Source organism: Haemaphysalis longicornis, unplaced genomic scaffold (genome assembly GCF_048455015.1).
Source record: "Haemaphysalis longicornis isolate Haplotype H1 unplaced genomic scaffold, Haemaphysalis longicornis Haplotype H1 scaffold_13, whole genome shotgun sequence".
Classification (NCBI taxonomy): Eukaryota; Metazoa; Arthropoda; class Arachnida; order Ixodida; family Ixodidae; genus Haemaphysalis; species Haemaphysalis longicornis.
This window is the reverse complement of record NW_027526233.1, coordinates 31,503,732-31,575,820: the sequence shown is the minus strand read 5'-3', so window position 1 is coordinate 31,575,820 and position 72,089 is coordinate 31,503,732. Positions and strand designations below refer to the sequence as shown.

The following is a 72,089-nucleotide window of genomic DNA, read 5'->3' as shown; positions in this document are numbered from 1 at the left end:
GTGCTGCCGCCACGTTACAATATATATATATATATATATATATATATATATATATATATATATATATATATATATATATATATATATATATATATATATATATATATATATATATATATATATATATATATACCTGTATCAAATCTTTCGCACGCGTTCAGACTACTGAGCACAAGGTCGCGGGTTCGATTCCCGGCCGCGGCGGGCGCTTTTCTGATGGAGGCGAAAAGCAAAAACGCCCGTGTGTACGAGATTTCGGCGCACGATAAAGATCCCCATGTGGTCGAACTTAATCCGGAGCCCTCCACTACGGCGCGCCTGATCGCCTGCGTTGCATCGGCGCGTTTAACCCTACAATTAATCAATCAGCGTTCAGACTAAACGACCCAACGTGAAGATAACCCTCGCAACAATGCTTCCCAGGATTGAAAACAATCACCAGCCACACACACCCGAGGTACACGGACTCATAGCTCACTACGAGCGAACAGATAAGCTCAACGACTTCCTCTTTGATCTGGAACCCACCAAAAAAACGTTGATTTATTCTACCACACAGAAATCTATCATCACCCCCAGGGACATCCGGCCAAAGACGGTTTACGCCTTACCTTCCGAGGCGTTTGGATACTGGCCGAAAACATCAAGTACAGGCTGAGCAAGTAATTTGAGGTGGTGCTCTCCACTAGTGGAATTACCGGTCCGTCCGTGGCCAGCACGCAGCAGCAGACCGAACCTCACATTTCAAACAGCAGCGAACTACGCTGTTACCCCAAGAACACCACATGCAAACCGAGCACACGAACGGTAGATGCAGCCATAACACCAGCTGAACAGCTCGTATGAGAACAACATCCCTACTAGCCAATGACACCTCGCTCAATGTTCACACAGACACCTGCACGCACTAAAACGCAAACAAGCACCCAAACAGACATCGACGTGGACATCGCACCTAACACCCCCCCCCCACCCTAAACAACAGACTCCGAACAAAAATTAACCATCCCGTAGGTCCGCTCGAAACAAACGCAAATTACCTACACCGAGTGGACGGACGTCCTTCCCTTCAGATCGCGCGCTTTCCTTAGTGTTCGAAAACTCGTCGGGAAACAAACGAACTACAGATTTCACCTCAACACCTATTCCTCTTGCCTCCAAACTAGGAAAATCCACAAAGACCTCGGCCTTAAACCTATTTGTTCCCTTGGAGTTCTCCCCCCTCAACTAGAAGATAAATGGCAGGACAATTTGAACCGTGCATTGCCCTCCATTCTAGAAATTCTCAGAGAGCACTGTGGCAAACAACTTAGTGTTTTCAATTAGGCAGATTCAAATCATTCAACTTACTGAGCAGAAAAAAATTGATCTTGATGCCTTTAAAAACCGTAAGGAACACGAGTTGTGCAAAAAACAAGGAGTTAAATTTGAACGTGATCAGCTGCTTGTGCCTGACGCATATTGCGCTATTCAACCTCTTGCTCTCACTAAGCCTGAAGACGAGACATTAAATAATCTGACGTCTCCCGCAGACACACCACAACCTGCTACGTCGGAATTCTTCCCTCCCGCTAATAATCAAAATGTACAACCTAGCTCCCACGGTAGTAGTAATGGCAATATGACACCTATTCCCGAACAGAACGTAGTATCCGGCTCCCCCGTCACGTGTAACAGCAACGTTATAGATACTTCCGAAGCGTTATCGACAACCAAAAAAATTATCCCACAGCGAGGCTTTACTTTCTGCCCCACTAACAACCACGTGAATAAATACGAGTTACACAAGGATCTCACCGAATTTTCCCGCAGAATGAGGCTGAACGAATTCTTTTCTGATAAGCGAGACAATAGAGACATCATCGACGACGCAGTCCGTGCACCAAGCACTTGGACGCCAGATGCTGGGGAATCTCCGGAACTGGATTTGTATATAAAATTTGTATCAAAAGAAATTATATAGACAACGAAGAAGTCAAATAAACGCTAAAACGTGACCTACTCAGAAGTCCGCCAGAACGGACATAATCATTATCCTGCAGACAAAGAGAGGAGTATTGTCATTTGACCAACTGAAAAATATACAAATTAGGCCTTCAGGCAGCTCACAAACCTAGCCACTACCAGCCTTTAGATCATGATCCCGGCAACAAATGCAGTCAAACGATCTTTGATCACAGATCTGCAGGCCAGAGAATTAACCACTAAAACAGAACTAAACTTTATGATACCGACGATCAAGCAAGCAGAACGTTTGTACCTCGTCCCCGAAATTCATAAAGTCCCCGCAGAGGCATTGTTTTCAGCTGACGTTCCGGGCAGACCTATAGTTTCTAACACCCCAACGGAAGCATGGTATGTTTTTCTGAATCACCATTTGTCAGTCATTCCGACTTCTCTTTCTTCATTTGTTCAGGAGACCACCCAATTCCTCTGCCTAATAGAAGCAATAAACAATTGTGGGCCAATACCCAATGTCGCCCTTCTGGTCAAGCTCGACATCTCCGCCCTGTATACGAACATTCCGATCCCCGATGGAATTGAAGCTACATCAAAGGCCTTAGCAGAAAAACGCCACCAACATGCGTTGGAAGTCTACGTTACTTTACTATAATTAGTACTAACTGTCAACTATTTCGGGTTCGACTTATCCTACTACTTGGAAGATTTTGGAACCAGCATGAGCGCTCCTTTCGCGCCCACTTACGCCAGCATTTTCGGGGGAAAACTTGAAGCTTCCCTCTCAACGTCTTTCCCCCGAAAACCAAAGGCTTACCGTCGATAGATGACATCTTCATACTTTGGGAGCACGGCCACACAGCCCTAGAAAGTTTTATTTCGCATCTTAATTATTCACACCCGACGATTAAATTCTCTTGCCAGCACTCGGATAAACCAGTGAACTTCCTAGACACCACTGTTGTTCTTGACAACGGTAAACTGAAAACCATGCTTTATAGGAAACCAACGGACAGGTAACAGTCCCTAGACTACACTAGCCATCCCCCGTGACACTGCACACAAAGTATCTTAGTAGGACAGGCTACCAGAATAAGCAGAGTATGCAGTGATAACGGAGACTGTATAAAACACCTTAATGAGCGAAAGCTAACCCTGGGAAGCAGGAATCACCCGATCAGCTCGCTGGATATGGCTTACAAAAGAGCATCCAAGCTAGAAAGGGACGAAGTGCTCAAGCAACAACGTCTAAACGAATGCGCCCGGCCACCAACCTCACTAACCAAATTCTCAAACCTGCTCCCTAACATAAACAGCATCCTGTGGAAATAATTGTCCATTTCAGCCAGTAATGACCGTCTTAACAAACATTACCGGAAGCCCCAAGAGTTACGTACACAAGAAATAAGAATCTAAAATCATTTTAGCGCATGCCAAAGTTGGCGCTTCCAAAGAACCACTCATCAGTGCTTGGCTCCGTCCATGGTGAAAGACCTGCAAACATCTGCAGACGGATTGCATTGTCAATATTACTGCCAGCCAATATGTTCGCAAGATGAATTCAAGCTTCACGTGCAATAATTGTACAATTATGCAAATGGTCGAATGCTCATTGTGTCAAAATCAGTACATTGGAGAAACGAGTCAACCTATGTAGTAACGCCTGCGTAAACATCGGGCAGACACTCATAACAGCGTCGCCATAGCAATTGCGCAGCAGCTCAACCAACCGCACCACGATTTCGATGATCTAAAACTCTATATTCTGGAGTCAAACTTTAAGTCTCCAAGGGACGGGAAGTGGAGAGAGTCGTAAAAATTCATAAATACAATTGCCTTGTGCCGGCTGGAATCAATGCTGCGAAAGGCAGCTTAGGAACCTTACGGTATCTCAATCGAACCGAATAATAATGCTCTTACAAATAGCGAGCATCTCCATTCGTAACCACCGTAACTGCCCTTTCTCAAAGCTGTTACTTGAATAGAATTCCTTTCGTTTTTTTTCTCTTTTCTCCTGTTTTGCTCCTAGCCTATTTCGACATACCACACGCATTCGCCTTCTTCTACCTTCGGCATTTCGTCTTTCTATCTACTTTACACACACACACACACAAACAAAAGAAAAAAGAAAAGTGCTTGAATATACCTCAAAGCTCCACGTGGACCACACTTCCGGATAACCCTTCTATTTTTCTAAGAATGGCTTCCCCACCCGGAAATCTTCGAACTATACGGGCTCTTGTTGTTTACGAGTTTTCTTACACGAAGTTCCGTAACCTTGCAATTGAACCCGCTTGACGCCCCCCTTGGGCCAAAACTTCCCGGAAGCTTCCTTTGACGTCACCCGACACCACCACAGCCCAGGTAAAACCATTCCCCATGTCCCCCCCCCCGGCCACCTTGTAGTCTTCCATCTTTCTCTCTTGCGCGGTCCTGTCGCAATAACCACACCTCCTTTTCTCTCTGCAACTCAATCTCTATCCACAGAACAGTGCGCCAGAGATGAACCTTGATGCCTTGAAAAAGACAAGTCCTCTTGTCGAAACGTTGACAGAAATCCGAGGCCGCTACCTTCTCTAAAGTATTATTCCTATGTGGTTACCATCTTCGAAGCCCCATCTTTCCCTATATATATATATATATATATATATATATATATATATATATATATATATATATAACAAAAATCTTCGAACGCGTTAACGACCTCGTTTGTTGCCAACGTTTCAGCAAGAGGACTTGCCTTCGCAAGAGCCCTGACAAATAGAAGTCCTCCTGCTGAAACTTTGGAAAACAAGCGTAGTCACTTTGTTTGAAGTTTGCATATATATATATATATATATATATATATATATATATATATATATATATATATATATATATATATATGTGTGTGTGTGTGTATGTGGTGCGAACCAGAATGGAAATGAGGGGCTCGTTTGAATAATACAGAAATAAAGATTGGCAGTCAAGATAGCCAAGGAAAGCAGAGGAGAGGATCTTGTAGGTCATTGAAACTGATCAAGAATATTTGGAACAAAGAAGGAAAGGGGTTAAAAATGGGCGCCGGGTGGGCATCCACCCGGCGATCACTTGCATTACATGCTCTGGTAGCAAAGCCTAGCAGAAAACAATGAACGAATGACGTCCCCAGGCCAGTCTGTCAAATGCTGCCACAGTCACAGGGTGGGGGGGGGGGGGGGTTGATCCGAGCGAAGTGCTCACTCTTGTCCGGACGATAGGAGCAGCCAAAACGATAAGATTTCTCGACGGCAGCCGTATACATAGAAAAAAAAACAATCGACGCCAGATGACACACCTTCAACGTCTAAAACGTACTCGTAAAATGTTTAAACGAACGCTCATGAGACGCTAAATTGGTGCGATGTCTGATACTACGCCCACCGTACGCACGTAATCGAAGCCGGTGTGAGGAAAGGACACAAGTTTCTTTTTTTTCCTTGTGTGTTGTATTTTTTGTAATTAATACACTGTGACATGGGCCGTGAGTGAAGTCGAGCTACCAGTGCAAACCGGAAGAGAAGACGACGGGCTGTGGGCAGGTGCACTGCAGCTGGGCAAAAATGAAGAAAAAAGGAGTACGAAGCCGGAAGAGCGACGAGAGAACGTGCGAAGGGTCTCGTGCCACGGAACCACTGGCTGGGCGACGTTCCAGACGAAGTGCTCCTGCCGGCGTTCCTGCTGCGGGTCGTCACCCGGGGTGTGCCTACCTCATCCGGTCCTGGTGGCCTGTCTCAGGACCAAGGGGTGCCCTTTCGAGCGGCTCCTTCCAGGGTGCAGCTAGCGAATGCGGGACTTGGCCGACGCTACCAGGGTGCTCATCTCCGGGGTCATTCGTGGGACGTGGTCCTCACGAGCTGAGCTGGCATCAGACATCGGCGCGCTGTCCCGTGGCAAGCGCCACACAGGGTAGAGCAGCCATGTGCCGGCGACGATCCAGTTGCAGCAATCGTGCCACCTTTGCCCTCGCTCGCTTCTACTGCCACATCAACTGTCGACGACAAATCTGAGAAGGCGTCGGGACCTGTCCGTGAGACGACGCCTTTAATATTTCTGAACCCTCCTCGCAAGGAACGTTGGTGTAGGGCAGAATAGCCAGTAGCGCGAAAACTGCCCAACTGTATTTTGGGGTCACTTGTCATGTGAGACTAACGTGAAATACCGATGTACTGTGCTCCCTCCCGTAACTCAAAACAAGTGGGACAGATAAACGTATTATTTTCTTTTTCGCTGTTCGCAATGTCTCTGTCGCCTCCTTTCTCATCGGACAGCACACGAAAGTGCGACGAACGTCCATTAACCATCACAGCCGGTCAGTCTGACAGTCGGGAGAAGAGTGCGTTCCTTTCGCTACTGTGAACTTTCTCGCTTACTTGTTTGGGCTTGCGCTGAGCTGCACTGGAGCCGCCATCAAACCACGTAGCAAACAGATTTCAGTGGAAGAACAGCACACCTAGAAAAACGGAGCCGCTCCACGCCGCTTTACAGGGCGGATCTTTAAAAGAAGGCTGTGGCCAGGCCGGAGTTTTAAAAGGAATAGCTGCGTTATCTACTTTGCATAACAGAGTACATAACGTAACTCGATTCTAGACGGTGCTGCACGCGGATGTTCGTGCAAGCCGTGCTTTTTCAACGTGAGTGGCCTCAACTGGTCGCGCTGATATTGCGAAGCGTGCTCCACGTGATTGTGCCGGTATCGCTTGAGGTTTATCGGATGCTGTACTATCACTACTTGGTAACTGGAGCAGCTCGAAACTCGGGACCGAGCTATCTCGGGCCTTCTCGAATAGCGCCCCCGACGGTCGCTTGTGCTGCGTTACGCCTGAGAATGTAGCTATTCAACCCTTATAATTCATTGCCATGCGCTGACCCCGTTCACTAAATCCTCAGGCTGCAAGCTTCATTACGCTTACCTAGAAGCCTTCAGGCATGCGACCACTAAAGTGCGACCACCATTACGTATATCGTAAATTTTTTGAACGTTGAGAACTGCACGAAGGGAACTTCACTGAATTCAGTGGTTGGTATCCAGAACCGCGTAAGTGAAGTAAGCATTGCGGCAGAAGTTTCCAGGAAATGACCAATAAGCAAAACGTAGTAACAATTATGAGATGTGTCGACGCTCACGTACTCTATCACTAAGGTGACGCTGATGGACCAGTCGTTTCTCATTCGTTCACTCATCATGGCGTTAATATACTTAATCTTCTGTTCTCTCCTGGGACCAACAGCTACACGTACTTTTTGATAAGAGTGATTTGGCAAGAAGAGCTCCTAATTTAGAAAGTATTTCTGGCAGAGCGAGCCCCTTGAGCGCTGTTGGATGATTCCCTCGATCATACCCGTACTCGAACCAGGGCAACCAGAAGAGCAAACACACTCCTTTAGATATTTTCAATACTTCCATTTCGTGCTCTTTCTCATTGTTGTCTCGACAATCTGCACATTCGACACATACCGCCATAGGCATTCCCGTCGTGTGCACTAAGCTGTCTCCCAATCTGTGCTAACCTCGCCAGTTCATGTTGAAAATATCTGCAATCCTCGTTACTCACCGATGTGCTGTTCTACCAAAAGGTTAGCTTAAACTCGAAGTTCCGAAAACCTGTTCTCGCCCGCCAAAGGATCTTGCAAAAAATCAAAACTTTCCTCCTCCCCCATGCTGGAGTCGCTGTCTGATTTTATATGTTTAACCAGAGCACTCATTCCTCCAAAATTTATTTAGCCGCTTCGGTTGATGGGCTGCAAACACGTCTCTCTCGCCCGAAGCTAAAGTTTGCATAAAAGCTTAGTTAAAGCCATCGCTCTCGGCTGTATGATGCGAATTTCCGAAATTGACATTGACAGGCAGGCGTGTAGGTAAAATGGGCGTGCCGGGTTGTGCGCATGGCCGATCGTGTCTCGCTTTCGTGTCATCATTCAAAGTACGCTGCCGCTGGCAGGTTTCTCACGCGAGCTGAAAGGTTCAGGCAGCTTGTTTAACGACAGCCTTCGCAGCACAAGTGATGGAGGGTTGTGGACTTAACAGATTTGTGGTGTTTCCATTGGTGGGCTGCAGCGTGGTGTAAACGTCTGGAAGCTGTAAAACCATAGGTGACAGCCGGTGTAAAGTCACTTTTTTGCAACACACTAACATCTGAACCCGTTTTCGGAAAGGCTCGATACTGTGGCAGACTGGGCGCGTTACTACATGAGTGAAGAGAAGCTGTGCTTGATTTTTCTGCCACCGGTATCGGAAAAGCACGAAAGTGAAATGTACAGCGAAACCTGCAGCCAAAGGAAGTACAATTTGCGGGATGGCGGCTGCATTGTCGGAGTGCTTAGCGAGGGACATCGTGGTAGCAGGTCGCTTCAAGAAAAGTTCGACCACTTCGGTCCTGCTCCGTGGCATGAACGGCAGATGGTTGCGTTGCAACGAGGTCAGCTTCTGGAAGGCGAGGGGTAGAACTTGTAGCTTGAACGGTGAACGCGCGAACGCGTTCCACCTCCCGGTGGCGTTTCTCTTCTCATAAATTCAGTCGGTTTCGCGCAATTCGCCCGTCGTCGTCGTTACGACACAGCTTACGTCAAATGTCGACCCTGGTTAGCGTCATGATGCACTACTTTGTTTCACCTCTGCTAGACGGCAGCACAATTCTCGGCAATTTATCTTGTTGGCATTTCTCCTGCGGTCGCTGTACCGGCGTCATTTGCGTGACGGATATGACGTAATCAGAATCGTGGTGTATCCGGGAATACAACACTTTCGTTTTAAAAAACCACGAAAACAAGAGAGGCAAGGGTAAAGAGAGGACGATGAGCACTGCGCTAAACTTTCAACTGCTTTTATTGCGAATTATCCACACTATAGTGATAACCGTCATACCGGGGGGCTTGATGGTTATCTGCGGTTGCGCAGAAAATTTCGTTATTTTTGACAAAGCGTGAAAAATACTACGTTTACGCATGCCTGAGAAAGGGTAACACTTTGTTTCAATTCAGTGATTTCACCCGACAGCCATGTTTTTCCCTTCCAAGTGACGCAAGTATTTTGTAAATCCAGAGAACAGTCACTACAAGACAAACAATAGGTTGCCGGTAAGCCTCCTGTATTATTCTCCTCCAGCGAATGATGATGCGCTTTTACTTCGAAAAGCTCATCACGAAGTTAGGCCCCTGTTTTGACTATGTTGTTGCCATCAGTGCCTTGCCTTCTAAAGAGCTGAGACCAAAGGACCATAATAGGCAGCAGAATAAGAATAAATTCCCGCAGTGATTTACATTCCCGTTGTGATGAGGTAGAGGGAAGTGCTGGTGAGTGCGTCGTAGAAGGCGTTGACGACGACTAAGTTCAACCAACTGTTTAACGTGGACAATGACCACGTGGGGATATCTGCCACCTAGGTGTCCCCACCAGGGAACTGGCAGAATAGCCGGTACAAAAAAGTGACGTCGGAGAAGAGGAGAGGAGATCGTGGCGGCGGACGCAGCAGAGTGGGATTCCGAGGAGCGATGATTGGGAGGGCTATCCGCAAGGTGCGGTAGCCATCGTCTGCAGAGGCCGTCCTTAAGGACGTCCGGAGACCGAACCACGCTGCAGTGTCAGCCGTTGCTTGCGTCAGCGACCGAGCATTCAATCACCGGCGTCGGCTGTCCGCTGTGGTGCATTCCGGGACAGATACCAAAGAGGGCGAAAACAAGCACGGGTTTTCAACGTCACCGCATCGAGTGCGCCCTACAATGTGAGAAGTTTTACCCATACAGGGTGTGTATTCAAACAGAACTGGGAACTGTTATCTCTTCTAAGCCTTATAGAGCTTTGTGTCTTCAGGATGAGCTTTAGTGTCGCATTCAGCTTGCAGATGTAACGTCCGTCTTGTTAGTAGTCTCATCCACATAAATGTGCGTCTCCGTCTTATAAGCCTATCTCAACCACCTGTCTCTTTTCTGTGATGTGACTCTCGAAGTCTAGCTATCACGAATAACATCACACCCGTACAAGCAGTTTTGGATAGAAGATATATAAAACGAGGATCCTTGGGATGTGATACCTCCCATAACATATATACTTCTAATTGACGGAGTATGCTTCAATTGTGAGGGCGGCGGCAGGAAGATAGAACTACGAACAACCAGTTCTTGTGTTGACCTCGTTGGTGTTTCCCCGAAGGTGTATACACGTTATTGTATTTCCTCCTTCAAGAGGCACCGACTTTGCATTGCGTGGTAAACCCCGTCTATGATGACTGCGGTGTTCAATTTTATCTTCAGATGTATCATCTTTCTTTCGTAAAATCACGTTAAAGAAACTTGTTTGGCGGCTGAAAAAAAATGTATTCAGAACACTGGATTGACAGCAGTTGGGCGTAAGGGTTAATGAAGAATACCTCAGTAACTTCAGCTTTGCTGATGACTTTGCCTTGCTAACTACCTCGGGGGATGAATTGCAAAGCATGCTTAATCCAATGCACAAGTACACAAGAATCATGGGCCTGAAAATAAATGGGCATATCAATAAAGTACAGCTGAATAGGTTCCGCAGAACTACAGCGGTTTGATATAGGTGGCGAGGCCATGAGAGTGCTAAACGAATGTGTCTACTTAGTCTAAGTAATTACGCCGATGTCAACCATGAGATAGAGATAATTAGAAGGATAAGAACGGAGTGGAGTGCATTGGGCACGCATTCTCAAGTAAAGAACGGCAGCCTATCATTGTCCCACAAGGTGAACGTGTATGATAGCTGCATGTTACCGGCACTTACCTACGGGTCAGCAACTTGGCGGTTAAGTAAAATGGTTCTACTTCAATTGAGTATGACTCAGCGAGCATTGGAAAGGAAGATGATAGGCGTAACATTTCCAGTGTCTAGGGCGTTGTGCTGCTGAGCACGAGGACGCGCGTTCGTCTACCCGCCGCGGCGGCCGCTTTTCTGATGGTGGCGAAATGCAAAACCACCCGTGTGTACGAGATTTCGGAGCACGTTAAAGATCCCCAGGTGGTCAAAATTAATCCGGAGCCTTGTATTACGGCGCGCCTCATCGCCTGTGGTTTTGTCGGCGCGTTAAACCATACAATCAATAAATCACGTGTTACATTTAGGGACAAAAGTAGAGCGGAGTAGGTCAAAGAATAAATGCGTCTAAGGACATAATAATAGAAATTACACAAAGAAATGTTTGTGGGCAGGGCATCCAAAGCGAAGGCAAAATAACCGTTGTTCTTTAAGGGTAAATAAGTGGATCCCGAAGAAGGCAAGCCTATGAGGTGGCAGCACAAAGTTAGATGGGCAGATGAGATCAAGAAGCGTGCGGGGATATATTGGCCGCAGTTGGCTCAGGACCGGGGAGCGGCCTCTTCCCTGCAGTTGACGCAGACAGGCTGATGATGATGATGATGCTCATAATGATGATGATGATTATCATTATGAACTAAATCCGTTTTGATTCAGTGCTCGGTATTGCACTGAACCTGTCATAATATTTCTAACAGATGAAGTTTAAAGGAGTACTGACACGAAAATTTCGTGTTGCGTTTTTTTTTGCTGCAATGGGTGGCTACCACCCCAGTGATCATAGAATGGTACATTAAATGGTCTGCAGCAGCGTAAATAATTAGTTACAGCCTTCTTTATACGTGTCAGTTTCGGTTTCGACTCAAACACCAGCGAAGCGGCCGCCATGACAGGACCTAGTACTTGACGTCACTGTTGTGGTAGCAGGCGCCCAGAGCCCATGACGTATGTACAGAAACTGTGACGTTCGCAGCGCGAGCGGCGCGGCGCGCATTCACCGGCATGTCGTCTTCCGACTCAGACGATTCGTGGTCGTTGGACGACGTTGACATTGTAGGTGTAGGCGCGGCCGAACATTTTAAGTTCGACCCGCTGGCGAGCGAGGAGTCGGACAGCAACGAAGCCGTCCAGCACGACGACCCAGAAGCGTGGCGGCTCGGAAACACTGACTGGTAAGATTACATTACGTTATGCACTGCCAGATACGGAAATGCGAAGCGTTGGTAATTTTTGCAGAAATGTTGTGCTGAACAAAAAAACAAATCTTGCTTGGACCAGACAATTACGTGATGCCGTAGAATAAGCTGTGACGCGGTGTGCAAAGCCTTTGTTTACATGCCTGCCGATCCGCGCCGCAGCGTTATTTGCCACGAAAAGTCAGCTACTCGCGGTTATACGAAACCTGTAGGCTGATTTATTTCACGCAAAATGTACAGCCGGCAATAATAATACTAATAAAAAAAACAGCATAACGCCGCTTTCCTGTAGGTCCTATCTTTTTTATTTGAATTTCAAGTGCATGCTAACTAGTCACTCCGGTGATTTCGCGTTCGGTACCTTTGTGCGTGTTCTTTGAAATGTTTTTTCCTTTTGGTAGCGTCCCACGGCTGTCGATGCGCAGCAACTTCGTACACATTCTTAAAAACGAGGCCTGTTTTTTTTCAAGCAGGTGTGATTTTATGAAATGGGAGCAATACAATGGACGCGTGCGCGCGTGCCGCATGCAAAACGGGTGTGCTTTATTCTTGTTCTTTTCGCTTTTTGCCACGGCGGCCTAGACTTCGTATGGGATGTAAACAAGCAGACGAAAAAGAAAATCGTGCATAAAGATATCGGCGCAGCTGTAGCATGTGTACACCAAATAGTGCGCTCGCGCGCTTGCATTGAACTTGGATAAGGTATACAAATGCAATCTTCGCAGGTGTCAGTGCGGTCTGTGCCGCACAATGTCCAGCTCCTCAGAATCGCGGTGCTGCCGCGAAATCCCGCGCGTGGATGCCCGGGTGCCGGAGGGTGAGAAGTGCATAACTTCCCACCAGACTTTTCGGGACGGCTGCCTCAACATCCACGCGCTGGAAATCGCGTACTATGCGCTCATGGAGAACCGTCCAGCACTCCTGGACGGCATGGACATCCACAGGTAATATGGCTTTTCTGCATTTTTTTTTGCTTTTGCTTTATTTTCGCCTATTCACTTCCATGTAGGCGCAAAGCTCTTTGTGTCCCTTCCTGTGATTTAGACGCCCAATTTATTTGTGCGTGTAACTTTATTCAGGCGGAAGGCTTGTGTCTCACGGCAGTATTAATTTGCAAAGTCATTGGCGTCCACACCTATCGTCTGTCGTTTAAAAAAAATTCATTGGCTTTCCCGGGGAGCACTCGGTTCCCACTGGGAGCGGCGTGCATTGGAAAAAAATAAAGTGTAAAGAAACTTGGCGCATGCAATTGTGTCTTTTTTGGGGGGTATGTGTGCCTCAGAGTTAGGATTACAACGAATAAAAATAAACCAATAAAATAAAATCTAGGAACATGAATGCATGAAAGATAAACCTTTAGGAAGGCCGTGCACTGTGCAGGAAGCTTCGCCAGCTTGTCATCCATGTACAGAGAATTATCCCGGCCAAGCAAAAGTACATTTATACAGAAGCTATAGATCCTGGCCAACTCGCTGACATACCGTCGCCTTAAAGACTGCTTAATTTTCACTAACCTTCGAAAATGAAAACTCGCAATCTTTACGTGGAAATGCCACCCATCAGAAGGATCCATTGAAAAGAGCTTCTCAGGAAGCAAAGAAAATACAACAGATACTTGGTTTGTTGCGAACAAAGCAGTGTGGTTTTCCTGGCCTTGCGGCAACTGCTGCAACGTGTTTTTCATTTCAGCCGCTACAGGTACACCGCGTACCGCCAGTTCGTGCGGTGGATTTGGCACGTCCTGGGTGCGGGCCGCCGGGTCCCTTTGCCCAGCTGTGTGGTAAACAGTGTCAGGGACACCTTCCCATCGGAAGCATACACGGGATTTAAGTACCCCGAGTTTTGAAGAGAAATAAATGAAGTTTATTCAAAGTTCTGGTGTGATCATTCATAACAAAATTGCATATCAGTATCAAGGTGACAATAGGAACCTGATAACCGAAACAGTGATGGCAGCGGTATTATATTTTGGAGCAGGTGCTGGTGGCTTCTTGGGACTCATTGGCCAGTTTATTTCTACTTTTGTAAAAAAAAGGCCCACACCCATCTCTCACTTTGTAACATTGAGTAATAAAAAAACGCAACAGACCCGAAAGCCCCCGCAGTCCTGATCCACTGGTTATTACAGCAAAAGAAAAAGAAAAAACAGGTGAGGTAGAAGTTTGCAATACTCAACAAAATGTGCACACATCGACACACAGGTGTTGATCATAAAGCTGGCTGCAGGAAGTGACAGACAGCTGCAATGGCTTAGAAACATGGCAGGAAGCCTCTCAGAAAGTGGGAGATAAGGTGCAAATGCACAAATACTGCCAACATTGGTGGTACTTTATGCAGGCCAAGTTAACCTCAGAGATGACTCGCGCGTTCCATTCTTTCTTCCAAGTACCCACTTCCCCTTAGCAAGAATAAACTGGGTAACAACACACACTTTAGGAACTCTGTGGCAGGTTTCCAAACAATTGGAAATGCATAAACAAGGATAATAACCCAAACATAGCTCTCACTGAAAAGTCAATTAGTAGAATGCAAAAATAATTATCCACATGTTAATTTTCTTTTGTGCAGTTCATAAAACCCACAAGGTCACTCACATCCCCACGTGAACAAAATTTGCACATGCAGATACCCCATACTGCAATAACATAGAGCATGTCACCAGAACAGACCAATCTTGCCATGCCCACAGGGAAACATGTGAACACCACTTTTGCAACGCAAATGGCACACACACTACTTCACCACACGACAACAGGAGCACAGTAATCAGGAGCGGCACCTGGGAAAAATAGGCGGCGGCTGATGGTGTAGGTGAAGTGGCTGAGGGGAAAGGTTAGCCAGAGGGTACAGCAGTTCTCACAGAACCACTACTTGCTTTATGCAATCCCAAGTATGGAGGGGAGGAAAGGATACCCAAAGCAAAATTCACCAGTGGAACGCATTGGTCCAGGCTTTGAATTGGCAGCTGGGACTGCAAGTGGAATTTGTCCGCACAACCGGAAATAGACGCAGATGAGGAGGGCGGCAGATCCCTAAGCAAATCGGAGGAGACTTTTTAAGCTCTGGAGGGAGAGCACTTGGTTATGCACAGTGGCAGAATCATACTTTTGGGAGCTACCTGGTGAAAACAGAGTTGGTAAGGGTGCAACAGGAGGGCTGGAAATGAGGAGGAAGAGTCGGAGTACTGCTCTGATGGGACCTTTGGTGTTTGAGAGCGCACCTAGAATGCCGTATCGAGGAGGAAGAGTCGGAGTACTGCTCTGATGGGACCTTTGGTGTTTGAGAGCGCACCTAGAATGCCGTATCTTCTGTGGCTGGCAGGTGTCTTGATGGGTCGATGTAGTGCAGACAGGCCGACAGGGAGTAAAATGTGAAGCTGTAGAAGTGCCTAAGAGACAACGTGAAGTGTCTTCAAACTGAACACCAGGTGCTGCTCTTAGGGAATTGCAACAGCCACCCAGTAGACCGTAATGATGCGAGACAGAAATTTCCAGGAGCTGCTGGACACCATAGACACCTGGTCGTCACAAACCTCCAACACAAGTGTGAGAGGTAAGAAACCTGGTCGCCAGGAAAGCAATCATCAGCCATTGAGCTCGCAGTGATGTCACCAGACCTCATGAGAAGCTTACGAGAATGACGATTGACAAAATTGAAACCCGAAGTCCAGGAAGTAACCGGCTGCGGCTTATATTCGGGAGAAGATGTGGAAGGAGGGTCAGTGCTAGTGTTCCGACAAGAGCAGTTGGTGGAACAGATTGCTTAACTGCTTCAAGAAAGTCCTGAGGTGGAGTACTTGAAGTAGGTCAAACAGATGCAGACTTTGAAAAAGACAAAGCAAGGTCAAAACCAACCTACCAAGAATGGTCTGGAGAGCTGGTGGAACACAGATTTCCCATCTGCACTACAGGAGAGGAAGGAAGCACGCCGACAAGATTACATGGCAGTACGGGTTTAACAACCTGAGCCAGTTTGCAAGCAGCCGTGGGACGGCTACAGAGAAAATGGCAGAATCTGACAAGTAAACATGAAGTAAACATGAATTGTTTGAGAACTCGAAAAGAGTAGGCAGGGGGCACTCCATAATTTCTGGCAACATGTACAACGCTTACACAAACATGCCAGGTTTAAGCAGCAATATGGCCACCAAGAGATACAGATCCTTTTGCAGAGGTGGACAGCACATAGCCCATGCTGTGTGGGATTGGAGCTGTGATCAACAAAGAACCTGCTTCAGGCAACATGCAGCATGAATGCACTCTGCAGGACCCATGCAGAGACACGCACGTATGGGAAAGGGCAGGCCAGAACGCATAATACAGAAGATTTCGGGGAGCGCCTTGGGTCGGTAAGTGAAACAATCGAAATGTGTCCTAATCCATATCCAAACTCGCACAGCGACAGGTCTGGGCGGCTTTACAGCAATCCTACTGAAGCGCCTAAGCCCAATGCAGTGCCAGGCATGGAGAGATAGGTTTGACACCATGTTTGAGAAGGGGCAGGCACCTGGAAAAGGAAGCCATAGCCAGACGATGTTCATCCCCAAGGAAGTGGAACATCCCTTCGGTTTGAACGGACTTATATAGGGCAGGGGAGGACGAGCCAACAGCGCCTACCCAGCCTGATGTACGCCGATGATATTGCCCCAACAGACACCTCCTGTTCGCACCTGGAGGTGCGAACGGTGTGTCGGTCTATACCTGGTTGCCAATTTGACAAAGGGACCGGCTACTTGGCTGCACATGAGCAAGGGCTTCGTGGAAAGACTCTGCACAGCCAGAATGTTCTGAGGGCCTCAATCCTCTGGACCTTCAACATGATGGAAATTGTTAGGAGACTTTGAAAGATGGTGCCCGTTCTGATAGAAGACGCTGTCGATTGCCTATGTTGATCCATATCGTGACATGCGGGCTGCTACAAGCGCCTTCTTCAGCTCGGCAGTGGTTGGTACAGCTGGCTGTTCTTTCACAGGTTAACCCAGCAGCGCAGCGGCACTTGAGCTCTCATCAGGTAGCACACAGTTCCCAGCCAACACATCATCAGGTGGTGGAGGTCCAGTGATGAGGATGTCATCCACAGCTTCCCGAAGACGTGCCACATACTCTGCACAGAATGCCAGTAGATGCTTTTGTAACACAGAGACACTAATGCCAACAGCCAATGTCAGTACCCTTCCAAACACCGACTCCAGTGTTACATTACAGCTGAGCTATAGTGCAGCACTCAATGACACCTTTTTAGAGTTTTGTAGATTGATAGACTTGAATGAACCGCTAACCTTCAAACAATGGTTACTGCAAGTGGCCATTCTAACAGCAGATATGCAGGTTCTGAAGGGGTAGTAGCATCAATGTATGACCCCATGCAGAGTGGGAAACGTTATTATAGCCAGGTAGTGGCTGCACTTCACTGCAGTCACCCTCAAAACTTGAATGCCAATATATACGCACTGTAGGTGGGTGGCTTCTTGATTGCAACCACAGTGCAGTCCCCAGTTCCAGCCTTGGGCATGTTCAGCTGCCACCGCGGCTCCCCAGCCTTGGTCACCGCCTGGTCTCTACCCGCATTTTCGTTGTAGTGCAGGGCCGCCAGTGTACACCTGTGGCAAATTGTCATGCAAAACAGCACATTGCATGCCAATTAAGTCTCTGAAATTCTTAGTGAAATGTTCGAATTTAGATTTTCTTTACAATTTCAGAAATTCCGCCACAGATTTCACAAAATGTAGTGTGCAAAAAACCTTGGTACCCAGTAGAATCTCAATTACGGCTGTGGCTGATATGAATTTCGGGGTGATATAAATTCAAGTTTTCTGCCCAAGTGCATTACATACAAACGGCACAATCTGGAATCCTATTGTGTGGCTAACAAGACAAGTTAGAAATCCTTGCATGTAAACTTGGTCACAGGATTTTTATGATTAAAATCCTCAGGTTGGCAAGTATAAACTGTGGCAGCACTAAGGAAAAAAAAAGGCCGATGTATATGCTCGCCAGATATCGGCGTCGACGCGGTGCGAGAAAGCACCGCAAAGCGGGCAGCAGCGTCCGGGTTTCTTGTCCGTCTGGTTTTGGGTCATTCCTTTTAGCAGAAAACAACCAATTTCTTTTTAACATGCGGTAATCGGCTTCCTTGAGACAAATTGCAAGCTATTTCTTTTCTAAAGCGCTCATTCATTCGTGGCTTCTTTGGCTCTCATCGGGGAAATCGGGGATTTGCCATAACCTTTTCCAAGTTAAATAAGGGATTTCTGGCTACATCGCTTGCAGTATTAGCATCAAGGGGCTTGTCTGCAAGAACGGTGCATGACGAGCAAGCGTTATCAGTGCCAGAATTCTAGCCGCGCATTCCATTCCATTCGCGGCTACCGTGGCTAGCGTAGGAGAGCGATAGCTCTTCTTGACCCAAATAAGGGAGCTTTGGTTACATCGCTTGCAGTACTAGCATAATTGGGCCCGCCTCCGAGATCTGTGTATAAGAAGCAAGCGTTATCACTGCCCATATTGCTTACATACGGCCAAAATAAAACACACCTGACAATATTCGATAGCAACCTAGCTTAGTACATCGAATTCTTGACATCCGGCCCGTGTCCTGGCGTGGTTGAGAGGCTGTGAGCTTGGCTTCTGTTTTTAAGGTCCATGGTTCGAATCTTGGCAAGGCCTCGCTGTAATTTTTTTTTTTTTTTTTGCTGTGGGCGTTTTATCAGCCATTTTTTGCAGGGTAAACAAAGGGTGCCAGAGTACCTTGCCTTTTCATCTACAACTGACGTTCGGCTCTAACCTCAGTAGCAAGGCAGCGCTGAAATTTGTTTTTCTTACGCAGTCCGTACATAGCATTATTGATTAATTGATTGTGGGGGTTTAACGCGCCGACGCAACGCAGGCGATGAGGCGCGCCGTAGTGGAGGGCTCCGGATTAATTTTGACCACGTGGGGATCTTTAAAGTGCGCCGAAATCTCGTACACACGGGCGTTTTTGCTTTTCGCCTCCATCAGAAAAGCGGCCGCCGCGGCCAGGAATCGAACCCGCGACCTCGTGCTCAGCAGCGCAACGCCTTAGCCACTGAGCCACCACGGCGGGTACACATAACATCAAGGTAGGGCACCAAGTTGCAAGGAAATAAATGGTCCGAAGTTCGTTTTTGTTTATCCACCACCCTTATTATGTTCAGATTTGACGGTGATAACTTGAAATGCATTTTGCAGGATTTCAAAATTGGCCCGCAAGCATTCGTAGCAATAAATAAAATAAGGCAAGTGTATTTTTTAGGGCAAATCTAGGGTCCTGATTACTGCATTTAAGCAATCCAGAATAACTGCTCATAAACGGTCAAAAATAATTATTAAATGATGACAGAGTTCATACAAATGTGTCCCCCAACACACATTGACGCAGCGGCTGACGTGTGACTTCGTCGGTCTCTTGCAGTTACTCGCCCTCTCCTGCGGGTTGGCGTGGTGCCGCCGAACGATGCCGACACTCACGCGACGCATGATTTCGTGTCCATGGCTTTACTCTGAACCATTGCTTTTTTTTTTCCGTGGTCAGTCAGGTACGACACTACGATGAAAGCTTACATTGCATGCTTGTACATTTACTGTGCCTCCACAGTCCTGCCCACATTAAAGAGCTTAATTTTTTTAACTTTGTTAAGCTGCAGTCAACTTTACCATGTAGGTCTGGCTTTCCCACAACTGACTGCTCAGATATCATAAATGTTATCTGGACGTGCTGGCCAGCTCCACTTTATTACCTATTTACGTGCGTTGCATTTCAGATAACATGATCAGTCTACATTTATTGTACTTACCGTGCCTCCATTCCAGCGCTGGAGAACGACAATGCTTTTGGCGCAAAGCGATTAATAATCGCATGAAACGATTCCACTCCTGAAGTCTGAAAATTCGGCGACACTTGGCGGATGTCGTCGAGGAGTCGCTTTGTGCTGACGATGTAACGCAGCTTGTCATATGCATCTGTTCCTGCAGCAATAAAACCAAATGAAAGATAGTTCCACGTATGTAAAATCAAGTTTCAGAAACAATTTTCGATAACTAGACATTTTCAATAACTAGCCGCAAAGTTGAGCAGACAGCGCGGGTTGCAATGGTATTTGGGACTTATCGCTAGAGTGAACTGCAACACAGAGTAGTTCAAACGCTTACCCCGTTGATACATCAAAAGTGAAGCCAAAAACGGGTAAAATTCGTTAGGGGAACTGCGATCGCAAGACTTCAAAATGTAGCGCAGTGGTAGGATACTCGCTTTTAGCTTACAATGATCAAACGATTCCTCCCACTGGCTTGCAGGCAAAATTGCCTGGAGCAGCACACCACTTCTAATGAACCGAAAATTCCAATTACAGTCAAACGCCGCGATAACAAAATCCCGCGGCACAAAATATTTGCGCATCCCCGGCGAACATCCATAGACGTCCATGTATTTTATATCTCAAGGCAATGAAACAAATTTGGAAACTGATCCCGCGTTAACGAAATTCGGTGCAAGTTAGGTCAGCATTTTACCTACCCATTGGAGGTTAACTGTGTTCAATAAGTGATCAAATGCATTCTTTTTGTACTCAAAGTGCGTAAACTTCTGCCACAGCACCAGGGTTCGTACGAGCTTCAAAAGCAAAAATTCAAGGGTTTTCAAGGACCAGAAAACACGTTTTCAAGGCCGCCGTCTAATGTTTTATCTGCGATTATTTACAACTTTTTCAACACAGTGCGAAATTTCGTTATTGCCCAATACCCAAGCACATTAGTGCACATTTAGATAGGCGCTAACGGGTTCGTGAATGCTCCCCCAGTTTTATTTTTTATTTGACAGCTGGCATTTAGAGGTCTTTCTTTTTTCTTGGTGTTTTGCTGAGGCTGTTTGATTTCAAAACTTCATAATGTTGCCTGCATCTTCTGCTTTGTCAGCAAGAATATGAGCTGAAATTAAATCAGCAAGTGTTGCTGCAAGGCAGGAGTAACTATGTACACGTCCACCATTTGCACGTAAAAGCAAACGCAGATGGAGCGTATGAGGCACAGCAAACATGCAATGAGCGGCCGTCCACAGACTAAATAGAACATGCAAGATAGAGAAGAGAAGCTGGCCTTCACTGGATTGTATCATGACATGGATTCTATTGAGGAATGCTGTTCACAATGTTGACTCGTAATAATGACAATGCACCAAACTCGTAATTTCATGCAATACACTGAAACTTGATTGTTACAATGTTTCTTTACATTTTTAACACCTAAAATCCACGACAAACACTATAAACTCTTGTGAAAAGATAGGGCCATTGGTTCTCTCCAGAAAAATCAAGGGTTTTCAAGGACCCTTTAAAAATTCCAGGACTTTCCAGGCCTTGAAATTGACACTTCTAAATTCAAGGGTTTTCAAGGTTTTCAAGGACCTGTGCGAACCCTGACACGCTTGCATGGCCGCTGTGGTGGCAGCCGTGGAGGCAGCCTCGCAGCGGCACCACCGACACATGGTGACTCAAGTCGCGGCTTCGGCTTGGGCTACGCTAGCCCACTACCGCTGAACAGCGCGCGTGCGTTTGTTGTTTGTGTGCGGCGATTGGCATGTTTGCTCTCAGTAAAATGCCTTCGCCAGCCCAAAAGTGGAGGTTTTTATCGCTACGAGATAATGCAGCCATCGTCGCCCAAGTCAGTGGCCCAAGTGGAGGAAGGGAGTATAAAGGGAGGATAGCGTCGACGAATTTGGAAACGCCTGCAGCTAGCTCAACCATTTTGAAAAGTAAGGATCCCACCAGTTCTCAACAGCGCACGTGTGCAAGACAAAACAGTGACGGATGTGGCCTTTCTGGATGTCAACAAAGCGGTGCTCACTTAGTTTTCTAAACAGTACTGGTGCAACGAGGTGCCACTCTGTCTAGCAAAGTTTGTAAACAGAAGAAGCTGGGCTTCGCTTGCATGATCGGACATACTCGGTGCCGAGGGCCAGGGCAAAAAATGTGCAGAGAAGGTGAACCCATGGAATGTTTTGGATTCGTTTGACACAACCTCGTTGTTCTTGGGTGCGGACGACGACTAGCAATGAACCACTTGTACAGTGAGAGCTGAATTGTGACGTTGGCTGCAAGGTAAGGCTCACGAAGTAATATAACCGACTTTGGGAAATACATTTTTGGTTTGTGGCCAATTTTCCGGTCATTTGTTTCATTCTCGCAGCAACGAAATTCCCACAAAAGCAAATTTTCTGGCTTTCCCCGGCGGCTTCGTTATTGCAGGGTTCGACTGTACACGATTCATCAGCAGCCTAGAGACCCATACTTATTGCATCGCCTCCTGTATTTTTACAATGCCAAACGCATCAGCCCGGACCGGCCAACCAAGCCCTTTCCTACTCAGGCCACTCTCCCCTAATCGATAGCCTTCCCAGCGCTTTAGTCACGTGAATGGTTCATTTTGGGGCGACGCGTGGTGGAAAGCTGCAACGTTGGCAAAATGTGCTCCGCCGCGGCTCTGAGTTTTTCAACGCTGGTGCAAGTGTCATTACCTGGCAATCTCAAACACTGGTTGCCTTGGCAACCAGGCACAAGCCTTTTTCGAATTCAGATAAGGTTGTGTGATCCCGGTTCAGATCAGGGCCCCACCTTGCGACATGTGGGCACTGCAGGCGTACCACTCACTCGCATTGGGAAGCACGCAATCCGTTTGGCTTTGTAAAATACACGAGGCTATGCTTATTGCTTATGGTTTTCTGTTTCTAAAAGCAAACACTCGTTGCTCATGTGCACGGAGGAATAGTGTAGGGGCAAAGTCATGAAATAGAATTGGAACGAAGTCAAACCTGGGTAAATCCACTTGCGTGGCTGGAGTTGTCCGTGCTGGCAGGTGCGGTACAGCTCGCTGTGCCCGTCATGAATGTCCTGCACATGATTGAGCATGGACAGCCACACAGCAACGGCCAGCTCGCCATCACCTGCACCCACCACTACGGCATGGTACATGTGCAACACAACGGAGTGCGACCACAAGGCTATGGTCTCACAGCCCCTGACTTTTGCAGCTGCCGCAAGCTTCTTCTTCAACCCTGGAAAACAGAAAAAAATGTGGTTGTTTCCTCTTCCATAGGAACCAGTAAAACATGAAAGTGAAATGTGCATTCACAGGACCAGCTGAATGTTCACTGTGCATCAATATGAACTTGCACGTTGCTATTTGTATTTCGTCAGAATGGCACCGTTAGACGCGCCGGAGCGTTGCATAAATCCGACTGAAACCACAGGTGCTCGCAAATCGTCCTTGCGAAGGAAAACAAACGGGTTGTCAGCGAATCGTTTGTTGAACACACGGTCCGCTGCAGTGAAAGGAGCAAAGAAGCTGCGGACTGGGTGACGAGCGCGACATGCGCAAGTCGGCTTCTCCGCAGCTTACAATGCGCGTCCCCCGTACACGTAGGCGCTGGCATCCAGCCACCAACTGTCGGCGCTCATTAGTGTCATGATGCAGCACCCATGGTCTCCACAATCTGCTGCCGGCGCCGCGCTGGCGCGGCGCAGGCAGCAGATTGCAGAGGCCACGCAGCACTCTATGAAAGGAAGGCTATAAGGTGCGTTTGTCGTCCCATTCACGCGTCTGTTCGTAGTGCAGTCGGAAGAGCACCGCGTACCTCCCGTAACGGCCAGAGAGTCGTGGGATTGAAACCGGGCGCCGCCGCATCAATGCCACTTTTTCTGGAGACGCCACTACCGTGACGGATACCACGTCACCAAAATCTTTGTGTAGCCGGGCATAAAACACTTTCGTGTTAAAATTACAAGATTTTCATGTTTGAGATGGTGTTTCATCTCCTAAAATTTTAGCCTGCATTATTCCTAGCTGGCCTTTTCCAGAGCAAAGATGCTGAGCAAGAGTTAGGCATGAATTCTGCTTAGATGAACAGCCTTTTCTCTGTTGATAAAAAAAAAAGCTGTTACCAAAGGCTGCCCAACCGCTGTACCAGCCTACACCATTTTAAACCACAAGAACAGCAGTGAAACCAACCTTTGGCGACGTGCCATGCGTCAAAAAGATGGTCAACATCAGGCTGCTCCGTCCGGAAATACGTCCGTACTTGGGGATGCCGGTCAGTCACTACCTCAGTGACACGAACACCATGGTCAGTGAGCTCTTTCAGAGCCCTCTTGAGTCCCTCGAGCTCCATGTGGTTGCTTGATGGCACCTCCGTACTCTGTGGAATGTTACCAATGTAACACATGAAGGCAAGACAGGCACAACACCAACATATTGTCACACACCCCTAACCTCTCAAAAAAGCACTGATCTCTTATTTTTTGCCATTTCAAAGCAAATAAGAACATTCTCTTAGACATTGGCACCTCAAATGTTTCTGGTCACTGCCAACCTGCAATAAACACTGACAATAAACACTGAAAATAAACCTGCAATAAAGACGGAAAGGGTGGGCCTTATTCACCACGAAGCCCGTTTTTTTCTATTGCTTCTAAAGTGCCCGCAGCAAGGGCTACAGCTTGTATTGTGCGTTACATAGAGCTCTCAAACTGCGAAACGTTACTGTGAGAAAAGCACAGTAATACCTCGTTAACTTGAACTCGGATATCTCGAAAAATCGGCTAAGTCGAAATTTTCCGAGGCACCGAACCATTTCCTATACATCCCATGTATTCGTAGCCCTTTATTTCGAAGTATTTTTGGGTCAAACTGCGGATATCTCGAAATCTTTACTGAGAGGGGAACGAAAATTTCGCCGCCGCCGACCGTTTCACAAGATTCGTACGATGCTGCCGCGCATAAGTCCCTCGATTTCTTTCTGGTTTAGCCACGCCTATCACAAAGCCGATGTTTTCCCCAAGCGTAAAGTCTGAGCCTAGAGGCATATAAACTTCGTCACGCAACCCTGCGGCACGTCATGTGACGGTAGAGACATGCGCAAAGGTACAGCAGTATGCGCGCGTGACTGGAGAACTTATGGACGCCGAAATCGTTGAAATAGCCGCAAAAGGAGGGGACGGCGAAGACGGGGGGACGATGACGACGAACCTCCTCGAGAGGTGCCGACATCTGCCGAAAAGGGGAATTTGCTGCGCTTGCTGTGAAATAAGGTGGAGTGCAGCGGCGGGGAAGATCGGCTGATGATATGCGTCAGGCAGCTAGAAAATTTCTTACTAGGCCCAAGTGCGACCACAAAGCAGACCAGCATTACGCAGTTCTTTTATGCTAAGTAAAATTGCAGGGCTACAAAACCCAGCCCGTGATCGTCTCCTGTGTGTTCTTTTTCTCTTTAAAACCTTTATGAAAAGCAAGATTGGAAGCCGCTGGTGAAGAGCTGCTAAGTAGTGCCTTTTTTGCAAAGAACTCGACATTTCGTGGTAATTCGTGCAACTTTGCTTATCTCGAAAATCCGCTTATCTCAAAATATTTCCCGGTTTTTACTATTTCGAGTTAACGAGGTATTACTGTATTTTCACATATTCCACCATATGTTTTAAATGTCCCAATATTTCAAAACATTTCCAAGCCTGCTTTTCATCTCGTCATGCATTTTCTTAAAGGGACAGACAACCGATTTTTGTCGAGTATATATTCTCTATCCCAAATGAAAGGGCATCACTTGAAACACCTACACGAGAAACGGTTTTGCGGATAACACTCTAGAACTTTTTAAATCGAATTGTTTGATCTACGAGCCGTATGTGTCTTCCCAAAAAATCATGCTGGCAGCCTTGACATACAGTAGCGCGGCAACATACTTTTGTCTAAATGAGAGATGAAAAGCGATATTTAAAAACTTGTGCCCAGGTAAAAAAAAACAATCGCAGGTTGCTTGTTCCTTTGTGTGCGGTTTTTTTTTAATTCACCAGTCTATTTTGCACGAAGGCGCCATCTGTTGGGACGGACGATAGGCAGAATCTGGCTTCACATTGCGGAGGTCGGAAGTTCGATTCTCCCCAGACACGATCTTTTTTTTTTAAGCTGCTGTTGGTGTATTTGGAAACTGAAATCCAATATTTTGGCAGAACAAACGCCCCTGACTCAGGCAGAATCGTCAAAGCTCTTTCACTGGGTCGGTTTACTGAACGCTGCCGTTGATTCCGGGCACGGAGGCTCAGTTAGCAGCACCGAGAGCAACCCAGCGCAAGCGGGAGACGTGTCTGTAAAATTTTCAAAATAATGTTTCAAAACACATATACAATTTTAACTTGTTCAAATACTTGTGTTAGAAGGTTTTCAATAAGTGTATAAACGTTTCAGCAATTACAGTAGCTGCTAGGTTTGCAGGTCACGTGACAGGAACACATATTGTAGTGTCAAGTTGATTGATTGATTGTAGGGTTTAACGCGCCGACGCAACGCAGGCGATGAGGCACGCCGTAGTGGAGGGCTCCGGATTAATTTTGACCACCTGGGGATCTTTGACGTGCGCTGAAATCTCGTACACACGGGCGTTTTTGTTTTTCGCCTCCTTCAGAAAAGCGGCCGCCGCAGCCGGGAATCCAACCCGCGACCTCGTGCTCAGCAGCGCAACGCCTTAGCCACTGAGCCACCGCGGCGGGTTTGTAGTGTCAAGTTTCGACACTACGAACCACCACCCCTCCTATTTCAGAAAGTTTGGTGCCAAATTAAAATTATTTCCGCCAATTTGTTTAAACATTGCTTGTGGTTACCGGGCTATATAAAACGGTGGCTTTCATATGAGCTAGAGAACATATACAAGACAAAAATCGGTTGTCCGTCCCTTTAACCGCTTTCAAAAGTCCTGTGCCTTATCGGAAAAGGCACATCTGCTTTAACTGACTGCCTGCATCTTCTTGGCTAGCTGTGATGCTGTCATGCAAGACTAGTGTTTGGAGAGTGCACAGCTGTATACATCAAAAGACTTGGCATGCTGGATAGAAGCACCAGTAAGCCGATTCAGAAAAACTTGACCCCCTGCCTCCACAAGCTTGACGTCAACAATCTTATTCAGGGTAGTGTCAAGCAGCGAGTAGGTTCCGAATTTAGCACAGTGTCCCGGCGAATCTGCCCGGCTGTCTCCTGCCAGCTTGGCCCCGGTTCCCGACGCCTTCATAGCCTCCAGAAGTGCCACCTGCTGCTTTTTCCAAACCTGGATTGACAAAGCAGCACTCCATTAAAGAATGCCGCACATTTGCAACAGGTTAAAAACAGAATGGTTGCAGTTAAGAGTTCACGAAATGGCTACGACTGCACCTTGACCTCATTACCTGGTCTACAGCCGGAAGGAGGTATAGAGCCTGCAGGCGATGAAACGTCCTCTCGCAGAAGCAACATATTCCAGCATTCTGGAGGAATCGTATGATCTGCATGGGGCTGCAGCCAGTAAACACTATGGCTGCAGCCAGCTCCACATTCCCCATGGCGTATTTGGCCTGCATCGGCTGGCTACGCCACTCCTTCACACCACAATGGCACATGGTGCGAACAATGGCAAGAGAGCCAAGTGTCTGAAAAGAGATATCCGCAACTCTTTTGCATCAGGGAAATCAAAGGAGTACTGACATAAAATTTCAAAGCCGAGACAATTAGGTAAAAAGCTTCCTTCGTATATGGAGATGTCTCCCAGCAACTTTCCACAGTAACCATTCAGTACAACATATTTAAATCCATTTTCATCAGCGTACACGAGAAAGCTCAGAACCGATGCCTTTTCACAGTTGGCATCAGCATGACGCCATCTGCTCATCCTGCTCCCACAGTGCGGAGGCGAATGATGCAATGGAAGTTCTTTTAAACATGCACACTTATGACTTTATTGCAGACGTCACGAAAACACACGATTTGGCGGAAGAATCAAAATTTAGACCTAGATCAATTTTCTCAGTGAATACGGCATTGTTTGCTGCTGGACAAGCACTGGGGGCACTACAAAACACGAAATTTTTTTAATAAAACAAACTTGTATTTTATCTGCACGGTCCCTTAACGTACCCCTGACTACGCATCGTGACGAGGACGAGACAAAGGTTAACGATTGACAACAAATGATCCGTGACTTTCACCTACACTGTATATTTCTGATTACACGAGCTAGTCAAGAATGCTAGAATATTAACGCATGAGCTTTATGAACCGTTTCACATGTCTATTTACGGACCAAAAGTTCGCATTAATCAGTTGCAATCGCGAGATGAAGGCACAACCTCTGTGTGCAGAATGTGTTTGTTGGCATTTTTCTTCTCTGTTCTGAGGCTGTCAGGGATGTGTGGAGTGGAATCTTGCCAGACATGTTCACTATGTTATGTTCGAAGTGTATATGTGCATATATGTTTCCATTAGGTTTTTCTCCTAAAAAAAGGAAAATCCTTACGCTTGGAAAAGTAATTTCAGCCCGAAACCGGAACACTCAACTAACCTGCAACCCGCAGATGAAAAAGTTTGGCTCTGGCAAGCATGTTTTGCAGCTTTTGTCATTTTGGAAAATAAAACACCCTGCCCCGCAAGTGGCATTGCAACTTCCAATTCGTAGTCAAAGTTGTCACATGCTCTGTGGTCAATGAAATAACAACCCGCCCCGCTTGCATGTTCGGATGCAGAACATTTCCCCTCGCCATGCTGCTGGCATGCGTTCGACAGTGAGTTCAAAATCAAAAGTATTTCTGACCGCTCCTTTCCAACACGCCGCAAATTACCTAGACTGGCAAAGACGTGCAAACAAAACCATGATGAAAACTGAACTGGCTGCGTAATACAACCAACAGCACTTTTCGTCAGCAACCTAGTCTGCCAGTCTGAGCCCAATTATACCCATGATGTCCATCGTGGAACACGTTCGCTACACCACATTCCTCTTTTATTATTGCTGTATGAAACTCTGGCATTCCAGACTGTTGGGTTTCTCTCTCTCCCTTTCTCTCTCTCACACACACATACACACACCTAGTGCCCAGCAATATTGCAAGGGCATGTTAGAAAAAAAACCTTCCTGAAGTTGTCTCTTACCGTCAAGCTTGGAACTGTGCGAAACCCACAGTGCTTGCACGAGGTGAAGAGCTGTATGAGGCAATCTTCATACACCACAAATTTTCTTGCGGATTGGCGGCTGTCAGGGATGGCACTGAAAAACCGCAGAAAATAAAGCAAAGTAAAAGAAATTGTACATCTTACACATACATATATATTGTTATCCTTGAAGGGTTTGTAAGCTTTGTCAAACATACAGCACTTGCATACACTATGCGCACAAAAGCATAACAAATTTATTAGACACTGTAGGCAACGAGCAAGTTGGTTTCAAATGAAAGTCTGCCCTTTCCATAGCAAGTTTAGCATTGATTCAGTGCCAAAAGATGCCTCAATTGCTAACGAAACAACGCCTTTCCTTTTCCAATTCCCCTCTCAGCAATTCCATGACGCAAACAGTGGCTCCTGCAGCTGTTGTTGACGTGATGATACACCGGAAGCAGGTGCGGCAGCAGTGATGTATAGGGACCAGGCGGCCGTTGTATGGCACCACCGTCGCTTCAGCGAACAGCGCCGCCCGTGGCGAACCGCTCGTCAGTGGAATGCCGGTGGCGTTTAGCGCAGCGTAGTTGTGCATGGCTTTCTGTCGTTTTTCTGCGGAGCGGCTTGCAAAGCGTATGTAACCCCACGTGCGCTTTTCAGATCGGTAAATCTTGGGCGTGGATGTGATGTTTACGAGGCGCCCATACTCAGTATTTACAAATAGCAGACGACGCTCAATGCGCCAAGCTGGAAGTCAAGCTGGAAGTGAAAGTTCGTTGCTTCATGCAATTTTTCCATGCCTGCATGCAGTTTCGCGTATCGAGGAGTATATTGCAGCTAAATGCTCCCACAAAGCCGGTGTGTGCAACCGATCTAGGAATACTGCAGCGCTGGCCTCTGGCAGTTGATGACGAAACAGCGTCGACGTCGTGCACAAGCAAAAGACAAAGTTGGGGGGTGTCTTGTAAGATTTACCTCAAAAGAGAAATTGTGATGGACGACGCTTCCGTAACTTCATTGCCTACGGCTGAAACGTGTTTAATTTCACAGAAATGCTCTTATTACAGTCATCGGGAATCGTTGATAGAATAAATACCGCATGATAGTAGAACGTTATTGCTTGTCATGGAGAATCATTAGTTTACAAGAATTTCAATGGTTGCTGGCTAGTTGGTAAATGGCTAGATGATTTTGCTGTTTAGTTTTGAACTTCCATGCCCCCTCTCCAAATCTAAACTTTTTCCAGCGTATCGGAAATGTGTCTGTTGCTGGAGGACTCTGGCTGATGCACCCATATTTGAGGCAACTAATCGCGCGTTTTTGGTGTCTTCACCAGGCATTACACGATTTTTTTAGGTACTCTGTAAAGAATACTTAAGCATTAAAAAACACCGGCTGACGTTAACACTGCCACATTTTTTAACTATCGGTGCCAGCCTTTATTCTACGCAGGTGGTAAAACGGGAAGGGGAGGAGGGATGGGTTGTAGTTTGGGCTGTTGAGTTGGTGAATAACTTTGGCTCTTGATAAAATGACCACCACAAATGTGGGATTTCCACTTCGGCTTTCAGGCTCCCATGCTGTCACAGTGTCGCTTACCAAAAGCGAAGGCACAAAGCTCACGGTCACAGAAAGTGTAAACTGCCGCAACATTTCTACGGCTACACGGTAATCCATCTCATATGCAGGTGCCTTTCTCTTCAAAGCACACGTATCGAGGTATCCCAGCGCTAAGGCTGGCGTGGGTACCGTAGTCATTGAAACCAGTGAAGATAATTTAAAGTGGTAGAAATGAATACTAATATTGCTAATAGTTTTATTCCTACTCAGATAGCGCGGAGCCAGGCGCAGAGCGCTGCAAAAAGCGCTCGTGTCAATGTAGCCCACTCCCAACCTTCCAAGCATCCAACAAGTTTGCGTAGCCGTTAGTGTATTTAAGGAGAAAATAATACTAATAATAGTTGTTTTATGTGTACTCAGAACGGGTGGAGCCAAGCGCAGATCGCTGCAAAAAGCGCTCATGCCATTGCAGCCGATACCCAACTTTAGAAGCGTCCGACAAGTTTACGTAGTGATTACTTCATCACCCAACACACCCAACACATCTTGCTAGACTTCGTTTCATCACACATGTCGGCTTACAACGCCACCAAAACATTCAAAGCACCAAAGCAAACATGACAAAAACAATGGGAGGCGGTGCAGTCCAATGCACCGGCTCAGTCCACTGACGAGGGAAGTGCCGAGTGGTGGTGCCACCCGTCCAGCTGCCCGGTCCCTATAGCACACTATAATGCTACCACGTACCAAGCAGTTTGGTCAGTTTCGGTCAAATCAGTCATGCATTCTCCAACTGGCACATCCTTTGCTGCTCAGGACCACTATGCAAAATGTTCTTTCATGGGACCCGTGATCAGTAGTGATGATTGGTGGAAGAAAAACATATTGTCCTTTTAGGGCGGGCGACTGTTGGTGTTATTGTCTCCTCACATAGTGGTACCGCCGTAAGTGTGGACAAGTAGTGCCATCAAGTGGCAGCCAGGGGAGCCGGTGCATACGCTTGAAAATACTGTACTTAGCCGAAAGAAGCATTCACAGTATTTTTAGCAGCGCAGGCAAACCACACAGAGGGTCACAATGAAGGTAGCAATGCACAGAGGCAATGTACAGCGGCTGCACAATTATCTGGGCGAGTGTTGCACCAAAACAAACTAACTGCTTGGCATTTAGGGTCCCCCACGATCTATTGGCTGGGCTCTTATGATAGTGGTTTTTGCCTTCTTTTTTGTTTTCTTCGACAATCAAACGTTACCCTAAAAAAACATCCAGGTGAAGGCGTATTGTCAAAATATCAGTCCCATAGTCTTAACCCCTTCTAGTGGAAGTTGCGCAGTGTGGCCACTAGCGGTGATGCCTGTCTTCACTTCTTCACTATTTTCTATGTTATTTAACAAAATCTATGTGTAAGAGCGATATATCAGTGTTTTTGAATTGTAGTTTTTCTTCAGTGTCCCTTCAAGTGTGCGCTCACCTGGCTGAGCTGTCCGAAATAGGTGCTTCGAAAGTGGAATCACACGGGTCATCTTCAAATGCAAAAGATGGCTCAGATGGCACCGGTGATGAGCACTGTTCCCGTAGTTCCTTCATGAGGACAAGCTCCGGGATGCCTATTTCAGTCTGGCATGCTGAAAATAAAACAAAGTCATCATAACACATTGACTTAATGCACATTTGTGTGTGATGTCAGGTTTTCAGCACTAATGTTGACGGTAGTTATTACACATGCTGTGCTTTAGGAAATGTGATGATCACAATGTATTTGAGAGAGCAGTGGTTCACAAGTGATGAACTGTCATTACCACAGTGAATGCAACGATAACCTCGCAGTCTATCATACAGCCAAAGTAATGCAACATAAGTGTAGCCTTTGCAGGTGGGCTCAACCAAAAATGGAAAACATCAAAGCAGAGCAACACACAGTGGTTTCACAGAAAAGCTGCATTACACACTTTTGCTGTCAGATAAGGTGTCTACAATCTGCATTACCTATCTAGCTGAAACGAAATTCCAGCATTCAGATCTCTGAGTTGCTATCCGTAAGGATGGACCACTGGCATTAATAAACCAACCACTTCTGTCAAAAACTTGCTTGCTATTTGTGAGATGGTACGTACCGACTTCCCTCGTCGTGCGCGTTGCCTGAACACGAACGCTCCTGATCTGGGGCTTCAGTGTTGCTTGAGTCGCTGTGGACCGAGTTTGGGCATCAGAATTTGCCCTTCCTGATGGCACGTGCACAGGCAAGCAAGTAGCAGCTCCCAAAGAAACATCTGCGCCTGGAAATAAAAAAAAAGCGAGTAATGAGCCCGGATACCTGGATTATCTGATATCTCAGGTCCCATATGTACTCGTACGGCCAACGCCGCAATTACAGAAAAGTGAAATACTTAATTGCTTTGTGACATTCGCAGAACAGTTCATTTTTAGTACCCTCTTGGATTTGCTACAAAACAGTCTTCATTCCCAAGTGAATGCTGTCAAGTTCGCTTCACAGCACTCATGCTCAGCTAGCTAGCTAATACGAGCGTACTGTTGGCATGAACATCTGCGTATGCGCTAAAAATTGGTAACCGGTGGGCCACTTGTTGCAATGGCCACTTTATTTTGGCACTCGATAAATGCCGCCACTCGGGCTAAAAAAGCATCACTATACTGTTAGCGTAGTTTCCTGGAACCCAAAGCCAACGAAGCATTAAACTTAATGACGAAGTGGCAACGCTAAATTCGCCTAACAGCACGTCGAATCGTGGTAGGAGAAAACCATTATTTACTTTTGCTCACCGCAGCGCGAGAAGCAACAGCTCCTGCACAGCCTACGCTGCCTCGTATGCTGTGTGAGCGATTGACCAAGCCCATACAAACAGCGCCGTGAGAGCGCACATACCTGAGCTCGTAGAACAGGACGCCGTAGGTACTTCGTAGCTTGTACTGTACTTCACGTCTTCAGAAGCATCTGAATGAGCAGGCGCAGAATCTGCGCTGGTGGATGCCTGCGGAGTTTCGGCAGGCGCCTCGTAGGCGTCGTGAAATCCCCCAACCTCGAGGCGACGTTGTTTTGGAGATGTTGCTTCACTCCCCGACGTGGTGCCACTCGGCGATGCGGAGATTGTCGGCAAGGCCCCATGTTCGAGTATGCGCAACGCGTGCGGGCTGTACTGGCTCAGGAATGTTTGGTTATGAACATAGCAGCTCGGTGCAAAATGCAGCGAGCACAGCAGACTTTGCCGATGCGGCGTCCAGCTGTTTCCGCGTCCGCTCCTACGGACGAACTCAGTCCACCCCAGTCGCTGTTGCGGGTCGGGAGGAAAGCGGTGAAGAGTTATGCCTTGCTTCAATTTCGTTTGGCAGTCGCTGGCCGCGCAGTATCTCGACATTGCAGAGGCACAACTTCAGGCAGAACTGGGCGTCAGAGGAGACTGCAGCACAATTCCAGCAGTCACTTTCGTAACGACGCACAAAGCGCAGTGAGCAGCGGCCAAAAGAGTCGTGCGCGCCACAGAACAGGGAGGATTGCGCGCCGAGCAGCTACACGCAGGGCATGGGCTACGTCACAGCCTCCGTGACGTCGACAGTTTTGAGGTCTGTATTACATGACATCATGCTGATGCCGATTCCTTTAGGCTGGCCGTTTTGAGTTTTTTCATGAGGGCAAAGTTTAAAATTCATTTAAAATATGTTATACTCAACAGTTACTGTCGAAACTTGCTGGGAGATATCTCCACATACAGAGGAAGCTATTTACATAGTTATCTCAGCTTTGAAATTTCGTGTCAGTACTCATTTAAGAAGACATCGATGCTGACAATCTGTTTAATACGACTGACCTGCATAAAGATTTGAATTTCTTAAACTACGATATTTTTTATCCAAATAATTGTAATGGGTTGTTGCTGACCTTAATGTACCACCCATTAAAAATGTTTTATCCGAGGAAAACCAACTAAATGTATCTTTGCTGCTTGCTCTTATCTCAAAATAACCAATATAGGAATCCTCCAAGGACTTGCTTCCGACTCGCACCCCTTTATAACATTATTTTGCCAATGGCTTCATATTTTAACCAGGTTGCTTTATGTTGACCATCTCACTTTATTTACAGCTGATACAGAAATACAACTGTAATGAGCAAGCGTTATTTTAATTCTAACAATTATTTCTATGGAATTTGGGAAACATGATAATAATTAAAAGATCAAAATGCCGGTTTATTTTTTGATACCCTAAATCAGAATACTCCGAGAAAATTGTTTAATTTGCCAAAATCAGACTCAACGTTTTTTCGCCTGATTATATATATATATAGAGATAAATTTCACAAACACATTTGTCTGCTGACTGCGAACTGCCATATGTAATAAGGATATTTTTATTTTTTTATTTTTATTTACAAGATACTGCAGGCATGAAGCCCAAGCAGGAGTGGTACAGGCGATAAACAGGAAAAAAAGAATATGAAAAGGCATCAAGCCTAACATCACATACATACAACAACCAATTAAGCGGGATTACACGACTTACATTTTGCATAAAAGGGGGGGGGGAGAGAAACATGGCACTGAAGTAAAGCAATGCAACAACACAATGAAACAGTGGATAAGACAGCAGCAAATCATTTTCACGTCCCCAGGAAGACATGCGCGTCGATAGAATCTGTCGAAAGAAGGGCGGCAAGCGGGAGCGTGTTCCACTCACTGATCGTGCGTGGAAAAAACGAAAATTTGAAAAGATTAGTTTTGGCGAAATATTAGTTAAGGCAAGAGCATGTGAATTACAACCGCGCCGTGTTGCCAGGAGACTAATGTAGGGGCTGGAATCAAATAAGAGCTTCCGGTTAACTAATTGATAGAGCAATTTTAGCCGAACTGATTTACGTCGGGATTCTAATGTTGGGATAGCATGTCTATCCATGAGGGCCGAAACGGAGTCTGTTCGCCCGTACATACCATAAATAAAGCGGATGGCTCTTCTTTGAATTCTCTCGAGGCAATCGATATTGGTTTTCGTGTGAGGATCCCAAATAACGCAAGCATATTCGAGTTTCGGTCTAATTATTGAAGTATACGCAAAGTATTTAACTTGAGATGGAGCATCTTTGAGTTTGTGTCGTAATAAACAAAGTTTACGGAAAGCTGCAGCGCATATGTTAGTAATGTGAGAGTTCCAACTTAAGGTACTGGTTAATCTTACGCCGAGATATTTGTGTTCATATACTTGCTTTAGCGGTTGGTCACTAGCACAATAAGTAAATTCCAAAGGGTGTTTCTTTCTAGTCATTCGGAGGTATACTGTTTTGTCATGGTTTAGTTGCATGTTAGAAGTTTTGCTCCAAGAAGCAACATTTTTTAACGCTGAGTTTAACGCTAGTTGATCCTCGATGCTATTAATTTCGTTAAAAAGGATGCAATCGTCTGCAAAAAGACGTATTTGGACCGGATTATTTATAACATTAACAATGTCGTTACAAAAAATAAGAAAAAGTAAAGGCCCTAGTACACTTCCTTGCGGTACGCCAGATGTAACGGGGAGAGCGTCAGAGGTGCTTCCATTTATGTCGACGTACTGGCTGCGGTTAGTCAAATAGGCAGTTACCCAAGAAACTATAAACGGTGGAAGCCCAATTTGAAGTAATTTGTCGATTAATTTGTCGTGTGGAACGCGATCAAATGCCTTACTGAAGTCTAAGAGAATGAGGTCAACCTGTCCTCTCTTATCTAGAATTGAAGAAGCGTGGTGAACAACTGTAAGTAATTGAGTGATGGTCGAGAATCCCTTGCGAAACCCGTGCTGAAATGGCGAGAGGATTTGATGGGTATCTAAAAATTCCGTTATGAACGTAGCAACGACGTGCTCAAGTAGCTTACAGGCAGATGATAACATAGATATGGGTCTGTAGCTAGGAATTAAGAGTGGGTCTCCTTTTTTGGGAATAGGTACGATACGGGCTATTTTAAAATCAGAAGGTAGCGTGGCTGAATGAAGAGAAGATTCAAAAATAAGGACAAGAAATTTCGTCACAGTTTCCGCATAACGCCGCAGAAATGCGTTGGGTATGCAATCGGGCTCTGGCGTCGATTTGTTTTTTAATCGGAGTAACATATTTAAGACACCATTGTGCGAAACTATATTAACATCAGGATAGGAAGCTACCGTATTACTCTCTTTCAGCTCAGACTGTGAAAATACGCTATGAAAATACAAATTAACGTGATTCGCGATGACTCGAGGATTGGTCAATTTAGAGCCGTTGAAGGAAATTTCAGTGACGTTTTCCTTGCGCTGTCTAATAAAGTTCCAGAATTTTTGTGGTTCCTCTCTTATGAAGTTCGGTAAAGTAGTGTTAAAGTAGAAACTCTTGGCACGAGTAATAGCATTGGAGAGGGCAGTACGAATCTCGGAGAGCTGTTGAGGTGCTGTACGTTTTTTTCGCAAGCGCTTGGCTTTGCGTTTAAGGTGAATTATGGATCTAGATACCCAGGGCGTATATTTGGCGGTCTTCTTAACTTTATCGGGTACAAAATTGCGCAAGCAAAATAAACACATACGTTTAAATTTATTCCAAAGGACCTCAACGTCATAATCAGCGAAATTAGACCAGTTATTTTTGAAATACTCAATAACTGCTGTGTCATTAGCTTTCAAGAAGTTTTTCACATTTCTGAGAACTGGGGAACTTGTTACATTTTTATAAAAAAGAAAAATTGACACAAAGACAATTTTGTGATCTGAGAAACCGTGTTCGACAGAGACGTCGTACTTTTCGAAAGTTCGTACTTTTCGAACCCGCTCGGCAAGCTTGTCGCCTCCTGTCGTCCGGGTTGGTCCCGCGGTGACGGTGTGGGCGGCGAGTAGCCGGGCGAGCGGGGCTTTCTCCCGCGGAGGCGCTCTCGTGGCTTGCGGCGAGTAGGTCGGTATATCTCCTTGGCTTCGTCTATATTCGGCCTTTAGGACTTCCTTTTATTTAATTCTGCATCCACTCATATTCCAATTACTTATTGATTGATTTATTACTTATGGCACAACGTCTTGCAACAATACATATCTAACGCGCTTCTCCCCTTTACAACACATTCAAAATGAAGCCATACCGATCATTACTCACAGTCATTTTCGTTGTAGTGTTTGATTTGTGGTTCGTCCACATAGTATTTTGCCGGGTTCTAGTTTGGTGATATATTCTCTTTGTATCATCGAAATACAAATCATCCGCGGAAGGCATCCTCTTGTAATGATTACTACTGACGTGCTTCCGCTTCAGAGCTGCGGTCGTTTTGCCTTACATAAGAATGCTTCACTCCCTGAAGCTCGAACTAATTATGAGAAACAAGCTGTTCATTTTTTCTGCTGCTTATGAGTAGCACGGTTCACATCGCTTCACCAAACGTTCGGCTAAGACAAATTATTTCAGAAAAAGCTTCCGGGCACATCTTAGATTCCTTTGGGTACGTTTTGTTTGCATTTTACCCCGTTTTAGTCTGTATTTTCATATTTTCATTGTAAAAGTACAATTTCAAATTTTTAATATCCCCGTTTCTGTGTATTAACAACTGAAGTATTCAGGGCTGAATGAACCACTTATTTCTTGACGCTAGAATTATTGGAGTTTAATGCTAAAGGAAAGCCAAGATGGAGCTGCCTGTGATCATGGGCTCCGCTGTTTCCCCAGTATTCTGATCTCGATTACGTAGGTGGCCGAATGTTTTTTCTTTCAGTAACTCCACATATTTATCTTTCTCGGCGTTTGCAACGACGGTGGTCCGTTTACGTTTTTAACTTTTGTATGTTAAATTGTGAAACCTTTACCTTGCGAACAAATAGGAAAATAAATGAAAATATTCATATGGTCCCCGAAAAGCTCGTGTCGCCTGTAATTGCGGAACCGTTACTTATATGCTAAGGTTCTCTGCCCATGCGGCTGGCATGTGTTTCGAGGTTCTAAAACATCCGAAAATTTTAGGTATAGCCACGATCGAATGAAATCACGCATCCTTTCATCTAACGACGAGGATGGTGGAACACGAAGTTTTTGGCGCTCACGAACCCGAAGTGTTCAACGGTGATCAGCGACTCGCGGTCGGCGATCATGAACTACGCTACGGACAGAGTGTCCCCGTGCGCAGTGACGGTGTGCGGGGCCCTACAACCACGACAGAGGCCGCTGACGCTGAAATGGTTACCGGCACACGTCGACCCGGTCAGCACGGGCGAGAACCGCAACGAAGGGGAAGACCGAGCTGCGCGCGCGCTCACCAGTCGCGGCGCGAGCCCGGACCCCCCGCCGATGGAAACGGAAGACGACGAGGCGACGCCGCTCACCTCGTATAAGGACACTCTGGAGTGGTACAGGCTTACGTCGTACGTGGAGTGGTACCACAAGCTTACGAGGAGGGAAGCGGTGACGCTGCGAAAACTACAAACGTGCGCGATGTGGGCTCCGGTGATAGCCAAGCACGTGTGCCCGGACGTGTATCCGAGCGATGTGTGCGCGGTGTGTAGGAAGGGCAGGGCCACGATGGCTCATATCCTTTGGAACTGCAAAGTGAACGACGGTGCTACAGAGATGTTAGCGCCGCACCTAGCGTGTGCGGTGGCAAGCAAGGACTACGACGTGCAATACAGGGCCGTCCAGCAAGTCTTGCACGCTATCGAGCGTCAGCGGCCGAAAGCACTGTCCCCTCGGGGGCTGGGGGCGTGTAGGTAGCGATGCCGAGGGACCGACTGATACGACGTTAGGAAGCGTCAATTTTGCTGGATAATAAAGATGTTTTATCTCTCTCTTCGGGACGGATCATCGTCGTCTTGACCAGCGCGAGTGCAGGATTTTTGTTTAATTTTGCACCTGCTTGCAACACTATCGATACCCAAACTACCAACAGCCTAATGTGTGCCAGTTGGTTCTACATGATCACAGGGTTTAAAGGCGCAAGAAAAAACGCGGACACTAGAAGAAAAAAACAACCAAGACAAACGAAGCGCCACTTCCCACTAAAATTTATTTAAGAAACAACCGGCATTTATATGTTATGTAAACATGACGTCACCACTGTGTTCGCTTATTAGGAATTCAATCTCTGTTGCTGAAAGGGCAACAGATGCCTTGCTGATGCACTCCTTACCTGCTTTTTTTTATTTTGAATGCTTCCATAATTTCCCTTTCAAGCCAATCGCTAGCCCTGCGCAGTAATCTTGTCTGCTCCAACCTTGGTACACACATGCATCGCTTACAGTGGTCACACATGTGCCCTCCAGCCTTGTTTTGTACAGCCCATTTGTGCTCACGCGCTCGTTCATTGAAACAGAGACCGGTCTGCCCGATGTAAACTTTCGAGCAACTCATTGGGACTTCGTACACAACATTCATTGTGCATTCAGTGTACTGCATCTCGTGCTTCTTTGTGCAGAGTGGGGCCTTGTTCTTTTTTTGACATCATAGGGCAAACCTTTGACAGCTTTCCAGCTGCACTAAATACCACATTACACCGTATCTCTGCGCCACCTTCTTTTTCCCAGACAATACAAAGGAAGGAAATGCTGCTTGTTTTAGCGTTCAATCTGGCATTCAAAGATTGATGGCACTCTGTGGTAACAGAATCTGTTCAACGCGGCTCTTAGGCAAGTCATGGCTACAGCTCTTTTCATTAATTTTGTGTGTGCGCAGTCAAAGGGAATGAGTTGCTTGTTGGGACGCGGGTGATACTGCCAGCATGCGTGGGAGTTCTCGAACGCAAGTTGCAAAATCGAGAAAACGCATTTTGTTTTTGACAGGTATCTCCCACGTAAGCTTCAGCGCATCAGAAGACCCCTAAACACGTCAACGACTTTCCTCACTGTGCTTTCTGCGTCTTCTAGCGCAATACCATTGACAATAACAAGAAAATCATCCACATATCTCATAATTGTGTAGTCCCTTTCATCCCCTAGCCTGTAGCTTACACGCTGATCGAAGGCACTCAAATACGTGTCCGATAAAATGGGCGCTATCTCATCATCATCATCATCATCAGCCTATCTACGCCCACTGCAGGGCAAAGGCCTCTCCCATTATTTTCCAACTACGTCGGTCCTCTGCCAACTGTGACCAATTCATCCGCGGAAACTTCTTAAAGGGGCACTGACACAAAATTTTGAAGGCGAGATAACTTCGGAGATAGATTGGTGGGAACACATATACATCATCTGCAAAATATCAGCGGCGAATACAGCCTAGAACATATTTAAAATCAATTTTGAAGTGTGCGAAACGCAACCGAGCGGCCAGCAGAGGACCACGCGCAATTGTAAATAAACAACATCCAAACACGTCACGAGTTTGTGTTTGCCGCTTCCGCACTACCGGCGTTTTTTGCCGGCTCGCCTGGCTCGCCACTCCAATCGGAGGGCCGGAGGGCGGAGCTTCTGCTCTCGAGAACGAACGACCCGATCGTTGGCGGCGGAGCGCCGTGATTTCGTCAGCTAATCGGGCAGCTGGCCGCGACCAAAGTTCTACGGCGATTCAAGGCACTCTGTTTCTATTACTGTTTATTACCATTGGATGCGAAAACGCGCCGGAGGCACGAAAAGCTCACTGATCTAGCCGCACGGTCGCTGTGCAGGCGGCGGCCACGGCCGCGAAGTGGCCCAGGCCGGCGCAAGTACCTCGAGTGATAGCTTGTTACCGCTGCACGAAATTGTCCGCAAGTCCCGACCATGGTGGCTTACATGAGAAAGGAGTTAATGATGCATGCGATGGCGGGTTGCATTAAAAATTGTCATCTGCACCGATTACGAGAGCGGGACTCGAATATCCGCCGCAGTGCTGAGCCGAACACATCTGTAGGCGGACCTGTAGGCAGACCGGCCGGCTGCTCCCAGCGCGCGCCTTGCCACCCACCGTCTCGAGCGTCGCGCGTCGTTCTTTAGCCGCGGTAGCATTTGCACTCGCAGCGCCTGCGTCATATCCACGGTCGCTTTTTAATTAAGCGCCTCACAAGATCAGTACGTGGGGGCATTCGCAGAAACTGCCGTCGATGCGGATTCGACAGTGCTACGGCGGCTCTGCTCTGTGATATCCCTCCGACGGTCACGTGGTCAGCTTTGTTCACACAAAATCCACAAAATCCATCGTTTCGCGGCACTCGCTGAAACCGAAACTGCGACTGGCCGCATTGAAAATGCCTCTAATTAAACAACCGTCGCACGCTGAAGCAAATGAGGTTTCTACAGGTTATAAGTAGGTCACTAGCTACTTATCGCAACAAAAAAAACAAGATGCAAAATTTTTGTGTCAGTGCCCCTTTAATGTCATCTGCCTATCTAACTTTCTGCCGCCCCCTGCAGCGCTTGCCTTCTCTAGGGATCCACTGTGTTACCCTTAATGACCAGCGGTTATCTTGCCTTCGCATTACACGCCCTGCCCGCGTTAATTTCTTCTTCTTAATCTCAACTAATATGTCCTTAACACGTGTTTGTTCCCTGACCCATCCCGTTCTCTTCTTGTCCCTTAATGTTACACCTATAATTCTACGCTCCATTGCCCGCTGAGTCGTTCTCAATTTAAGTTGAACCCTCTTAGTGAGCCTCCAAGTTTTTGCCCCGTAGTTGAGTACCGGTAAGATGCAGCTGTCCTACACCTTCTTCTTCAGCGACAATGGTAGGCTGCAATTCATTATCTGAGAATGCCTGCCATATGCACCCCACCCCATTCTGATCCTTTTAATTATCTCTGCCTCATGGTTGGGATCTGGAGTCACAACTTGGCCTAAGCAGATATATTCGCTTACCATTTGCACTGCCTCGCCTCCTATGTGAAACCGCTGTGCTGTCTCGAGGTTATTGTTCATTACTTTAGTTTTCTGCATATTATTTTCAGGCCCACAGTGCTACTCTGTTCGTCCAGTGCGGAAAGCATGCTTTGCAATTCGTCCCCCTAGATACTTAGCAAGGCAATGTCATCCGCAGATCTGAGGTTACTGAGGTATTCTCCATTAACCCTTACTCCCACATGTTCCCAATCCAACCTTCTGAATACTTCTTGTAAACATGCTGTGAATAACATTGGAGAGATTGTTTGTCCTTGTCTGAAACCCTTCCTTAAAGGTATTTTACTGCCCTCCTTATGGATGATGATGGTAGCTGTGGACCTATTGTAGATATCCTCTAGTATTCTTACATAATGCTCATCTACCCCCTCGTTCCGTAATGCCTGAATGACTGATAGGGTTTCGACCGAGTCAAATGCTTTCTCATAATCTATGAAGGGTATATATAGGGGTTCAGTATACTCAGCGCAGTTCTCTATCACCTGATTGATTGCGTGAATATGGTCCATTGTTGAATAACTTTTACGGAACCCTGCTTGTTCTTTAGGTTGACTCAAATCTAAGGTTGCAGAAATTCTGTTAGCGATTACCTTGGTAAGTACCTTGTAGACGACTGACAGTAAGCTGATCGGCCTGTAGTTTTTCAAGTGCTTCATGTCGCCTTTCTTATGGATTTGGGTGATGTTCGCGTTCTTCTAAGATTCCGGTACCATTGCGGTCATTAGCCATTCCGTATACAGGTTTGCCAGTTTTTCAAGTACAATTTCTCCGCCATCCTTCAAGAGGTCGGCTGTTATCTGATACTCACCAGGTGCTTTGCCTCCTTTCATTTCTTTCAAATCCTTCCTTACTTCTTCCGTCGTTACTGGTGGGATGTCTATCTCCTCTGAACTACTGTCTCGTTCGGCATTATCCAGGATGTCCCTGCTACTGTACAGATCCCTGTAGAACTCCTCGGCCACTGTGACAATTTTATCCCTATTTGTGATAACATTTCCTTGCTTATCTTGAAGTGCATACATCTGATTTTTCCCCACGCCAAGACGCCTCTTCACAGCTTTCAGGCTAACTCCGTTCTTTATAACGTATTCGATCTTCTCTATATTATACTTCCGTATGTCAGCTGTCTTACGCCTATTGATTAACTTCCAAAGCTCCGCTAGTTCTATTCTGTCAGCTTCGGTAGAGATTGTCATGGTTTGCCGTTTCATAATTACATCTTTCGTCTCCTGTGAAAGTTTGCCAGTATCCTGTCTAGCCATAGTGCCCCCGACTTCTACTGCACACTCCGTGATAATGCGTGTAAGGTTGGCGCTGGATTCCTGTGTCATAATCTCGTCTTGCTCGTTAAGAGCTGAATAACGGGTCTGCAGCGCGATCCTGAATTCTTCTACTTTATGTCTTACTGTTAGCTCCTTTATCGGCTTCTTTCGTACTAGCTTGTTGCGGTTCCTCCTTAAATCTAGCCTAATTCGAGACATTTCCATACGCTGGTCACTACACCTTACCCTTCCGAGTATTTCCATATCCTGCACGACACCAGGGTTACCGCATAGTATAAAGTCTATTTCATTTTTATGCTCCCCATTCGGGCTCCTCCGGGTCCACTTCTGACTCTCCCGTTTACAGAAGAAGGTATTCATTATGCGTAGGTTATTCCGTTCTGCAAACTCAACTAGTAGGCCCCCCCTGCTATTTCTACAGCCCAGACCATAGTTCCCAACTGGCTTGTCTCCAGCCTGATTCTTGCCTACTTTAGCATTGAAGTCCTCCATAACTACGGTATAATGTGTTTTTGCTTTAGCCATTGCCGATTCCACATCTTCATAGAAGCGTTCCACTACTTGGTCGTCGTGTCTGGATGCGGGCGCGTAGCCCTGCACCACGTTGAGCTTGAACCTCTTATTGAGCCTAATTACAAGGCCTGCTGCCCTGTCGTTAATGCTGTAGTATTCTTCTATGTTGCCAGCTATGCTTTTATTGACTAGCAATCCCACTCTAAGTTCTCTTTTGTCCTCTAGGCCTCGGTAACATCAGACATGCCCATTGTTTAGCACCGTAAAGGCTTCGCGTGCTCTCCTAACCTCGCTAAGCCCTATTACATTCCATTTAATGCCCTCTAATTCCTCTAACAACACCTCGAGACTTGCTTCGATAGATAAGGTTCGCGCGTTAAACGCTGCCAGGTTCAGATTCCATTGGCGGTCTGTCCGGATGCAGGGATTCTTAGCACCCTCTGCTGCGTCACAGGCCTGACTGCTGCCGTGGTCAGTTGCTTCGCAGCCGCTGGGGACTGAGCGCCATGGGTTAATTGGCGTATTCATGGGAGGTTGGGGCCGTTACTACACCAGGGTCCTGCTATGGTGAGGGAGTGAATTGCCGGCAATGGTCGCCGGGGTCAGGCCGCAATCCAAGCCCCTTTTTGCAATTCCATCAATACGCGGATTTCTTTTTTTTATATCCGGTTGGAATTTTCCGTCACTGGGATTCGAACCATGGTCCTTCTGCACGCGAGGCGGATGCTCTACGTCTACGCCATCGCTGCATCCACTAGCTCAGACCCGATACAAATGCCACTGCGCTGCACAAAAAAAAAACTTTCATCAAACTGATTCACTGTTGATTGCAGATAAAAATCAAACAGTTCCAAAAAAACTAGCACTGTTCACTCCAGTCTCCCCGTTAAACTTGAGCTCACCGTATGCATCAATTCTTTCCCGCAATACCTTGAAGAGTCCTTCATGTGGAATGTCGTAGTACAGGTCTTCTACATCCAGGGAAAATCCGAAAACTCCGTCCCACCTCCCACTTTTCAATGCACACACAGCATCATCGTCCGAGCTTCTTAGTAGGAATGGGTCGTTTAGGGACAACTGGCCAAGATGCCGCTGCAGGTAGCATCCAACTTGAACTTGCAGGGCACTGAGGTTGCTTGGAGACCTTAATTTAGACTCCGTGAAGAAAGCAGCGAACATGGCAGTGGTTGGAGTTCTCGAGGTTTTTTACACTGGGAAGACGCACAAGCCGGATTCCCCTTTTAGGGTTATTGTTGCCCGGTAAAGGCACTTGGCAAGTTCAAGTTGGACGCTACCTGCAGCGGCATCTTGGCCGGTTGCGGCTGAACGACCCTTTCCTAGTAAGGAGCTCGGACGATGTTGTGTGTGCATTGAAAAGTGGGAGGTGGGATAGAGTTTCTGGATTTTCCCTTGATGTAGAAGACCTGTACTACAACATTCGACATAAAGGACTCTTCAAGGTATTGCGAAAAATAATTGATGCCTACGGTGAGTTCAAGTTCAATGGGGAGACTGGAGTGAACAGTGCTAATTTTTTTAAACCGCTTGATTTTTATCTGCAATCAACAGTGATTTAGTTTGATGAACGTTTTTTTTGTGCAGCGCAGTGCCATTTGTATCGGGTCTGAGCGAGCGCCCATTTTACTGGACATGTATTTGAGTGCCTTCGATCAGCGTGTAGGCGATAGGCTAGGGGATGAAAGGGACTACACAATTATGAGATATGTAGATGATTTCCTTGTTATTGTGAATGGTGTTGCGCTAGAAGTCGCAGAAAGCACTGTGAGGAAAGTCGTTGACTTGTTTAGGTCCGCAAACACAAAAAGCATTCGTTAATACTGATAAAACTGTAGACAAGGATAAATAGTTTTTGTTACATCAGCAAACTGATGTTCTAAAAATACATTGCAAGTAGGCGCACAAATGTCGAACCACATACATGGCACGCAAGTGATTGCCTGATACCAGCTAATTATTGAGAGAAATGACCGTTTTTTCGCAATGTGAAGGAGTCAATACTTGTGCATTATGAAAAAGCAGCTCAGCGGTCTGTGCGTGTTCTTATCGTCAGGTGCCTGCTCACTGTTTGCTCTTCCTCCTTCTCATTTGGGAGCACAATTTCGCCAAATAAATTTTCTACGCACATGAACCTGGTGTATTACATAATTTTAATTTAATATTCATGAAGTAAGAGTAGTTTTTTTATTACTCTTTAGATGCTTGAAGCCTCGCCTTGCCTGAACACCCACATTTTGTTCCGCCCATGTCGCAACTACATCCTTCATAAGCCAGTGTGCGACTAGGCCACCAAAATTGTTGCGCGGAGTCGCTGCATAAAATATCGTCCCACGAACTGACAAGAGTTATTAAAAATGAATTCAGCAAACTAAGATCCCACGAGCACCTGATCACAGCGGCATCTACTCCGTACATCGAAGTGAAACATCATGTGGAAAGTATGGAGGAAAGGACGGCGTGCGATGAAGTCGCTCACACTTAGGCGTTCACTTTTGAACACGCACACACGCCTAGCGGAGAATTATCCTCGACTGGGTCAACCTTTCTCGTGGATGCTCTGCTTCTCCAGCCATTGGACATTATAGACAGCACTAAAACAAGTGGATCCAAAAGAGCTTGTGCGTCTAACACACAGACTACTCCCAACGTTGCAGTTAAAGGGAACCCATTTCGGATTAAATATGCAAGCGCGTAACATGCATCAAGGCTTCCGCTGAAAGCGATTGTTCTCCACCGAGCCGTACAAATCCTTACGGTATTTGGAGACGCGCGTCCCATCAGCGCGTGGGTCGACGAGTTCCCTGGCTTCCCTTTTTTGTTGGAACGGTTTTGCCAAAGGTCATGAGCATGTGACTTATAGTGGCATTCTAAGGGGCAACCTAATTACTGAATTAATGCTTCTTAATCCAAGCACTACAGCCAGCAAAATTAATTCAAGCGCTGTGAAAATGAGACTGCATAACAATATAAATGTATAGCTAAAGTTCAAGGGAAAAACAGGCGTCTTTCGTGGCAGGGAAGATCAGTGGCGTCAAATACCTACTCATGGCAGAGTATTGCGATACGTTGGATATATATCGTTTTACTTTTCACTACTCCGACAAAAACAGATTTAAAAGAAGATAGTTTATCTTTGGCTCCGCACACCCAACAATTTTGGTATGTAAATCGGTATGCATCGTTATCTGCCCCTAATTGAGCCACCCGGACAAAAGATGAAGTATTAGTACGAGATGTTTATATACGCGGAACCTTCTCAAGCCACTACATTTGTTACCATGCGGCATATTTTCTTCGTTGTCGACCAAAAAAAAGATGACCAATGTTTTAAGCAGAAATTATTTCATCACTGGTTCTGTACAATGTACTTTTAATTAAAACAGATGTGCGCTTGATATTTGCGACAGCAACTGCAAAAATACCATTTGAAAACAATATGTTCAAAGGAAAACGCAAACAGAGCTTTATTCAGGCTCGACTACTCCGCGGCATTTCGAGTGCAATAGTTACTGAAGTATGTGATATATGGCGGTCGAGCAGTTGAAGGTAGACAAATTGAATTTGCTGGAGCCATTTTCCACCTTGTCTATCTTGGGAAGGACGAGATGGGATTGTGGAAGGGGCTGGGGTGAGTGAGACGTGGCCAAGGTATAGACGAGGGGCAGGGACGTGGCAGGAGCCGACGAACACTATCGTCTTTCGACAACATTTTAGGTGAGGGAAGCCAACAGAAGGCCTTCTTTTCAAATACATCTCGGTAGAGAAGCAGATTAGGAAATCTATCTGCAAATTACGGCTGCTGGACCAAGCAGCGACCTGCCCAGCCGCATCTACAATTGCAAGAAACTTTTCCTATACCAATATTACTCGGAACTCTGTTCTGAGTTTATTTCTTATAAATATAAACACGAATTAGCATTCGATAAGAGGGTTTCCGAGGTCCGCATTGCCACGTTTAAGTGGCACTGTTGCCGTTACCTACATATCTAACGGTATTCAATTTTTCAAATGCAGAGCATTTCAGTAACTCACAAAGTCACCCGCGTTGGCGTCCGTAGTCCGCATCGCTCCCCCTACACTATATAAAAAAAACGATACTACCGGCGCCAGGTTTCGAACCAACGACTCTGCGGGCGGAACGCAAGGTACATGGTACTCTACCCACTGCACCACAAAGCCGACACAGAATGGAAGGTTATGAACACGCCTTATATCCTTGACTCATTCAACCGTCGGCCACAGGTGCGCCCTCTCCCCCGCGTCCTCCTCGCCTTTTCTCCGGTCGCAACGCCCTCTCTCGCCGCCTTCGGTTCGGGCGCACAACAGGTGGGGACGTGCGCAACACCCTCTCTCTCTCGCCGCGTTGGGTTCGCGCTGATCAACAGTCGGTTCGCGCGCAAGAACTGGTGGGGGCGCTCGCATCGCGCTCTCTCGCCGCGGTCGGTTCGCGCTTAAACCACATATGTCGTTCGCGCGTGCTCCGGTAGCTAACATCTGTGGCGTGTCGTGACGTCAACATGACGCGTTCATGTGGTGGCGCGATTTCGGCGCTATAACACTCTCTCGCGAGGGGCATTGGATTGGATTCGATTGGATTGGATTCGATTGGATTGGCTTGGCTTGGATTGGATTGGATTGGTTTGGATTTGGATTGGATTGGATTAAAGTGGATTGTGTTGGATTGTGTTGCGTCATAGCCGCTCCAGGTTGCGTCATAGCCGCGGCAGGGGGTTCACGGCACGTTTCACGTTTCACCAGCGACTTCATCGACAATGTCTACGCTGGAAAACAACAATTACAACAACACCCAATACGTAATCCATACGACTTGCAGGCGCGCCCCCCGCGGAAATGCTCTGCATTTGATCGTGCCCCTCGCGAGGGGGATGTTTCAGTATGACATTTGTGTAGGCCCAGATGGATTTAGCTTAGCAAAAAGCATGCCGCCAATTTCTCCACCTATACATCACCCTTCTAAATTTTTTTGCTCTCATTTTGCTGCAAATAATCATACGCACCGGTTATCAATACCCCGTCAAACGTCCAGAAATCCGAGAAGCATGTGCGGGATGTCCTCAGGTGGCCTTGAGTCTTTTAAATCTTGTAACGCGTATTCAAGATCGGAACCCACCTATCGCAGCATTTATGTCGGATCATTACAAAGACAGACGAAAGTTCTCACGTCTCCACTTCCCATACCCATGTTATTTAGTGGCTAGCTGAGTGATTTATTGTCACCGGTGCACCATAGAGGAGTGTATGTTTCTTCTTCCTACATGCTCCAAGGCGAATGCTACCTTAAAAAATGGCGTATGCCATGTGGAAAAAGGTGAAGTCGAAGTTAATTCCACCAAGTAAAACAGGAAGAGGTCACCAACGTATTTATTTTTTCCTCAGTACTAGAAAATTTGGTGTAATCCAGGGCATTCAAATACGCGTAGTGGCTGCTGACTTGCAAATTAAAAGTTTCTAAAACAGAAGGCCAGCACGCAGACTCTGAATATACCGCCCATCTGCGGGATTGAAATCTGTGGCATCAAAATACATCGAAGCACTGGCAACAGCTATAAAATAAAACGAGGTATCTGCCGAATTTCAACACGAAAATGTTTTATTGCCTGATATACGAAGGTTTCGCTGACGTCACGCCCCTCACGGAAGTGACGCCAGCACAAAGAAGCAAGCGGACTGTAAAGGGTGGACCCCTGCAAACAGGGTCTTCTTGCGGGGAAGCAACCATTAGTACTAAAGAGTACATTAAACTTAGGGTTGTTCGTTTTCAGGTTTTATCTTTTACATTAAACTGTTTCATGCACCGATACCCCAAGATGCAGCGATGGCGTAGAGATAGAACACCCGCCTCGCGTGCAGAAGGACCGTGGTTCGAATCCCGGTTCCCGACAATTCCCACCGGTTTAAAAAAATACTCTGTATTGATGGAATTGCACAAAGGGGCTTGGGGTGCGGCCTGACCCCGGCGACCATTGCCGGCAATGCACTCCGTCACCAGAGCAGGATTGGCCACCCTGGTGTAGTAACGGCCACAACCTCCAATGAATACGCCAAATAACCCACGGCCCTCAGTCCCCAGCGGCTGCGAAGCAACTGACCACGGCGGCGGTCAGACCTGTGACGCAGCAGAGGGTGCTAAGAATCCCTGGATCCGGACCGACCGCCAATGGAATCTCAACCTGGCAACGTTTAACGCGCGAACCTTATCTAGCGAAGCAAGTCTCGTGGTATTGTTCGAGGAATTAGAGGGCTATAAATGGGATGTAATAGGGCTTAGCGAGGTTAGGAGGGCAGGCGAAGCCTTTACGGTGCTGAAAAATGGACCCGTCCTATGTTACCGTGGTCTAGAGGACAGAAGAGAACTGGGAGTGGGATTTCTAGTCAATAAAAGCATAGCTGGCAACATAGAAGAATACTTTAGCATTAACTAAAGGGCAGCAGGTCTTGTAATTAGGCTCAATAAGAGGTACAAGCTCAAGGTGGTACAGGGCTACGCGCCCACATCCAGCCACGACGACCAAGTAGTGGAACGCTTCTATGAAGATGTGGAATCGGCAATGGCAAAAGCAAAAACACAGTATACCGTAGTTATGGGGGACTTCAATGCTAAAGTAGGCAACAATCAAGCTGGAGACAAGGCAGTTGGGAACCATGGTCTGGGCTGTAGAAATAGCAGGGGGGACCTACTAGTTGAGTTTGCAGAAGAGAATAACCTACACATAATGAACACCTTCTTCTGTAAATGGGAGAGTCGGAAGTGGACCTAGAGGAGCCCGCATGGGGAGCACAAAAATGAAATAGACTTCATATTATGCGACAACCCTGGTGTCGTGCAGGATGTGGAAGTGCTCGGAAGGGTAAGGTGTAGTGACCACCGTATGGTAAGATCTCGAATTAGGCTAGTTTTGAGGTGGGACCGCAACAAGCTAGTACGAAAGAAGCCGATAGATCAGCTAACAGTAAGACGTAAAGTAGAAGAATTCAGCATCGCGCTGCATAACCGATATTCCGATCTTAACGAGGAAGCGGAGCTTATGACACAGGAAACCAGCGACAACATTACACGCATTATCACGGAGTGTGCAGTAGAATTCGGGGGCACTATGGCTAGACAGAATACTGGTAAACTTTCAATAAAGACGAAAGATCTAATCAGGAAACGGCAAACCATGGCAATCTCCACTGCAGCTGACAGAACAGAACTACTGGAGCTCTCGAAGTTAATCAATAAGCGCAAGACAGCTGACATACGGAAGTATAATATGGAGAGGATCGAATATGCTGTAAAGAACGGAGGTAGCTTGAAAGCAGTGAAGACACATCTTGCCGTGGGGAAAAATCACGTGTATGCACTTAAGGATAAGCAAGGCAATGTCATCACAAATGGGGATAAAAAAGTCACAGTGGCCGAGGAGCTCTATAGGGATCTGTACAGTAGCCGGGACATCCAGGATGATGCCGGAGGAGACACTAGTTCAGAGGAGATAGACGTCCCACGAGTAACGACCGAAGAAGTAAGGAAGGCCTTGAAAGAAATGAAAGGAGGCAAAGCACCTGGTGAGGATCAGATAACAGCAGACCTCTTGAAGGATGGCGCAGAAATTGTACTTGAAAAACTGGCAAACCTGTATACGCAATGCCTAATGACCGCAATGGTACCGGAATCTTGGAAGAACCCTAACATCATCCTAAATTATAAGAAAGGCGACATGAAGCACTTGAAAAACTACAGGCCGATCAGCTTACTGTCAGTCGTCTACAAGGTACTTACCAAGGTAATCGCTAACAGAATTTCCGCAACCTTACATTTGAGTCAACCTAAAGAACAAGCAGGGTTCCGTAAAAGTTATTCAACAATGTACCATATTCACACGATCAATCAGGTGATAGAGAAGTGCGCTTAGTATTCTGAACCCCTATATATAGCCTTCATAGATTATGGGAAAGCATTTGACTCGGTCGAAACGCTAACAGTCATTCAGGCATTAAGGAACCAGGGGGTAGATGGGCATTATGTAAGAATACTAGAGGATATCTACAATGAGTCTACAGCTACCATCATCCTCCATAGGGAGAGCTGTGAAATACCTATAAGGAAGGGTGTCAGACAAGGAGGCACAATCTCTTTTATGTTATTCACAGCATGTTTACAAGAAGTATTCAGAACGTTGGATTGGGAACAGGTGGGAGTAAGGGTTAATGGAGAATACCTCAGGAACGTCAGATTTGCTGATGACGTTGCCTTGCTAAGTAACCCGTGGAACGAATTGCAAAGCATGCTTTGCGCACTGGGCGAACAGAGTAGAACCGTGGTCCTGAAAATTAATATGCAGAAAGCTAAAGTAATGATCAATAATCTCGGGACAGCACTGCGGTTTGAGATAGGTGGCGAGGCAGTGGAAGTGGTAAGCGAATATATCTACTTAGGCCAAGTTGTGACCCCAGATCCCAACCATGAGGCAGAAATAATTAGAAGGATCAGAATGGGGTGGGGTGCACATGGCAGACATTCCCAGATAATAACTAGCAGCCTACCATTGTCGCTGAAGAATTAAGTGTATGACAGCTGCATCTTACCGGTACTCACCTACGGGGCAGAAAGTTGGATGGTCACTTATACGGTTCAACTTAATTTGAGAACGACTCAGCGGGCAATGGAGCGGAAATTGGTAGGTGTAACATTAAGGGACACGAAGAGAACGGAGTGGGTCAGGGAGCAAACTGGTGTTAAAGACATATTAGTAGAAATTAAGAAGAAGAAATGGGTGTGGGGAGGGCATGTAATGCGAAGACAAGATAACCGCTGCTCATTAAGGGTAACAGACTAGATCCCTAGAGAAGGCAAGCGTTGCAGGGGGCGGCAGAAGGTTAGATGGGCAGATGAGATCAAGACGTTTGCGGGGATAAATTGGTCACAGTTGGCACAGGACCTAGGTAATTGGAGAATAATGGGAGAGGCCTTTGCCCTGCAGTGGGCGTAGATAGGCTTGTGATGACGATGATGATGATGATGATGACCCCAAGGTTCTACTGACGTCATATACGTCACGGGTGTTACTCCAGGACACCTCCGCCGAAGCGACCCGTCTGGAGGACGTCGCTCTCCAAGCACACCCGCAAGACAGCCGCTGATCCGAAAATCATGCTCAGCTGCAGATTTCGCTGCACAATTCAATTTCGTGTTTCACTGATTCCTATGACACAGGAATCAACCACAAGTTTTTTTTACCTCGTCCTGATTTTTTTTTTTTTTCGTTTATGTGTTTGGGAAAACTCCTTTCTGTCTATATATTGCATTCACTGCCCTGTGCCGGCGAGTCGAATCTGCCTGCTTTTATTTTGTGACATACTACTTTTTGTGATCTTGCGCCAATGGCTGGTTTCAAGAATCTGGTAAGGTCAGTCATACCAGGTTGCAAACACGGGTGGTCTAGCCCTAAAATAACTGCACGTAAGTACTTCGGCTATTCATGAACAAAGTTTTGCAGGAATGAGGAAGCAGCGACTGAATTATAGCCTCCTTTATATCATTACAGCGTATGTGTCACTCTATCTTATACTGCGCTGATTGTTTACACGTGGTTAAAAAAACTACGAGGGACATCTGAAAGAAAACCGAAAATGTTAAGCTGATTTATTATCACAAAATACACCCTGAAAAGAAAGTTGGGGCGCGGTTAAAAATGCGACAACGGAACTTAGTGTTACCAAGTAGGATTGTTGCTGTACGCATCAAAGGTCTATTTATGTAGCACTTCTTGCTTCGCACCGTCGAACTTACTCCAGTTCATCATACCGCCTCGCTGACGCGTGCTTTTTTTGAGAGATTTATTGACACCCCAGCACAAGCTCCTTAACCTTAACAGGCACAAGAAAGCAACCGCGTGAGGCGTGTTTGAGTTTTTCGTTAACACGTGGAAAATATTCGGAAGGGTCGGTATTATTACGAATCTTTTTTTTTTGTCCTTACTTTACTTGAGATTCTTACAGTATCTCTGCATTGTTACGTTGTGAAGACCAGGTGACACGAACCACGGCTGATGATGTAGCAATGGGTTCGCGAGATTTGACGATCGGTTTACGAGCTGCCGTAAGGGATGCGACGTAGGCTGCAGCCCGAAACACAGCGTTTTTCTCGGTGATGTGAGAGCATAACAATGCGCTACGCTTCACTTGTTCTTGTGACATTGCTCCCTCTTTGAAGTCGACTGTCTTAGTCCGTGCCGAGTAAATGGGTGGGTGTGGTGAATATGAGAGAAAGAGGAGAATAAAGTGCAAATCAACTGTGGGAGATTTCTCTGTCATAGGAATCTGTAAAACACGAAAGTGAAATGTGGAACGAATTCTGCAGCTGAGGATGCTTTGCGGATCGGCGGCTGTCTTGTGGATGTGCTTCGCGAAAGTCGTCCACCTGGCGGGTCGTTTCGGCGAAGGTGTACTGGCGTAATTTTCGTGACGGACATGACGTCAGTGAAATCTTGGGATAGCGCTGCATAAAACACTTTCGTGTTAATATATAAAACCTAAAACGAACAACCATAAGTATAAAGTACTCTTTACAACCAACGGTTGCTTCCCCGCAAGAAGACCATGGTTGCAGGGGTGCACCCTTCACAGGCCGCTTGCTTCGTTGTACTGGCGTCACTTCCGTGACGGATAAGACGTCAGCGAAATCTTGATGTATGCGGCAATAAAACACTTTTGTTTTAGAAAATTCTTGCAAACAGAGATTACGATAAAGAGATCACTGAGCAGTTGAAGGACCGTCCACAGCACTTGGAGTCACGGCTGGTCACTGGGCAGAGGATCCGCTTCGTCACCTTGTTCGGTAGCCTCTGTACTTGTCGGTTGGTCTTTGAAAGGAAGAGGTTTGGGCCTGTTGCTTCATAGCCGCACAGAAAACAAGCGCAGTAATAAATAGAGGACGAGGCGGTGACATGACAAGCGCTCTCTTAAAACAATTTGTTTATTGCAGAAACAGCGCATATAAACACGTCTTGCCAGAAAAAAGAGAGAAGGAACGAAAGGAAAAAATCCAAACGATGGGTGAAAGCAGAAAAAACAGTGACGTGTTGCCTCTGTCAGTAAATTTAGCTCATGTTTCGATAAAGCCACAGACAGCGTCATGATGAATTCGTGGATCGCCACTCTGATTTGGCTTGCTCTGAGTCGGCTTATATAGCGCTTTAAGCTTTCCTCACAGGAGAGAAAACAGCAATATGACGCCAGACATTCGAACTTTCTTAAACAGGAAATCGAAATGTCTTGTTTGGCGCAATCAATAAAGTAGCTGCTCTCACCTGCGGGAACAGCGCATGAAGGGGTACGTAAGATGACTCAGAGCAATTAGACACCTGGACGGTATTTTAGGACCAATCAGGGATAAACCCACTAGGAGATTTCAAGATATCAGGAGAACTAAAGAAAAATAAACAAGAACAAGCACCCAGTAACGTTCTACACTAATGAAAGTTCCCGCAGTATATAAAATAGCTACAAAACACCATGTTTCGGTTGTTTTTTTGGTCATTTGCAGTTCCAGCACGCGTGTCAGAAATAAACGCAACCTTCCAAAAGTGGCCACAAACAGCAAAGCAGAACAAACTACCCCAACAAACACGTTAAGGAAGAAGTCGTCTAAAAGATAAGATTTCCATGTTTCAAAGTATATATCAGGCAAAAGGGCCGATTTTGAAGTATCAGTAAAAAGCTGCAATGTAAGGAAGCAATCGCATGCCAAGGAAGCGAAAATTGCCCCACAACACCAGGTTTCTGTATTTTTTTAGGTCTTGTTGAAGTAATAAAACGTGCGTCAGAAATTAAGGGAACCTTCCAAGGTGGCCACAGCCAGCAAAGCAGAAACAAATACCCCATAAACACGTAGATTGTAAGTAAGAAGTTGTATAGAAGATGACCTCATGTTTTAAAGTATATATAAGTAAAAAGGCAGACGTTGAAGTTAAGTATGAAGTTGAAACTGCAGAGCATGCAATCACATGCCCAGGAAGCTAAAATAACCCCAAAAGACAAGGTTTCTGTAGTTTGTTTACGTCCTGTAGCAGTTATAGAGCACCTGGAAAAATTAACGCAACCTTCAAAAAGTAGCCACAGTCGAAGCAGAATAATCCACTGCAATCAATTCGTCGATTGTTAGCAAGAAGGTCTGTACAAGATAACCTTTGCATGTGGCTAAGTATACATCAAGCAAATCCGAGGACGTGTTAGTGAAGTATTAGGACTAAACTGCAACGCATAAAAGCAATCACATGCTCAGGAACCACTGGCGGCGCTCTCCGAACAAAAAAACCATGCCCTCTCCATTGCTAAGGCATCGCTTTTGTAGAGAATAAACGGTGCACGAAAAAGAGATTGTCAAGGCTGACTGCATTTTCACCAAAGCGGAATATTGTGCCAGCGCTCTTTGGCATCATCCCACTAGCCCGATTCCGAACGGTGTGGTTTAAAGCATCCGAGGTGGGTACCGAAGTTAGTTTTGTTTTTGTCTTTTCCCCCTCCACGCTAGCTTTTACTCGCCTGTATTTTCTGCGAAGAAATGGGTTGATTTCTTGCGTTCATCTTGTAAATGGGCCCTGTTTTTATTTTTAGTGGAACGTAAAGCTTATATACACAGTCAGCGCAGTTTAGCGCGAACAAATGCCAACAAGATTCCGTCTTAGTCCTCATGTGTCAGTCACTATGAAGTTTTTTCTGGAAGTGTTTTCTCTTTTTAAGGAGAAGATAGAGTTATTCCTTCTCCGCAGCAGTATCAGTAGTTCTAGTGCTGTATTCGCAGTAACTTTTTGATCGCTGTTCTCCGAAGGCAAATTCTTTGCACCTACTCCCCAGCCAATTCTTGTGAGCGTAACCATTGTTTGGACGCTAGGATGCATAACCCCACTTATCCTGGTGGAGAATTTCAATTGCACCCTTTCGTCGTTATCAGCACGTGCGTATTTTTTTATTTTAAAGACGTGTAGTCTTCTTTCCCGCTAGATTTACTGTTCGTATTATTGAATAATTGACTCACAAGCTTCGATGGATTACATTTCAAAACAGAACAGGTGCGCCTTGCGGAGAATTTTCATAACATATATCTGTGTATTTCAGAGCCATATATACCTAGTGAGGTACAAAGCCCTAAGTTAAAAAGTATGGAATCCGCATGGGACCCAGCTATGTTCCAATTTTAAGCGATCTGTTACAGCCGAACTTGTCCAAACTGTATCCAGCCACCTGAAGCATAAAGACATAACGCCAATTCTGGTTTTTGACGTCTATCAGATTTTGGCTCCTGGAAACCCAGTTCCGGCAATTTATCTGCTGTTGACTCTCTTCATATTTTATTTAGGAGTTTCACACACCCTTTTGTAACGCACGAGTGGTTGACTAAAATACTCTGATATTTTACCAGATACTGCCCCCCATTTACTCCAACCGGTCCTACTGGTCGTGCTATCCAAGGAGTAAAAAACCTGGGTAGTGTCACTCTGCTCAATAATATATCTTAATAAGAGGCATCGTTTACCTGTGTTTCCCAAATGCCCTACAGGAGGCGCGGCTTCATTTCATGGACACTAGTTTCAATGACCGATATCAGACGCTCTCGAATTTGGGTTACCCTCCGCAAATGCGAATTTCGCCAGCGATAACTTTTCGGTAAGTCTATATAGGTCTGTGACATTTAACTTTGCTCTAGAATCACAGCAAGACGGTGCTGCGCTTTTGGATTCGTATTATCAAATTAGAGCGCCTGCTCAATGTAACACAAATGAACAAAGGATGCATTTGGATGATATCTATACACAAGGCATCGTTTCCAGTTTGTGTACATATAAGAAAATTTATCCCACATACAAATTTATTAAAAAGCCCCTTTTTGCTGACCCCACTGATTCATTTCCCGCACTGAGCAGAACTTCAAAGTTGGTTTACCATTGTGCAGAACTAAACAGTACCTTGCCTGCTTTGTTCATGAAACCAGCGTCAATGAGAATAGCCTGCAGCTTCCATCGTATGCATCACGGAGCCTGTCACCACCCAGTCGGAAGTTTACGATTTTGCGCATTCAGGGCAATTTTGTTACGTCCTCGCTCTGCTGTGTGTTATTGCTGTTTTTTTTCTCACTAATCCACTCTTGTTGGAACACATGAACGGCATTGGTAGTTCTGCGAGTTTCCCATCGGGACAATTTACGTGCGCACTCCAAACTACAGTTTCTTGAATTTTCAGTGCTCGTCGCCGTCCCCACTCCTATTCTCCTGTGTGCCTTTTTTGCGCTACGTGTGCAAGTATGGGTCACCGAGAAGCCAAATTCGCACTTCTGTTAGTGCATCTTACAAGAATAGTAGTCCGGCGGTTGCGTAAAGTCAGCGCTGCCGCTCCCATCTGGGCTTGAATACGCCTCTGTCCCGGCTCACACTGCGCTCTGGGTACTTTTGAAGCACCGTGCACGCGGATTATTCAATGTACTTTTTTACTTTCTTATAGCTTTAAAACAAAAAAATCACCGGGTTTCGTTTTCTCAGCCTGTTAACCTTTGTGGCAAGGCCAGGGTTTCTGTTTGTGCTAGCCCGCTGTAAAAGTTGTTTCCGCGAATCGCCGGAGCAACTTTATGCGACATTGGCCATTTAAGTGTCGTGTAATGAAGGTCGGCATCGATAGCAGTTATGTAGAACAAAAAAAAGTTTTATTAGCAAAGCGCCCATGCATGAATATGTGAAGCATTTCATATTTTCTGCTGATGACGTCTGGTTTGGGGAATAGATCAAAGGCTTCCAAGCTATGCCTCATAAACCATACCCCGACATCTTTGCCGTACGGCAGAAATCCATATAAATCAGTGTGAAGCAACAGAAAATAAACATGCAGCAAGCCCGCATTTCGCCTGGAAAAGAACGCACTGTGTAGAAGACATGCGTGATTATAAGTACCTTGTGCAGTTGTTAGAACCGATTAGAATCACAATATAGAAAACAATAAAACTAACCATTTGGCAAACAGCTTAGAATAGAACTTGCCGCGGTGACTCATAAGCTACGGCCCTGTAATGCAGAGCCCGAGGACGCCGGTTCGATTTCCTCCCGCGACGGGCGCTGGTCTGGTGCAGGCGAAAAGCAAAAAGGCCGGTATGTACGAGATTTCAGCGCACGTCAAACATTCCCACGAGGTCAAAATTATTGCGGAGCACTCGACCATGGCGTGCCTCATCGTCGGCGTTGCGTCGGCGTGTTGAAGATTATAATAAATCAACCAATAACTAATACAAAACAGTGGGCTACCGTCATGTACGGAAAAGAAACTCGAACAATTATTTCGTACCCCTGGTGATAAAGTACAGAGCATGACATTGGGGAATTGCTGCGCGCATCAAAAACGGACAAAATGAGCATGAAAAGAGGAAGTATAAGAGAAATGGTTAGTGCTTAGAACCGACGGTTGCGGAAACTCAGGGAGCCCATGTAGTTGTTGTGGGATAGAAGTGTAGCGATGGGCATGTAACCTACTAAATTTACAAATAGCTATGTTCACGTGTACAAAATTGGCTACCGAACGACTGTAATATTATTGCAAGGGTGCCTAAACTGTGTGGAGAAACGAGATAAAGCGATTATGTTGTGTGGCAACAGTAGATTTGTACCGTACCACACAGAAGCTGCTGAGTGTTTGTGGCATGCGATTTCGACAAGTACTGGACTTAAGCATAGTCATGACGATCGTAACATAAATAAAATGAAAAATATTGCTCTATTGTACGCCCACAAGCAAACTAGGCTTTAGTTTCGACAATCATTACCCCGACATCCTAGTCGGGGAATTAGTTTTTTTTTACAAAAGTGGTAATATGGTAAGTGTGCAACTTTACAATCTGTACAAGTGAACTCCTACACGTAGAAGAGTAGCAAGGTCTAAAAATGTAGAGAACCTACAATGTGCAATATGTGAACGTACAACTCCAGTACGCAAATGGTAAGGAAGCAGAAAAATAAAACAAAACACGAACAGTTGGTTGTGGAGGAAACATTGTGCGGATTGAAGAGTAAAAGCGGAGATGGTAAAAGTACAAACAGGCACAACGCCGAGGGCTTAAACATCGACGCATGCTCTGTGCCACTGCCTCGAAATTTCAGGCATTGTATTTCCCAGTGGCTTATTTTTAAGCACTTGGTGTTGCGAATGAGCACACTGTTTATTTTATATTGCAGAATTTTCAGACTCTCCTCAAGCCTTTAAGCTTCTGCTAGTCCCAGAGAGCTCAAGCTGTGCCCCCGGACGGAACTTCCCGCTCGAAACCGCATTTAAACATCTTTTTTGTGATATGCTAAGCGGTGCTTTGCGTAACACGAAACCAAATGATCCCCATGCTCCCCCTTTTTATTGTGATTTCCTCTGCGGAAACCCGAGAGAACGCGAATTCAAAAAAGGGACAACATAAAGAGGAGGAAAAAAGAGGTTTTTGATCTTTGAGTGTGTGATGTGGCTCATTGAAATACTCTGAGCATGTCGATAATGCGAGAAATAAGGAGAGAGCAGGAATGCAACGCAAATAAGGAGAAGTGATGGCGGATGAAAGCGGGCGATGGATTAGGAAAGGGTCATAAATAAGAAAGGTTTGACCAAAAAGTGAACCCCGGTTTGCGAGCAAATGTACCAAAAAAAATTTCACCGAGACCGTCACACTGAATTGCGAAAGCATTGTTTTCACCCAAATAAAATTGTTCAGATCTAGTTTATAGATATGTTTTATAGGTTCTTTACGTCAGCGAAAGAGAAGTCATGTGTGTTTGAAGCACGCTCCAGATTTTCGAACAGAAAGAGGAGGAATAAACTAATTAGGCTAGCCGTACCTGCTGCTGTCTGGGCACCCGGCTGGTGGGCGTTTCCTCTGGTCCGCGGTACCCTGGCCTGCGCTGTCCACTTGGGCCCTCTCCGCCAGGCTACGCTTGGAGGAGAGGTCAGAGCTGGTTAGCCGTGCCACCCACTGTTCGTATGTAGGTAGGAGATTAGGAGTAAGAGACGGGGTTTGTTGACACGTCATACCAGATGGTATAGGAGGCCAGGGGGGGGGAGGTAGCATTGAAAATGCGGAATATAGGGTGGGGTAATTGCATGGAGAAGGGTATTGGAGGTACGAGCTCGTTTCAAGTAGTCGGGATGCTGTAGCTTCGGTTCTGGATAGGTGTCGGTGGGGTGCTGGATATTGTTCGCTCCGGCGCAGGTGTACGGGTGTATTTCGCCGTATTTTGTCAGGAGCGTAGGCTTGACGATGTCGTCATCCTGAAGATTTCACCGTCTTGGGTAACGGCCAGGTGTGTATGGACGCGGGCAGTGGGGCGTTCCGACTTCTTTTGTTAAGGGATTCGTGGTCAGGTCATCAGACAGTCTGTAGTTCTGAAAGTTGTTTAATTTGTATTAGTATAGCCAATGCTGGTATAGATATTCCTACTATCAGGAAATTGCGAAAACGAAGTTCACGGTGTGTGCGCTATTATGACCTGGGAACTATCAAGCTCACACGAAAACTGACACATTTATTTTGCACCACAAGCCTACACATCTCATTTCATTGATGTACATCTTGAGTTGATTAGCCATTATTAGGCCATTTTTTGAAGACCGTAATAAGACTTTAGCCTGCTTCTACGTTTTATTACTTGTACACGCATTTTGAGTAGATTAGGTGTCATTAGGCCCCATTTCTATAAACAGTCCCCAGATGGACTAATTTCTCAGATTTTACGCTATTATACCATCGCCACCCATGTCCACCTTCCCACCACCCGGTCTTTGTCGGCGTTTTGCGGGCTTGAAGGCTCAGTTTCCTCCGGTACATCAACACAGGGTTTATGGCATCAAAACAAGCTGCCGTTCCCCTTTTCATTTTACTCCTGTTCTGTCGTCACAACGGGCACGCCTCGTGTACTCCAGGCTGAAGCTTCGCTTGTGATGCATCTGTATAAAGGGGAATTCTATTTCATTTTCATGTATGGATCTTACATTTTTTCGCTTGTTTTTATTTTATTTTTTGCACCAGATTTACGGAAGTGTGGCATCTTTCGCGCAGGATGAGGAACAGAAACGGCCGCAGGGCAACCTAGAATTTCGCCCGCTTGTTGAGAGAGTAGTTGCAGTGCGAACCTAGGTTGGCTGAGCCACTGCTATGGTTAGGTTCCACCGCGTGATAGGTTGGAATTCTCCGCCCCTCCACGTGCCGCAGCACTTGCCGAGGAGTTGCCTAGATAACAAGGCAAGCTCTCGCTTTCACAACAAAGCCAAGTATCCATAGCCAAAGTGCGCAACCCCTGCATGCATTGCTGTGAAACGTAGCAGAGCAGAAGATCCGGGTGTCGTAATCTGGGTGCGCAGGAGGGCCACGGAACGGCAGCATCCTAGGCTAAGGAGAAGGTGGAAAAGAAATTTTGGTATCCGGTCGCGGAAGAGGAAACGAAAAACTGATGAAGTGTGGCATGGAACGCGACAAACCGTGTCCCCCTTTCTGCCACGTGGACATCACCAGGCCACAGGACGAAGCTGCTTCGTGCACTCTTCCGATGCACCCAAGTCGACAGTGTTTTGCTACTAGAAAGTGTGCAACCCTACGAAATTTAAAAAAATGGCCGCGTAGGCACTCACTTTGCCGCAAAGGTCGTAATGAGGCGATTGTGTTCTGCCACCCCTACCACAGAAATGCCTCTTTTCTCTTTTCCGACTATCTGGAAGGCTCTTCCTCTCCCGTATTAATCTTTTCACTGCAAAGATGGCGGAGGTTTGCCCAAATCATTACAAATTTGCGGAGTGTCACTGCTTGCGCACCACCCACTGGAAACTCGTTCTGTCCAGCGTCTTTGTCGTCTGGCTGGAAGAGGATCATGAAAACCTTGTAAAGGGAAGATTGAGACCCAAAGAAATAGCCTGACGCCAGAGGGATAGTGAAGATATAGAGTCCATAAACAAACAGCGGCTGTGGAGAACTTCATCGAACAAGAGCTGTGAAAAGCAAAGTGAAATAAAGGAAACAAATTTGAAAAGCTGTGGTTGTCGCTATTCTTTTCTTCGTCGCACATCGTAATAGGGTGACTTAGCTGCAATTGAAAGCTTTGAGGAACGAATGGGCTCCGTTTTGAAAATTTACGAAATTGTAAAATGGAAAATAAAAGTACTATAATGCGTGACACGTGAACCTCGTGGCACATGAGAATGACAGGTGCAAAACAGCTGCGCAGAACCACGATAGTATGGAGGCATGCTGTGTGCCAGTCTTCTTGCTGGCGAGTTGACTACGAAATGAAAAAGAACACACTGATGCAAACACGGTATAGCACAACAAAAGCTTGTCGAATGAATTTCATGCCGAAGGACAAGGAAATAAAACCGAGGAAAAATACGCAAGTGCAATATATCAGTTAAGAATTACCGCAAACACAATTATCAGTTGCAAATAAGTATCGCAAGCACAATGTATCAGTTCTTATTAAAATCGCCAAGCTTTCGCCTTTAAATCACGTAAGCAGACTGAAGTGCGTCCAGGAAGTGTCGTATTTGAAAGCGGACAGAGTGTTTCGATAACACTCAGCAGCAATTACTTTGAGTGTGGCGCGCTTGCATGACCCGCTCTCTTTTTTTTTTTGCCAGTGGGCCTTACTCACGTGGCTGTATTGTGTGCCATCGTCTGCAGAAATGGGCAGAAACTGCTGCTTAGTACGGCAAATTTCAAGCAGAAAGATTACAAGAACTTCTAAAATAAAACAACAAATTAATCTTTAGAGTCCCATAAAGTAACCTAGTTGGATTTGCTTGCCCCCCAGTAGCCACCGGTGCAGCAGTGGAACGAGATAAAGCACGGAAAAACGCGACACGCCTCAGTCACGCCTCCTTGGAACGCGCTGCCTTGGACCGGTTACGTAACCCCAATATTCCGCAAATGCTTTGAATTGCATTTTTAAAGCGCCTGAACTTCGCCTCAATGCATTATCATTACGTTAGGTGGGCGTCGCTAGAGCTCGTGTTTCCCGAGTTTCGCTCAATCTCGGGGCTTCTGGAATAGCACTCCAGGACTATCCTCCTAAGCGTGATATGGATGAATAATACACACACGACAGTATAAAGTAGCAGGAAAATATGCGCAAGTATAGGCTACGGTTTTTTTCAAGTTTTAGTTGTACAGACCTATAAAACATAACTTTTACTTATGAACTAAAACCTTTCCCGTTCTACCGAGGTATAACGGGTAAATTGAATACATTAAAAATGGATGTATGGATTTCAAATAAAAAAAACGTAAAAAGGTAATTAAATATGAAAATTACGCAGAAAATAACTTCGTTTATTTGTTATTATAACTTTGTTTGTTATTCGGCAGTCCTGTAAATAGTGGTCAAAACTGTCTGCTGGTAGGTTATATTTACATATGTTATTATTTTAACTGGCGAACCTAACAAAATAAAACGAAAATCTACCGTGTTCAGTGATAAACTGTGACGTGTGGGAAAATTGGTGGGAAAATGGTGGGAATTTTGTGAATATATTTTATCCATTGGAATGTGTAGCATTCATTTCCTTCTTGTTGTCACTCAACTTTCCAATGTTTTCTTAGGTTAATATTGAGCTGTTTTTTGGTAAATTGTAGTGAAATAGGCCAGTCAATTTTTTCACCATATTTTGCTGCTTTTTTAGCCATTTCGTCCGCTATTTTGTTAACGACATTGCCACTGTGACCTTTAACGTAATTTAACGTTATTTTGACCTGTTTTTCTATTTTGTTTAGCATTTCTTTTCTTCTAAATATATTTGGGTTCCGATTATTTGGATTGCTAATTGCTTTTAGGTTTGATAGGCTATCAGTATACAACTGTAAGTTACCTTTGAAGCTAGTTTCTAGGTATTCAGGTGCTTTTAAAATCGCTATTCTTTCTGCCTCAAAGTTATTGCTGTACAAGGAAAGTTGTATTGTTTGGTTTCTACTATTTCGCCGGATTTGTCTAGAATTATAAACGCTGCTTCTATGCCGGTTTCATCTTGCGATCCGTCTGTGAATACAACAAAATCGGTCTGCGAAATTGGTTGGGTAAGATAGGTAAAAGATATCTTATCTGCTGGATGCAGCTGCAATATATCTACTATGTTACTCATTTGGCATCCCGTAAAAGCGCGTTTTTTCCAGGTGAACATTTTTCCGGCGAAAAGTATGTTAAATGTTTTGATTTCTTCTTCCATCGTCAGATGAATTGGTGGGACATTATCTATGATGTTTAAGGCCGGATTGGATGCTGTTTTAAACGCTTTGGTAGCTCTAATGAGGCTTGTCCTTTGAATCCTTCTTAGTTTTTCCTTAGTAGTACCTGTTTTTTTATACCAAATTGGAGCGGCATAACCTATGATTCTTTCTTTAGCTGTGATAGAACATTGTTGTAGTTGTTTGCAGGTGAGCCCCCACTTGTATGCTGTAAATTTTCCTAGGCTGTTTATTATTTGGTTTACTTTTACCTTAACATAGTTAATACGAGGGATAAAACTGAGCTTGTCGTCTAAATAGACGCCTTATATTTTAATTTCTTTACAGAATTTAAGATTTTCGTTTCTTAGTTTGATAATGGGAGGTCTTTTAATGTAGTTGTCCCTTATTACAGTGAATTTTCATTTTGTTGTGTAAATGTAAGTTCTTTGTCTATTCCCCAGTTTTCTGCTATTTTGAGCGCTTCGGTTGCCTTTTGTTCGATGTTATTTCTTGAATTTCCTCCTATTACTAAGGTTATGTCGTCGGCAAAAGCCTGAATATATACATCGCTAGGAAATTTGCTGTTTAGGAAATCTAATATTGTGATGTTCCAGAGTAATGGACTTAAAGGTGACCCCTGTGGAGAGCCTTACTTAAGATAAAGCTGAAATTCTGATTTCTCCATGTTAAAGAATATTTTTCTTTTTTTAAAAAAGTTATGAGTCGAAATGATAGATTTCGGAAACCCTGCCTTTTTTAGAAAGTTTACGATGACCGAAGATTTGATACAGCTAAATACGTTCTTTATGTCTAAAGAAATGACAACACATACCGCTTTATCTAATCTTGCTTGATCAATTTTCTTTTTTAACTCGTTTAACGCGATGGTTGCCGACGTGTTATGGGTAAATCCGAATTGTTTTGTACTATGGAGTTTTTTCTTGGTTAAGAAGTAATATATTCTGTCTTTAATTATTTTTTGAAGTATTTCCCCTACTATAGAGTTAACCGCCATGGGTCTATATTTGTTGGCTCCTTGGTTATCTCCTGATTTTGGTATTAGGGTTACATTTGATTACTTCCACCGTGATGGAATGTATCCTGTTTTATTACATGCATTGTAAAGATCAAGAACGAATAATATTTGGTAATTATATAGACATTGTACAAACGTTGCTCGTAGGCCATCTGTTCCAGGAGCTTAATTTCTGCGTAATTAAGATATGACTGTGTTAATTTCATTTTTAGTAATAACAGCTTCATCAGAAGAATTTCTTCTTCGTCACAAACCTTGTCACCATCGTATAACTCTGTTAATAAATGTTCAACTGTTTCTTCGGTTGATTTTGTTTTTCCTCCAGTTTCTTTTTCTAAACTTGAAATGATGATTGGTTGGTTTACTGTTCCTCTGTCTAATTTATACGGTAATGTGATGGATTTTTAATGAACTTCTGAACTAGTTGTTCCCAACTTTTTCTTTTTGCTGTGGCTAAGTTATCATTGTAAGCTTTGTGTTCATTATAGTACTCGCGCTTAAATTGTTCCCTGATTTCTCTTCGCGATTTTTAATACCTCCTTCTTAGTGCTCTTAGTCGCTTTCTCTCGATTTCAAGTTCAAATGCCCACCACGGTTTTGGTTGTGTGTGGGGCATAGGTCGGCAAAACAAAAAGAACTCACTCAAACTTAATCACAATTTTTTTCATTCACGCGGTACTCAATCAAACTCAGACTCAAAAATCTCGTCTGTTCACAAAATCACTCGTACTCACTCATCAAATACTCATTTGTAATCATACTCACTTGTACTCAAACTCATTTGTCCTCACGAGTATTCGTACTCAATCTGTACTCATGAGTACTGAATCTGTGCTCATGAGTACTCACTCTGTACTCATGAGTACTCAATCTGTACTCATGAGTACTCAATCTTTTGTACTCATGAGTACTACTCGTTCTACACTCACGAGTACTACTAATTCTGCACTCATGAGTACTGCTCGTTTTGCCCTCATGAGTACTACTCATTCTGCACTCATGAGTACTCAATCTGTACTCATGAGTATTCAATTTGTATTACGAATAATCAACTTATCTGCACTGTTAGCTACGTCGTATCTCCAATGGAAGAATAAATAGAAAAAAATAAAATGTTTAATTGATTAGAAAAACACAGGTTACATATATATAACGACAGAGGAAGAAAACATCTGACTCGGTGCACTGTCGTAGGGCGACTTTCTGCGCGAAGGCACGTACATGTGAGACAGCGAAACGGAACGTAAGCACTCGCGTTGCGTCTCGCGTCTCCTCTTGTTTCAGGAATAAAACAACGAAGTCTAGGCCAGGTCGGGCTCAGGGGAGCTCGGGGACTTGTCGGTGCGGCCGTGGCCGTAACCTTCGGTTTTCTGCGTGTCTTCAAGTGGCAGCTTTTGTCGTCCGTTTTCGTTTCCGGGAGCGCTGATACTCTCCTAATCGTGCTCCAAAACCGAACTGTGCCTGCCCCTAGGCACAATGAAGCGTTTCCGTAGATTGACGTCCGTTCGTATCCAGATCACTGTCCTCTTATTCACAGATGCTCGATGCTGGCGTTTGTTTTTAATTGTTCCGGATACTAGAAACTTCGTTCAGAGGGTATTCGTCTCGTTGAGTTTCGGCGTTTTTCAAATCTGCTTGATTTTATTGTGTGTGTGCCGTGGGATTGCCTTTGTCAGACCTGAACTTGACAGTGTTTACGGCGTTGCGTTAGCCGCGCCGCTTCCGTCGGCGATTATGTTCATGTACCTCGTCGCGTCCTTGATGCATGTGGGGGCATAGACGTCCGGTTTGTCCGGTGGCGAGCTGCGTTGTGTAGGGATGGCATAGTTCGGCGCGTTGAGGACGTTGCTTGAATTGTCGTGTGCGTTGCGTATGGTGCGGGAGCCGTTTGGCTTTTCGTTTAGTGTGCGGTAGCGAGGCGTTTTCGTAGGGTGGCATGGCTGATCGGTCAAGGTCGTTGCGGCTCCGTGCTCGCAGTCGCAGTGGTTGTTTCGGAAGTGAAACCGTTGTGGTGGGGAAGCAGGCGTGGTTCATGCCGTCCGTTCGGTCCCACATTCATTGGCGTCGCAAGCGTGACTTCATCGTTAGGGCATTCGATGCCTTCGTCTGGATCGGGTTCATTTGTTTCCGTTCTTGCCGTGTCCGTGTCGTCACTCGAGCCCTCGTCTTTTGCCCATTGTTTCGAGAATGCTGTAATCGCTATCTCTTCCATACAAGCAGGCTCCGTTCGTCCCGAGTCCGCTTGCTCGCGGTTGCGTCCTCTTGTACGAAATGGTGTTTGTCGTGTGAGTCTCGGTCGGAGCGAGGGTGCCGGGGATCTTGTGCGGTCGTTCGCCACGTATGGTGCATGTTCGGCCGCCGTGCGTCTTGTTCGCTTGTCGTGGCCATCTCCGCCAATCCGGATGTGATGTCGTTGGTTGCGTGGACCGGCGCAGGGACAGCACGTGCGAAAAATTGACGTACCGGCGCCGTTGCGTTCGGTGCTCTCAGCGTTCCGTTTGTGTACGTCTGTACCCAAAAAGAAGGTGCCAGAAACGTGGTGCCTTGTGGCTCGTGCACGCTGTGTACGTTGCGCGTTTCGTTGCTCGTTGCTGGAATGGGCGCGTGGGCGATGTAGGTCGTGGGCGATGTAGCAGAGCAACGTGTGTTCGTTATCTCGCCAGAAATGCACTGACTTTCGATGCGTTTCCGTAATCGTGGCGATTACCTGCATGGGAGAGGTCCGGTGATCACGCAATCACAATTTTGCATGCGTCGTCTCGTGCATGTGCGTGCCGTCGGGCATTCTGCCTGTGTCCGGATCTTGTGCAGTCCAGGAACCGTGGGGAACGTGCGGCCGGCTCGCGCCAGTTGTCTCTGAAAATTTTCTCGTTCATCACGCACTCTTAACAACTGACCTGACCGTATTATCAAGTTTCTTAAGATCGTTTTAATTTTGTCGTACCTTGAGATAGGGCACTGCATATCTTATGCGGCTGATGACGAAGGCCTGGACTAGGCGGAGCGTCTCGCATTCCTGGAGGCCTCCGTGTTTGCCTGATACTCGATCGATCATGTAGCTGATTTGTTCACACGTGGATTTAAGTTTGTTAAGGGCAATGGCGTTATTGCATTTGTTATTACTCCCTTCTAAAATATCCACCGAACGTTTACCACAGCTCGGGATGCACAATACGATCACTGAGCTCATACAGGCTCAGTACACGAGTCAAACCATGCGACTGTCAATGACAACTACTGGCAGGCAGGTCCTTGAAGATCTCCGCATCGCTCTACTCCCTACCACTGAAGACACAGCGGACATCCCTCCCCCTTGGCGCTGCAAAATAATCGTTAAACCTCTGCCCCGTAATATGCATCCTGACGGAAACTCAGGAAGACGGCAATCCCGAGAAACAGCCATAACAAAACAATATGGCACCCGTAAAGACGTGTATTATGTAGACGCAACGGGGCCCACACCGGAGGGCATCTGTATGGTTGCGGTCCTGCATAAGGGAATACAGGTGGATGGACTATCGGTGAAAACGAGTAAAATTGAGTTTGCTGAAGAGACGGCTATAGCTTTGGCCGCCACTCACTCTGATGCAACGCACATAATGTCTGACTCGCAACAAGCTTGCAGAAATTTCATCAGGGGCCGGATAGCACTCCTAGCTAGAAACAAATTCTCACAAATGCCAATCCAGAAATATCCGACACCATTAAACAACTTGCATGGCTACCTGGCTAGGGAGTAGAGGGGAACGAGGCGGCGCACACAGCCGCCCGAGCGTCTCTCCCCCGGAGTTCCTCTGACTTCCCAGGCTCTGACTGTACACTTGTACCTTACCCGCTAACTATATTCTCTGAGCTCACAACATACCTGCGCCAGGGTAGGCGGGCGTTCCCGGTGCTCGCCAAGGGCCTGGATAGAACTGAGGAGCGCCATCTTCGCCGGCTGCAGACGGGCTCAGTCTACAGCCCCGCAATGCTCAAACACATCAACCCGTCCTTCTCGGGTTCGTGTAACTTCTGCGGTCAGTGGGCAGACACGTATCATATGGTATGGGCCTGCCAGTATAATCCAGGGTTAAAAGTCAAAGTGAATCCAACGAGGGAGGGCTAGGAGGCGGCCCTGTCCGGCTGCTCGGTCCTAGAGTCTCAGCGGGCTCGCGTCCAGCGGGCACAGGCGGTGGCCTCGACCAATGGGATCCCGGACTGAGGAATACCACCTACTCAAGAAAGGCCTAACCACCTATTCCTCTCTTTAACTCTGTCTTGTACATTACGAAAGTTTTCCTCCTCCTTCTCTTCCTCACGCAGCCTCCTGCTCTCAAAGAGTGCCGCTTGCAGGGTCCTCTGCCGTTTGGTGTCGGAGGCAGCCTGAAGTAGCGTTGGCACATTCGTTCGTTGCGAGAGACGGAGACGTTCTCCGTTGTCCTCTAGAAGACGCAAGACGATGTCGTCCTTACGGCCAGAGCAGGGTAGCCTTCGTAATCGTAGTGCGCTCACGAACTGCTGTTTCTTCGCAAAGCATAGGACGTAGCGTTCAGTTGAAGACAGCAGTGTGTCGACCACCACTGACATGGAGTCCATCGGTGCCTCACGTCTGTGTGCCGCACTCTCGTAGTCGTGGTGCGGTTCGTCCACGTTGTTCGCCTCTTCGTCCGTTCGTCCTCTCATGGCCTCAGATCCTGATCCTGTCGACTGCAACATCTTAGCTAGGTCGTGGCTCGAATGAAAGGCTAAACAGAAAAAAATAAAATGTTTAGCTAATTATGCGAGGCTAAACAAAATATGCGAGGCTAAACAAGGCGTCGCACGCGTTCAACTGGATAATATGATGTCCGATTCACAACTCACAAACGTGCTTAGGTGTACTTGGATATTTTATTTCCATTACTGGGGCAAATTCCACCGCCGCGCCTGTACGGAGGGGCTATATGCTCACTTGTAAATGGCACTACACGAGACCATATTACTAGCGAACCTGAGCAAAATGTTTCAAAACGGGGACCTAATAAAACTATATGGGCGCAGGTACATCAGCCAAATTGTCGCTTGAATACGCACAGCAGAATGGTGCGGACAATTTCAGTGAGATAAACGTTACAAACCACGCAGTCGGTTTGACGCGAGTTACGTAAATTAACTGCGACTGTTGGAATGAGCGGTTCGGCTCTCGAAACGACTACACAGCATGACATGCGTCTACGGAAACATCTGAAGACCGAAAAAGAGAGACTTCAGTACGCCTAGTGCGTGCATTGTTAGCAGCCTCCACCGCCTCTCCCCTAAAACACAGAAAGGGAGCAAGCGCAATGGCCCCGTGTACATGGACGCGACGGGGGCGGGGTGAGTTGAGTGGCGGGTTCAGCTTACCTCGACGCGTCCGAGTTTATATGAACCCCGTCCAAAGAATCGAGGTGAGAGGAGCGGCGGGGTCCACGGAAAAGGGGCTACCGTATTTTCACGATTCTAACGTGCACCCTCTTTTGCTAAAAGGTAGCTTCGTCTTTGTGTGCGCGTTACAATCGGGCTCAAAACCGAAATAGGCTTTAAAGCGGCCAGCAGCATTTCCATGCGCAAGGGATACGAAGTACCCGCAAAATCCAACTCAATCCAATAAAAACAATCGGTCAACACCACGTGAGTGAATTTCGGCGCACTGATTCATCAATGGCATGCCGCATACCCTGGTCAGGTGTTGCACATTTTTTTGTGCTTCTGCTTAGCCCCTAACCCTTAGAATTATGAAGATCAAGGCACTTGAAA

At 46.1% G+C, this 72,089-nt stretch overlaps 2 protein-coding genes across 2 annotated transcripts; one reads left to right on the top strand and one right to left on the bottom strand.

Annotated features, from left to right (window-relative positions):
* Nucleotides 1–11,755: 11,755 nt before the first annotated feature.
* LOC144163763 (uncharacterized) lies at nucleotides 11,756–14,204 on the top strand. The gene is made up of 3 exons (XM_077694491.1): nucleotides 11,756–11,925; nucleotides 12,675–12,893; nucleotides 13,639–14,204. The coding sequence occupies exons 1-3, from the start codon at nucleotides 11,756–11,758 to the stop codon at nucleotides 13,793–13,795; spliced, it is 546 nt and encodes a 181-aa protein (XP_077550617.1). The 3' UTR covers nucleotides 13,796–14,204.
* A 7,887-nt stretch (nucleotides 14,205–22,091) lies between these two features.
* On the bottom strand, nucleotides 22,092–45,234 carry LOC144163762 (uncharacterized). Its single transcript, XM_077694490.1, has 9 exons — nucleotides 44,986–45,234; nucleotides 33,349–33,454; nucleotides 32,579–32,740; nucleotides 31,936–32,089; nucleotides 28,902–29,016; nucleotides 27,167–27,406; nucleotides 26,878–27,048; nucleotides 23,967–24,153; nucleotides 22,092–23,013 (listed from the first exon to the last, which is right to left on the bottom strand). Exons 1-9 carry the CDS (start codon nucleotides 45,232–45,234, stop codon nucleotides 22,664–22,666), a joined length of 1,734 nt encoding a protein of 577 aa, XP_077550616.1. The 3' UTR covers nucleotides 22,092–22,663.
* Between the last annotated feature and the right edge of the window lie 26,855 nt (nucleotides 45,235–72,089).

What these genes read in the sequence shown, in the direction of transcription:
- LOC144163762 (XM_077694490.1), bottom strand. Translation starts at nt 45,234, where the DNA reads ATGTTCGCTGCTTTCTTCACGGAGTCTAAATTAAGGTCTCCAAGCAAC. An exon ending in GCGCACGACGAGGGAAGTCG is followed by an intron (nt 32,090 to 32,578) that starts GTACGTACCATC and finishes TTTTATTTTCAG; the next exon opens with CATGCCAGACTGAAATAGGC. An exon ending in CGCATGGCACGTCGCCAAAG is followed by an intron (nt 23,014 to 23,966) that starts GTTGGTTTCACT and finishes TCTGTTTTCCAG; the next exon opens with GGTTGAAGAAGAAGCTTGCG.
- LOC144163763 (XM_077694491.1), top strand. Translation starts at nt 11,756, where the DNA reads ATGTCGTCTTCCGACTCAGACGATTCGTGGTCGTTGGACGACGTTGAC. An exon ending in CGGCTCGGAAACACTGACTG is followed by an intron (nt 11,926 to 12,674) that starts GTAAGATTACAT and finishes CAATCTTCGCAG; the next exon opens with GTGTCAGTGCGGTCTGTGCC. An exon ending in GACGGCATGGACATCCACAG is followed by an intron (nt 12,894 to 13,638) that starts GTAATATGGCTT and finishes TTTTCATTTCAG; the next exon opens with CCGCTACAGGTACACCGCGT.